This window comes from Anoplopoma fimbria, chromosome 1 (assembly GCF_027596085.1).
Source record: "Anoplopoma fimbria isolate UVic2021 breed Golden Eagle Sablefish chromosome 1, Afim_UVic_2022, whole genome shotgun sequence".
NCBI classification, from domain to species: Eukaryota; Metazoa; Chordata; class Actinopteri; order Perciformes; family Anoplopomatidae; genus Anoplopoma; species Anoplopoma fimbria.
The window spans coordinates 15,517,122-15,589,210 of NC_072449.1; the positions used below are offsets into that span (position 1 = coordinate 15,517,122).

At 40.5% G+C, this 72,089-nt stretch overlaps 2 protein-coding genes across 3 annotated transcripts in view; one reads left to right on the forward strand and one right to left on the reverse strand.

The window, feature by feature from the left end:
* The first annotated feature begins 26,111 nt into the window (after positions 1-26,111).
* Positions 26,112-57,959, forward strand: si:ch211-137a8.4 (uncharacterized). Its single transcript, XM_054600762.1, has 4 exons — positions 26,112-26,177; positions 49,548-51,119; positions 52,229-52,738; positions 57,870-57,959. Exons 2-4 carry the CDS (start codon positions 49,745-49,747, stop codon positions 57,890-57,892), a joined length of 1,908 nt encoding a protein of 635 aa, XP_054456737.1. The 5' UTR covers positions 26,112-26,177; positions 49,548-49,744; the 3' UTR covers positions 57,893-57,959.
* Positions 57,960-67,100: 9,141 nt separating this feature from the next.
* zgc:162698 (Transmembrane protein 87A-like) overlaps positions 67,101-72,089 on the reverse strand; it is a 19,928-nt gene continuing 14,939 nt past the window's right edge. Inside the window, exons 16-21 of one of the 2 annotated variants that reach the window (XM_054602489.1) lie at positions 71,787-71,890; positions 71,613-71,686; positions 71,123-71,184; positions 70,497-70,549; positions 70,356-70,386; positions 67,101-67,882 (exon numbers count right to left, since the gene is read on the reverse strand). In XM_054602489.1, the coding sequence (XP_054458464.1) occupies positions 67,841-67,882; positions 70,356-70,386; positions 70,497-70,549; positions 71,123-71,184; positions 71,613-71,686; positions 71,787-71,890 (366 nt within the window). In that variant the 3' untranslated portion in view covers positions 67,101-67,840. The remainder of the gene's footprint in view (positions 67,883-70,355; positions 70,387-70,496; positions 70,550-71,122; positions 71,185-71,612; positions 71,687-71,786; positions 71,891-72,089) is intronic. The other variant, XM_054601811.1, reaches the window with a different exon arrangement.

Here is a 72,089-nt window from a genome sequence, read left to right on the forward strand (position 1 = left end):
GCTGCTACTAGTGAGTCCGCCTCAACACAGACGAATGCTTCGAACAGGTAATGTTCAACAAAGGTTCTTTATTCGTTTATATCAAACACAAAATACGGACTGCCGTGCGCTCCCACACGCTGCCCGGCTTCCCAGCAGTGCCAATTAAACTCACCATGGCACTGTTCCCCTGAACCACTCCCACACATCTCTCCCCTGCAGCTGAGCACAGACCATGCCCACTACCACACATAGTAATAGAAAGGGTCTGAAATTATTTGAAATTGGATAGTTTAAGTCAAAACTTGTTGGGGTAGGACCCCCAAACCCACTATCTCCAGGCATCTTTTATTCACTTTAGAAATTCAGAATGTAATAATGATTGCCAATACCAAACGACACACATGCCAACATGTGAATAAGTGGAGTACTGGTACTTATTTGTTACCCATTCAAGCACTTCCTAGAACCAATTACATCAAATACAGTTAACAATGTGGTGCCTGTTTTAAACCGGTTAGAAACAATGAGTGGTCAGTCCATACAAAGGACGGTCTGATAGCACCAAGAAAGTTAAACACAGGAATAGACACAGTTATAATTCACTGCCTTGATATCATGCCTGGTCTTCCACTTTTCCACCTGGATATTATGAAACAGTCACCTCACAGTATGACATACATAGCTGTGGCTGCATGACATATATAAAAAAGATATATAATCAATAACGTGTGAAGAAGAAGAGCTCACCCTCTCATCATACACTGAACAAATATATCACTATCTTTCTCTCCATGACTCTCGTCCCCAGTGTCCACTCAGTACACCAGTTAAACCGCAATGAGCTCACTCAACCGCCAGTCCCCTGGGGCATTATGGGTAAACTCACAACATTATGTTCTCTATTGACTAGTGGAGTGCTCTCCAGGGACCATGGACACCAAGCAATTACTCAGACACACACACACACACACACACACATTATACAGAGCACCAGACTGGAGCATAGGTTAAATGTACACACATGCAAATTAAGAGTTTAATCATTCAAACACACATACACAGACACAGACACACACACACACACAAATTGCTGGTGACATGAAAACCTCCTCACACAAAGGGTCTGTCTTGAACACACACAGACTTGTGTGAAAGGAGCTGTGGCTTGCCTTGAAGGTACACAAAAGTTGCCGATTGCAATAGGGGGAGGTATTTAAACGAGCCTGGTATCCTACAGGGCTGCACTGTGGTGTAGTGGTTAGCACTGTTGCCTCACAGCAAGGTCTGGACAACCTTCTGTGTGGAGTTTGCATGTTCTCCCCGTGTCAGCGTGGGTTCTCTCCGTGTTCTCCGGCTTCCTCCCACAGTCCAAAGACATGCAGGTTAGGTTAATTGATGACTCTGAAATTGCCCATAGGTGTGAATGTGAGCGTGAGTGGTTGTCTGTCTATATATGTCTGCCCTGTGATAGGCTGGCGACCTGTCCAGGGTGTACCCTGCCTTCGCCCATTGACAGCTGAGATCGGCTCCAGCACCCCCGCGACCCTTAACTGGATAAGCGGTTACGGAAGATGGATGGATGGTATCCTACAAATGATGTTCCCATAGAACAAAACAGCATTGTCAATAACATGTCGAAGGAAAGGTATTCACTCCCGAATTCATTTGTTTTTGCATTTGACATTTCTTATCCTGGTCTATAGATGGATTGGTCAAACAAACACCGGACTTTCATTCAGGAAAATGCTGTACGTGTCCCATATGAAACAAAAATTCAACACTGACTTATTTAGATTTATTTCTGTAATCGGAATAAACATACTTATTTAAGTCAAACAATGATATTTTACTAAACCTTACCATGTAGTTTTGTTGCCCAAACATAACTGAGTAATTGCGTTATGTTTGTTTTTGTTTCAGTTCACAACATTAACCCTCTTTAAAACTGTATAAAGAAAATGTGATTCCTTGAAAGCTAATTGTGCAGAATGCAGTTTAATTGTATGGGAACGTCATTTTGTTGGAGAAAGGTTTACAAAAAGTGTGGCTGAAATCGAGCAGCTCGGAATCGGCTAGACTCAAGCTGCAAAGGTGGAGGTTGCAGTGAAACGGAATGCAATAGAAATACCACTCATATTTTGTGGAGATGATGAACATCATACATGGCAGTTTCAGGACAAATTTAAAAATACCAAACCCTTTCCTGACTGAGTACTTCACTTTACAGATCACTTTAATTTTTCAAGAAACATTTTACACATTGAGGTTTGTTTTATTCTACTTAGCCAAAAGCTACTTAAATAAAGATTTAGAAATGCAGGGATACAATAAACACACAATAAACAAAAATCAAGTGTCGATTATATACAGCAAGAGTAGTGATTGTAAAAAACGCAGAACACTACAAACTACAAAGGTGCTCTCAGTGGAGTGCAGATCTCTGCCAGATGTCTCTGCAGGGACCACTGCTGTATGGTGTGATTGAATGATTACAACCAATGCTGTGAAGTTTCATCAAACAGACTTCATTAGACCTTAAAAAACAAGATGTCATGCAGCCCTACACAAGCAGAGGGCTGGAAGCTGTTGCCTCATACACTTCATACAATCATGTCAAATCACAAATATCAACTCACCAAGCTGTCTGGCCGCTAAGCAGCTGCTGAGTGGCAGTAATGTTCAGCACTGTGTGCACTGGTAGTTCCGTAAGCTGTTAGAGGTAAGCCTAAAACACCATGCAAAAATAAACAATAAAAGTGAGCTGTAAAGCAGCGGCAGAAAGGTACTCATCAGTGTGTGTACTGGTATTCCGTTAGCTGTTGGCCAAACACACCATCAAAAAACGTCACAATGTGTGCCAACTATTTTCGCCAGCGGCTTGGAGTCAGAGATGCCCCTCAGATCTGGTATCACTAGTGACCCCTACCGGCTGGGTGTGTATGCCATTTTTTATGTAGTGCTTATGTGATAATTCTTATGTAAAAAGTTTTGCGTGCATTAAGTTACACAAATGTTGTAAAGGCAGAGCTTAGACACCTTTGATGCGCTTGGGTCCTCACTCTGAGATTAACCTTTAGGTGTGTTCTTTGGGTGAGGAGCTGAACCCCATTTCCTGCTGACGTTACATCTCCCTGCTCCATGTTCCTCACTTCCTGTGTTCCTGCAAAAACACATCTGCAATTTCAGTTCAGTCAATTTAGTTCAGAAAATCTAAATTTAGTCTCAGCATGCATTTAAGCACCAGTTTCATCAAGTGACGGTATACTTCCAAATTCAGCAGCTTGTCTTTGCCAGTACTTTATTACTGCTAAATTTCTGCCTTGGATCTTAGGTTGCTGGGTGAGGGAATCAGAGCTGGTAAAAGTGGTGGTACTGGTTTAAGGTTTTGTCACTGGTCACATTGGAGTATTTTTGTGTGATAGCTATTCTAGTGTAATAAAAGGCTCTTATGTTTAGATGGATTGAATGTGGGACATCATTTGGATCCTACAGCTGACATCATTGGCCTTTTCCACTGAAGTCATTTGGTTCCAGGTAATGTGCATGCTTGCTCACTGCCACTCTCATCGGGACTCTGACAAACGCAGCCATCGATGGTGTAATTAGTAACACCTGTGCTTTTCCTACTATGACAAGCCAAACTGTCTGCTGTGAGAAAGTGTTAACCAACAACGACTAATAAAAAAATATATGATCTATATATAAATAATCAGCTCGGCCTCAGGGAGCTTTATAGTGACATTCAGCATATTTTTTAGTATATCCAGCCCACAAACTTTGCTTTTCTGGTCCTCTCTCGCATAGAGTCGTTTTCAGAGAAGAAGCTGTAAAAAGCCGCTGTTCAGTACCTGCTCAGCAGCAAACAGCAGACAGAGAGGTGGAGACTAGCTGGTGAGCATAGTGGAGCAGTTAGCAGCCAGATATTTCCCTGAGGAGTTGGTAGAGACCAAAAACAGAGCTGAGAGTGAATATTTGACTGTGTAACCCCTGGATCTGGAAATGGGCAACAGATTGATCACAAGTTCGCAATATTAACTTAAAAGGTGATCTATCCATGTTGTTTTCACATACTTGTTTCCAGTGAAAACAAGTGGACAAGATTTAACATGTTTCATTTCTCAGAGTGGTGTTTGACCTGTTACTCCTCTTTATTTGCCATTTAGCTACAGAAGAACCAATTAATCAGTATTGAAAATGTATAAAGGCACTGTGCCAATGCACACAATGTTTTGGGAAATTCTATGGTTCCATCCTTTAGTGAATTTGATATGAACATGGGTTTGCTGCAGAACATTCAGTTTGATTGTGAAATTGTTTTCATTTCAGTCTGCTGCTTTGGCATTCAGGTTACTGATGCTGCAAAAACACGTCTATTGTTGAGTGTAGAGATTGGCCAACCAACCGACGTTGCCAAGCTGCTCGTGATGGATGTATTTTGAACAGATGAGAGTGGAAAAATGTACAGAAATGTGACATGAGGTGTGCAGTTTCAGTACGTTACATTATATATATATGTATATATATGTGTATCTCTATATATACATATATAAATGTATATTGTCAAAATGCTATAACTTTTCCTAAAATTACTAATAAATTATGCTCAGCTCACTTTGCCAAACTATTACGGCTGCACCAAAATGTCTTTAAATGCCTCCACTGGCCGAATAAAACCCAAAGCGTTCTCACAGGAGTTTACACACACAGAAACTCCATGCACATGCACAGCTGCAGTGTGTAACACACTTGGAGCTGCCTCTTGTCAGATCACACAGCTCCTGCTCTGAGAGATGAACAGAGAACTGTGAAGAGAGAGAAAACAGTGTTTTTAGGCCAGTCTAGTTAAGACCTCGCTGTCCCAGTTGAACAGAATATAGAGCTCACACTCTGAGATGAAAGCTGTGTGTGTGTGTGTGTGTGTGTGTGTGTGTGTGTGTGTGTGTGTGTGTGTGTGTGTGTGTGTGTGTGTGTGTGTGTGTGTGTGTGTGTGTGTGTGTGTGTGTGTGTGTGTGTGTGTGTGTACTGTACACTCAGCAGTAGGTCTGTCTCACTGGGACAGATCTCAGTAAGAGTTGGAGCGACAGTGTAGAATGAATCTGTGCTCTCAGTCTGAAGCATGAGGCAGTCTTTCTGAGAGGCAGCTCTCTTTTAAAAGCCCTCTTGTGGATCCATTCGGCCTGAAAATTATTGGGATACTTTTGACTTGATGCGTATCACTGGCAGCAGTGCCTTTGACACTGGCATGATCACACCAGCAAGCATCTGTAGTATTTGCAGAACTCCCCGTCAAACCATGGCAACAGTTCTGACTTTAAGGGAACAAAGAGTAGGAGTGTCCGTAATTATCATGCGAGCTGTGTCACATCATCCAAATCGATTTATAACCCTATGGTGAATATAAACTGCATTATTTTTGCCTTTATTAAAACAGGTGTATTTGAATATTTCTAAATCAAACAGTCTTGGATTTGCGTAAATTGGGTTTAACTGGAGAGTTGTATTCATGTGTGATGATGTAAGTCCCCATGATAGCTATGTACGGTTTTCCAATGTAGATTGACGATAGGGGGTTTCTGAGCAGTTTCCAGGACAGAGAAGTGCTACTCATCCAATAGCCGAGAATTGCAATTCTTACAGAAATCTGAAAGAGTCAGTAGTTTTCGATACCAAATCAAAGCATGACTTATTCTATGGTGTTCCTTGGTGTCTTAATATAGTATTTCGGAGGGATTTTTTTTTTTTTTATCAATTCTCAAATTGTAAAAAGTTGTTAAATTTAGCATCTTTGACAAATGACAACAATACAAAAATTGATGCAACAACTTATGAGACATAATAAAGAGCACTTTAAACTTGCTAAATTTGAAAAGGCGCTTAACCAAACCATACCATTTAATTTATGACTAAAACTACTTGACACACTGTTGAGCATTATCACAAAATTAATCTTCAGGTTCCCAGCTTTCAGATGATCTGCACCACTTCTTTGTGTTATATACCACTGACCTGCCTTCACCCCCTAAATAACCCCTGTCCCACCTTCATTTATTGTTAGCAACAAAAATTAGGTCAGCAGGTAATTTACTGCTGCTTATAATTTTGTGAATATTTTTTATCTTCAGTTTCTGTAACTGGAAGTGGACTCAAAAGAGGCGTCATTTTCTATCAACTACTGTGTTCTTCCAGCAGGGAACATGTGTTAACCTAGGAACCTAAAATCTTCTAAAACCTGTATAAACAGATTCATTCATTTAAAGAAATCTTGGTGGATTTCAATACAAATTTCTGAAAATAAAAACAATATACACGTGGGTAATCCAGATATTGTCAATACAACTATTGGTGGCTGTTAATGCTGGACCTTGATCCTTTTTGCAGCCATGGAAAAGTAAACGTGTCTGTGCAGTGCGTTAGAGGAGCGTCCTACCATATTTGTACCTGCAGACTGCAGCTAACAGCTTGCATCAGCCAACAGACTGGAGGTCAGTAAAGAGATTATCTGTCTGCATGAATGACAGTGCCGGCTGCTGTGTGACAAACTTGTAACTCCAAATGCAACATTACCCAACTGTGTTCCTGTACATTAATATTGGTCTTACTGTGTTTGATTCAATCAACCAGTCAGTGTATTTCAATCGCACATGTCCATGTTTGTCGGCCAGAGTTGTAGCTTTCTGTTCACAGAATGGTGATACAAGGTTTTTATCTGACAGGATCCTTTATTATGTGACTGTGGTTAGCCTGATCGTAGTCGGGATAACTGAGTTTAGAGCGAGATGATGTTGCTGATATTCCGGCTGTCTTAAATGAGTTAAAGGGAGAGCAGTCGTCAACATTTAGAGATTCCAGCACATATTATGTTATGTTAAGAGGGTGAGGCACTCTCACTGCCTCCGTCTAAATCTACTCTATACGCTGCAGCTTAACAATAGTGAGGTGATGTTCTGGAGGTAAAGCTAATCCTGGGAAGTTTGTTGACTTTTGTTTCAAATAAGGATGTCCATCATTAAAATAAGAAAATAGAACATAGAAAATGTTCCCTATCAACATATCCTCTTACAAAGATTTGACAAGTTATTTTCCATGCTTTTTCCTATGGGTTAAAAGGACTAGTGGCGTCACTCAAGTACAGAAGTTACATGACAAATAAGTCAAAGTTTGGCTCAAATACGTACAAAAGTTCTGCCACTTAGGTGACAAATAGGTCCCCATTTTGGTTAAAATAACAACGGAAGTGGCGTCCCTTAAGTACAGAACTACAAGACAAAAAAGACTTCTCACGGGACACAACTAGCTGTCGGGTTGAAAGGACGATGTTTTCGGACCACCCATCCCCACCACCTCCTCCCTACACAGAATATGTCTCTCTCTTTACCACATCACCTGTCCTGGCTCACAATTATATGGATTAAAGAAAATGAAAATGACTCTACTTCTCACTTGATTTATTCCCACAGTAAACATTGTAAACATGAGTTTATGGTCTCAATCTCTAGTTTCAAGTCTTCTTCAATACAGCATGATGTTCATTTAGTAAATGATGATCCATTTAGAGTCAAATAAACCATAGAGCGGAGTGCGCTTTAGGGCGGCCTTACTTTGATTTTAACTTCTCTGCAAAATTACCGAACTCGAGGCTTCAAAACGGCAGTCCACATATCTATGGGTCCCGTCAGGATGACTACGTCACCTTATACACAGTCTTTGGTTGGTATCTTAAGTTATGACTTGTCTTAAAGAAACATAGGAACATATTTTCAAGTTTAACCCACTGCATGCTGTTATGTAACTGCTGAACATTATGCCCACGCATGGTTTTTTTTCCCCAGGCAGCCCTTGGTTTCAGTTACAGTATTAAACAGTCACTGTCTAGGCTCAGTGTACTGTCCTGGGTTGGCTTTTAAATCTGCTCTGCTGTTTGACCAGTGTAACAGGCCATGTTTACAGCCATCAGATTAGCTTCCGGTAGCATTTAGTCTGATGAGTACAGCTGACGAGTTGGCAAGCTAACAGACTTATGTGGGGTTACACCATCCAGAAAACCAACAACAACAACAACAACAACAACAATTCTTCTGCCAACTGGAGTCAGCCAGGGTTACTCGGCTTGCTTGAATGGAAAATTCAATACGGTTTTTAACCTTTTCTCTGTCTTTCTGATTAAGGAATATGGAGTGCAGGGTGGGGATGCAGTTTTGCATGTAAGACTTGAGTGAAGCGTTAGCTGTTTTGTTGTTGTCAACAGCTGTGATGGGAACAATGGAAACGTATCTGCTCTGTCAGCCAATTGGTTTTCTGACATCTTCAGGCCTCCAGCCTTCTGGCCCCCACCTGAGCAAAGGTTAGAGCCACTGAGTTTACTACAGGTCAACAGACAAAGGCACTATAGTATTGGACACATACCCACAAGCTCTTTTAGTGACCTGAGGGGGTGAGGAGTGAAGGTGATCCGAGTTCAGAGAGTTTACAGGCATGGAGGATAAAGACACTAAGTCAGGATGAACCACAGCACAGAAAGAAACATCCCCTGGGTCTTTTCCTTCATTTCTATCAAAATCTACTTGACAGAGACATCAATTTTCCTAATTGCAAAATGAATAAATGGTAAATGGGCTGTACTTGTAGAGCACTTATGTATTCCTACAACCACTTACACTACATGTCATCATTCATACCCATTCATACACCAATGGCACAGCCTTTGAGAGAAATTCGGGGTTAAGTGTGTTGCCCAAGGACACATCGACATGGACTAACAGAGCCACGGATCAAACCACCGATCCTCTGATTGGACGACGACCCTGCTCTACCACTGAGCCACAGTCGCCTGAACTGATGAGTTTTAGGAATGTAGTAAATGTATATGTATATAGATAGCGAGAGCTGATTTATCATCCCAACCTCATAGAAGTAGTTCCAACAAACACTGGCTGATTTCCTTTTCTGTAAAGTTGCACTTGGACACCACGCAAACCCTTTGGCTAGTGGCCAGCAGTCTAATACTAAGCTGTATTAATAAAAAAAAGATCAAGTAGTTTAAATTCAGATTCCTGTTACTGAGATAATTTGTGTAAATATTAATAATGTCATAATAGACTTTTGAAATCACCACTGAATAAAGACCTTTGTTAAGTGATGACATTGTGTTTTTCTCTGGAACAGACAGCAGTTTGCAGCAAGTAGTAATATATGAAAGCTGACAGGTGGTAAAAGAGGGCAAACAGGGCAATGGAATGGGAACACTGGGTCATGTAAGTTGACTTTACTCCTGAAAGAGGTCAAAGGTACTGCAGAGTGGAGGGGTCAGGAGCAGAGGTTACACTTAAAGATGCTTTATGGCTAATTCACTCAGGCTAAGCTTGCTGAGTGGGGTCACTGACACTGAGCAGGTGTTAAACGGTTCAAGTTGAAACTTTCTTAGAAACACTTAGCATCCACCCATAGGGAAGATGGATGGAGCGTTCTGACTTTTGGTCTCAACAAGTTAAAGCTCTGTTTTTATTTATTTGTTGTTTAATCATACTTGAAACCCACTTAGTTAGGTTTAGGAAAACCGCCACTTCACAACTACACTTAGGGAGATACTGTCTCGAACACCGCTAAAGTGTTTGAAAGTCCTGTGTCCGTTTAACCCATTCACCTTCCCAGCCACGCACCATAAATTGCTTCTTGGGTTTGTGCTGTTTTATTGCTGAACCTTCAGGCATTGGTGAGGTTCAGTTTTGGTTATTTGTCTCAATGTAAAGTATGACAAATTTGAAAAAAAAATCTTGTTAATTTGAAGTTGAACAGGAGGACACAGTGTACTTGCTAATCACTGGTGATTAAACGTTAACACACTTGTTCAGCTGTTATCCTCATAGAGTGCTGCAGTTTCTCAGACCCTAAAATAAGTCAGCTGCAAGTCTGGTTCACTTGTCTTTAAGTCACTAGGTTTTTTGATTTGGTTTTTGGTTAGATGCCATAAATATGGTCTGAAGTTAAAACAAGATTAAGAGATATTAATGATTTGTTCTGTGACGTGCAGTCATGTGACCTTGGTGTAATTCGTTAAGCTTTTTACTTCTACAGATTGCTCTCATGCTTCAGAAATTGTAAAAGTGGTTTATTTTCAGCAATTACCTGAAATCGTCTTGAAAAATCTGATTGGCTATTTGTCGAGGGAACCAGGGCAACATTGATTACCGGGTTGGCCAACAAAAATACGTCGTCTCCGTCGCACTCTATTGTAATGTATATATACAATGAGAGTGGAAAGAGGTAAAAATAATGTCTAGCCAACGGTCGGTAATGGATGAAATAGAGAAAAAGTTAACAAAGGTAACATCCTGATTGGGTCTTTATATTATATTATATTATATTATATTATATTATATTATATTATATTATATTATATTATATTATATTATTATTATAGAGGTGAAATTTTTTTGTTGCCCATGCACAGGGACAAGCAAAAAAATAAGTCACAAGTCAGACAGCATATGGAACCACACTGCCACAACAGTGTAACACTAACACACAGACTGACATATATATTATAGAAGGGCCTGTCCAGCTACTGAATGTTAAAACAGTGTATCGATAAGTAATAGGTTGATTATCAGTGATGCGCCGAAAACCAACTAGAAGGACACTCAGAGAGCAAGACTTTTGCCAAAGTCAATCTCTTCAACAATGTAACGGGTTCTTTCTAATACCTATGTTTATAAGTTTTGTTGGCATACATATCTGCTCACACATCACACTAATTTAGCGTGTCTTTAGTCAGTAAGAGTAAAACAAGTGCAATGGATCATCAATGAAAGAACCAGGTCCCTTCAGATACAAACAAAAGTCAGCTGTGGCTGTTCATTTCAGTCGTGGATATATCAGGATTAGAAAGGATTCATCCTCTGTAAATATGGTTTCACATTTACCTTGTAATCAGAGCGACTCTGGGAAAATACAAAACTTAGAAAGGATGAGGATTCTGAGACGAGCGGGATGCCCTTGGCGGGGCTGAGAGAACATTGTTCTTTTGTTTTAATGCTGTATGTTCATTTTCACTTACTCTGAACTGGTTATGAAACAGTTTCGTTCTAATTCTGTTGCCTCTAAAGATTGGGCTCCCCTGCAGTTGGAGCTCAGGCGTTGGGTGGAGAGCTCAGCGCTGGGTAGCAGCTTCTCCTGTGACTTTATCATAACTGGAACCTTAACCTAATGCAAATTACACACTGGATTCAAATTAGCCTTTAAACATGTCCCACCAAACGGAACACACACTGAAGTGTAGAGCTACAAGATCACTCAGACTGCAATGCTGTATGCCGGATGTAAACACACCACATACAAACTCGTGAGAGTTTCAGACAAGACGGATCCTTTTCGTTTTGAATCCTTTTCGCCCAACATGGCGGCCAGAAGGTGTCCTCCACTTGCCCATCACCCAACACCCCTCCACCCTTCCACCCTTCCACCCCTCCGCCCTGCCTCTGTACCCCCCCTGGCATGGGCGGGGCTCACCTAACGAGATCACCGCCGGCTAATCAGCACGGAGAATCCCCATTGGCCGACAGCCCAGGGGCAAGCCTGTGGCGGGAGGTCGGCATGACAACAACACTGATTGAGACTGACGGGTCATTGCAACACATAATGGGATTATGGAGAGGGAGAGAGACTGGGAGTAGAGGGACGGGTACAGGGAGGCTTTGTCAGAGCAGAGAGAGTGAATAGTGCTTGTGTCACTGAGCGTTGGTTCCACAGCCGCTGCATATTGTGTTCTTTGTTGTACACTGTTAGCATCATGGTGGCTACATTTACATTGCTGCTAAATAGGACCATGATTGTATGATGGTTTGATGATTAAGGTGATAGGAAAAGCACACCCTGCACCCCGGATGACTATTACAAGTCGAATACATGGTGCATTGGTTTTTCAACAAAATAGCAATTTATATATATATATATATATATATATTATAAATTTAGCAATGCAGATTGTTACTTTTCCCAACAAAGACAAAAGCCAGTTGTTATTGGGTGTTAGTGGGTTTTTATCGAGTTGGAAAGTGGCTTTACTCCGTCTCTCTACTGTTTGTCTCCACACGTCTTTCTCTCTCCATCTCTTATTGTCTTTACCTCTCTGTCTCTGTGTTGCTGAATCATGGCAGAGCTGCAGGCGCTGACATGACAGTCAGTCTGGTAGCACTCAGACACAAGTGGGTGTGTGTGTTTAATATCCGTGCTGCTGACTCTGTTTGCTGTCCTTCTCTTCTTTGGATCACATTCCCAAACAAACCCCTTCATGAGGACAAACCAGGAAGAGACATTTAGACAGAAAGTATGATTTTTTTCATTTGTTCCCGATGAATGAAAATATAGGCCTCTTTTCCAGCTGGGTTTGGAGAAATGACTGATGTAAACAACCCTTTGGAGGCATCACACAGCACAGTAGTAAAGCACAGTACTATAAGCCGACGTGTAGTACTAAGAGACCTTAATCTGTTCCAGTCGTGAGGTTATTTGGTGGTGGAGTGACAGACTGTGACTTTAGGTCAGTGAACTGTCCAAACCAGTTACTTTCAAGTAAACACAAATGTGAACAGCAAAATATATTCTGAAACTGTGTCTATTGGGTGATAACAGTAGTGGGACTAATTGTGTCGATCCTGTTATCGATACTTATGAATCGTTCCTGTTGGGATGTCTGTTCAAAACAGAAAAGAAAAGAAATACATTCATATTTATACAAGGATAAAAAAAATACCTGGCTAGCCCGCTGCCACATCAACCCAGACATCGATGAGCAGAGAGATGGACATTTCTGTGCACCAACAATTGATCCTGTTTTTAAGAGTGTACATGCTTATAAATTATCTCGTTTAAAATGACTCTGTTGCTCATACCGAGTTTGAAGATGCAAAATCTTGAATGGTGCAGCTTTGTAGGAATGACGTACATATTTTGGTCGCATGACAGAAGGTTGCAGCTACTGATAGTTTTAGGAGATAGTTTAAGTATCTTTGGGTTTGTAACAGACATCACAGATCAAACACGAGTTTAAGCATTCAATCAAAATCAATTACCTACAGCCATGCTATAATGACTTGTATTGAGTTTTTTTAGACTGAAATGTCTTGACAGCTACTGGATGGATTCTCATAACATTTGGTTCAGAATGCATGTCCCCCCTTAGGATGAATTGTTTTAACTTTGGTCATCAGGTCATCAATTTCATGTGTCCAATACTTTCATGACATTCCCATCAGCTTTAGCATTTGATGTTTGGCGCTACTTAGCATGCTAACACAGGATTCTAGGATGGTGAATTTGGTCAAAATATTATACCTGCTGAGCAGCATCATGTTAGCATGCTGACATTAGCATTTAACTCCGTAGATCCTTGTTCCTTGATTCTCTCTAACATGAATCATTAAACAGAGTCCTCCAAGGTTCTGAGATTGATAGAGAAATATAAGGATAAAGAAAATGAAGTGAATGGTGCAGGGAAGAAAAAGGGGAAGTGAGGAAGATACAGAGAGGATGGATAGTTGAGAGACATTAGGAGTAAATGTGAAAAAAAGAGGAAGGAGATAGAAGAAGAGGAAGAAAAAAAGATGAGGAGAGGCATAGGAGGTAAAACTAGCATCAAACATAATTAGACAGATTAATGTGGCTTGGAAGGAGTAGTTACCCAAATGGACTAAAAAAGAGAGAGGGAGAGATAGAGATTATTACGCTCCATGATGCTCAAAACTCTCCCACTCATTCTCGTTAGACAGGATGTGTCAGCACAAAACTTTATTGTCTCTTTCTCTTACTCATTCATCCCTCCCTCTTTCCCTTTCTCACACCCTCTCTCTCTCTCTTCATTTCAGTCCAATGAGTTTTATTAAAATAAAGTACAGTTCAGTGTATTAAGTGGCCGGACAAAATAATACCTCATGGAAAAAAAGACTCTGACAGTCCTGAGTGGGCAGATTCAGAGATCAAATATGATTTATACTTGTTCCTATTCAAATAACTGTCATTCCTTGGAATTGGAAAGAAGATGAAATACAATCCAGAAAGTCCTGTTTGATTGATGGATTTGGGAGTTTGCACTATGCTGCAGTAGCTATTTAACCACTGCTGAAGGTTATCACGGATGCAGTCATTTTATCCTCCGCCCCGATGATTGTGAGTTAAATTTAAGATCCTTCTGCCTCTTGCTGCAATTTTCATCATTCTTTTACAATCTGCCAATCTCAAGTCTCCAGGCTTTATGTTTATATGAAGCACAATATAATCACTGCATAACTTTTCAAGAGTTTTTCTGCATTTTTATACAAATTGCCAGCAATTAACTGGTCCTTGACCAGAATTGTCATTCTCTGGGCATCGTAAATTCATGATAGTTTCATCAGACCACTCAGCCACAGGTGTTTTATCTCTGACTTTCCTCACTACTGGTGTGCTTCTGAAGTGTTGTGTTTTCTGATGTCAGTAGAGATATTGGAGAGTGAAGAGAACATGAGATATTGGAGAGTGAAGAGAACATGAAGCAGGTTGAAGAAAGATTCAGTATCTGCTGATGTTCAGAAACACTCATCTATGAAGACATCTCCCCTGTAAAGTTTCTGCTCACTATGATCCCTGCTACCCCTAAATCCCTATCAGATGCCGAGGGGCACTGACCAGGGATCGGTTGTTGAGTTGGGAGTGAGAACAGGTTGGTTGCTGTGGTGCTACAAGAAGGTAAAATCAAACACTGAAAACGTGCGCTGTTGGATTTCATAGCCAGACTGCATTTAACTGTCAGGTATAAATCCAGCGTGAGTCTTTAAAAACGTGTCACACATAAGTAGGGTGTCATTTTATAAAAACGGGGTTGATTCATGTAAATTTCAGTTTGTGTCTCTCCTCCATCCATTCCAGCCTCCAACTTAACATTTCATTTCATTGCTATTACCTCACCTCTGTTTGTGTGTGTGTGTGTGTGTGTGTGTGTGTGTGTGTGTGTGTGTAGAGAGGAACGGAAGGTTAGATATAGGTCTGTGTGTGTGTGTGTGTGTGTGTGTGTGTGTGCCAGGCCATTGTGTGTGTGTGTGTAAAGAGGCCATTCGCTGGAACTAAAGACCACCACAAAACAAAAGTATGACTAATCACAGTTCACACACACACAACACACACACACACACACACACACACACACACACACACACACACACACACACACACACACACACACACACACACACACACACACACACACACACACACACAGCATTAATTCATGTGAATGGGGGGTTGTGGGATGCTGACATGCATCAGAGCACTGAAAGAAGACCTGCTCCTCCTCTAACCCCCCCACCTCATTATACACTTACGCCTCATCCCCTCCTCGTCTTCCTGGTCTTCCTTCGTCTCATCCTTATACTTCTCCTCTCCCTTCCTCTTTTTTTGTTCTTCCCCCTTCTTCCTCTTCCTCCCTTACTCCTTTACTGTTTCTTGTCCTTACCTGCACTTATGTCTCCTCCATCTCTGTCCTCCTTCTTCCTCTTCTTGTCATTCTTCCTCCCATTACCATTCATGACTACTTTTTCTCTTCCTCTAGCTTTTTCTTCACCCATTTGTCCTTTCTTCCTCTTCTTCTTCCTATCCTCCCTTGTCTTCTGTTTGTCTATCTTTTCTCCTCATCTCCCTCTTCTCTTTGCCCCACTCCTCTGCAACCCTCCTGCTATGCACCCCCCACTTATCTTACTCCTCTTCCCTTCCTCTTATGCTTCCTCCTCCTCCATCTCCTACCTCTCTTTCACTTTGTCTCCCTCTTCCTTCTCTTATTCCTCTTACTCTTTATTCTTTTCATTTCTGTTCTGGTTCTCCTCCTCTCCTTTTCCTCCTGTTCCTTCTTTTTATTGTTCTTGACAAGTCCCTTTTAATTATCAAACCCACTATCACAAATCACAAATTTGTCTCAGGGGACTTTATAATCTGTAAAGCCCACAACATCCACCATTTATTTATTCTGCCAGCCACCCTGCTCCTCCTCTTCCTCCCCTCCTCCTCCTCTCACATTTCCTCCTTCTCCCTCTCTCTTTCTTACTCGTCTACCTCATCTCCCTGTGTTTACTCCTCATTTACCTTTAGTTCATGCTTCACTTCCTTCCTCTTCATCTTGTCTTTCTCTCGCCTCCATTCACCTCCCTCCAATGCTTCTCCTCTTTCTCTTCCTCCTCCATCTCCTTCCCCTTCATCTCTTTCTTCCTCCATGCCTCCAACTTCTCCTCCTCTTACTTTTCTTTCCACTTCTTCGTGCCTCTTCATTTCTCCCCTTCCCATTTGTCTTCCTCCGCTCCTTCTTCCTTTCCTCCCATCCCTCCTCCTCTTTTCCATCACTGCCTCCGTTTCCTGCTCTCCTTCTTTCGGCCCTCCTTTCCCCACCCTCCCCTCTTTTCCCACCTTCTGCTCCATCTCTCTCCCTCTAATACACATAGTTTTTATGCTATTTTATTTTCCTTCAAGCCTGACTTATTCTCTCTCTGTCACACACTACCACTTACACACGTTTTCACCTCCCTTTCTCTTCTTTACATCCTTTTCTTAATTGTCTTTTCCTCGCTTACTTCTCCTTTTGCCATTTCCTTTCCTCCTTTATTTCTCCCCTCCTCCTGTTTCCAACTCTGCCTCCCTTGGTTATTCCACCAGTCAACATTGATTAGATATCGAAGTTAATCCCATCTAAACTCCTCCGCTTATAGCCCGCTCGCCTCAACCAATCACAGAGCCACTTGCTGCCAACGAGGGCGTACTGAACTGCGTCCTGATTGGCCAATGGCCGCTGTGTGGCACACCACATGTCTGAAAATAGGCGAGAAGGGACGGATGAGCGGGAAATTAATTTGACGGGTATCGCTAGGAGCCTGATAAGACACACACATACACACTTCCCCTAACCCTTGACATACACTGAGCGTGCTCTCGAGTACACACCCACGCATTCACAAACACACACATGCACATGCACACTTCTCTTAACCCCTTGGCATATACATAAGCGTATTCTTGAGTACACATACACACACATGCACATTACTCTTTTCCCCTGACATATGTAAGGAAGCGTACTCACAAGTACACACACACATGCTTACTCAACCATAGCTTACAATGAAGAGGCACACAAAGGCTGTATTGTGTGAATGTAAACCTTCACACACACAAATACAAATTCAAGAGTTTACATTTTGAACCAGTTGGAAAATAAGTAAAATGATGTTATTGTAAATGCACATAAAGTAATCTAAACATTCACTGTTTATAGAAACTTTCATGAAATGTATATTTAAATCCTCATAATATAGCTTTTAATTTTGATGTTTTGCTAGACTAGCATTGGGATTTCTTCCTATAAACTTTTGAAAAGGGCGTTCACATCAATGGTCCTAAGACACTCATCTTTTTGTCTGAATCCCAGATTCTATGTCGTCCACTATGACCAGATACAGACATTCCTGTCCCTACAATATTATTAACACAAAAAAGGTCTCGGAAAAGATTGTGGTTTAGGTCAGAATAAGTATAATTTGTTGGAGAGATCTACAAAAAGATGCAATGACAATTATTAGTATCTCATTTGTTTTCTTATACTATCCACTCTTATAATACAAATCATTTATCTTGTTGTGTTTTTGGTGCATAAAGAAAAATTCAAGACACATACTAAAAAATAGAAACTTTTACAATATAACAAATAAATGTAGCCAACCCATTGGCAATTCAAAATTGTCAAATGCTGACGTTGGTCTATGACTGTAAGCGTCTGATACTGACTAACCGAGGCACACTTTGGCGTCTGTATGAGAAGCACCAGGCTCAAACCTAACCAAGAAAACTTAGAAACTAAGTGAATCTACTTTTTTAAAGACACACATGCATAATTCTTTATCTGTCTTCATAGGAATTTAGGTTTAATGTTTAAATTACTAGGGACCCAAGTGACTCTATAAAATGGTAAATGGACTGTACTTGTATAGCGCTTTTCTAGTCTTCCGACTCAGTGCACTTTTACACTACATGTCATCATTCAGCCATGCACACCCATTCGTACACTGATGACAGGGGCTACCATGGAAGGTGCCAACTGCCCATCAGACTAACTCTGATTGAAAGGCGACCGAGCTCTACCACTGAGCCATGGTCACCAATGACAACACTAACAACTTTTGTGTCTATGTACTAAGATTAAGTGAAATGCTAACGTTCACTTTTAGTTTCTCATGGGAGATAAAATAATCAGAAAACACTCATATAAATAATTTTGGATGACAATATAAACCTATTTTGATGTCTTTGGATTATAATTAGATTTTTACAAATGAAGTGTGTACATTACTGGCCTGTATACATTTTACAGAGATGTAATAGTGTGCAGAGCATCTGGGGTGCCCGCTTACACACATGCTCACACACATTCACACAAAGCTCATAAGGTGTTTGCCCTAATGCGTGGTGATAGCATGAGTGGGAGGGAAGAAACCTTTGTGTGTGTGTGTGTGTGTATGCGTGTGTGTGTGTGTGTGTGTGTGTGTGTGTGTGTGTGTGTGTGTGTGTGTGTGTGTGTGTGTGTGTGTGTGTGTGTGTGTGTGTGTGTGTGTGTGTGTGTGTGTGTCCTGGTCATTCACAGCTGCCTGCTCAGTGCAGAGCTAAGATAACAGAGATGACTACACTGTCAAATCCCCCACAAATCCCTCTGCCTCTGTGTGTGTGTAGGTACATGTATAACCACGTCCAGCTCCATTCACATTACGTTGTCCTCTATCCATCTCCCTAACTTTCTCATTTTCTCCCCTTGTCTTAATGTCTTAGTATGTTCTCTTCTTTTAGAAAATGAACAGTGTCTGTGGATGGAAATGGAAGTCAGTTTCACTGGTATATATCCAGTAAAGTCTCCCTTACATTCACCTAATTAGCAAAATATTTTTTTTTTCACATGAAATCTCAGACAACATGAAATCTCAGACAACTCACATGAAACAACAAAATAGTGTGGCTAGCTGCCAATTAGCTTTAAGTCTGTTACTGTCCGCAGCACCATTAGATATCCCCAACACCATTTACCATGTCGAGCACACCTACAAGCCCTTCGAAAACATAATTTTCCCTCCCCATCACCAGTTACCAGTTTTACCAACCCAACATAGTTTACTGTCCCCAAGACTATACTATCTACCTATCACAAGCCCTACAGACACCATTTATTAACCCAAAACCATTTATCAGTCTTGATAACCCGATAGCACTTAACATGCCAAACACTATCAATCCTTTTAACCCAACACTTTTCACCATGCCTAACACAATTTATGATTCTTACAAACACTATGCCCAACGCCATTCATCAGCTCTATTAACTCAACAACAACTACTATCCACTATGTTGATTAGCCTGTCAATGACCCTAATGAGCCCTAATACTAATCATTATCACCATTGCCATTTTCAAAGATCCCTTAGCCACTTTTACTATCTCAAAGACCATCACATACATAACACCATGGATCATTTTTAATTGCCTATTTTCCATTCCTAACCGCATTCCCTATACATAAAGCAATTAACCATCCACAAAACCATTTATTAACCAATTTACCAACCCCAACACCATTTACAAGCCCACTCATATTTACAATTGTAATACTGTTGTGCATGTCTATACAATAAACTAATCTGAGACACTATTTTCTATCCCCGGACCATTTACCGTCCCTACCAATGCAACACTGTTTACTATCTACAACCCCAAAGTAATCATAACACAATTGATAAGTCCTAAAACACCATTTAAAATCCCAACTGGCACAAACCATTTGCTAATTGTTGTATCTCTAAATACAATCTTCACAATTTAATAAGCCCAAAACCATTTTCTTTCTTCTGTGCCATTTGCCTGTCCTATCAATGTAAAACCATGTCCAACAAACACAGTCGACAATCCCTACTGGCACTAAACATTTCCCATTTTGTATCCCTAAAACAATCCTAGCAATTTACTCTCTCTGCCTCTATTCCTACTACCATTTACCAAGCCTCTCACCATTTTTGTTTATCAGACACATCAATATGTTTATCTCTCTATCTATGTCTGTATTTTCTCTGGTGTATCCAGCCCTTTCCCCTCTGTCTGTCTGATATCACAGTGACAGTTATTTATTACCCAGCAGCCCCTGCTTTAGCAAGGCACGCCAAGGCTGGTCGCTCTGTCCTCAGGAAAACTCTCTCTCTCTCTGTCATAACCCCCTCTTTCTCACTCTCGATACCTCTCTCTCTCTCTCTCTCTCTCTCTCCCTCACCTCACTCCTCGTTTTATGCCGCTGTCTGGCACTTTCTGTTTCATTGCTTCCTCTGTCTTGCCTCTGTCTGTTGTTTTTTGCCCGCCACTCTCCGCCCCCTGCTTGTTTTTTCTCTGTCTGTGTCGATGTTTACACACACACACACACACACACACACACACACACACACACACACACACACACACACACACACACACACACACACACACACACACACACACACACACACACACACTGCTGACACCAGAGGCAGAGGACTCTCTCTAGACATCTCTCTGTCTGGTGACATCCAGACGACATTGGATTGTGTGTGTTTGTTTTTTTGCGCTTGTGCATGTGTGTACAACTGTGTGTTTGTCCTCTGATGGTATGTGTGTGTCTTTATTTGACAGACAGATATACAGATGGGTACATTGATGGATAGACAGATTCATCTTTGCACAGATGCGTGTTTTGACTCGCTTCTGGCGCAGACAAATAAAGGACATTTTGGAGAAATGGAGTGATGGAGAAATAAAAGAAGAGAGGCGGCAGTGGAGTTAGGTTGAGATATGGAGGTAGGGGAGTGAGATGGGATGAGAGAGAGTTTATAAAAGGGGGATGGCGGAAATAAATGAGGAGGTGTAGATAGAGGGAGTGCAGAATGAGGGGGAGAGAGATTTAAGAGGGAATTAAAGATGAAACCATGTTGGCATGTTTGTCGGCTGCGCCCTGAAGGTGAGTGTGTGCGTGCGCGTCCTTGTGCTATTACAGCTACTTACAGATGTGGAGCTTAATTAGCCTCCAACAGCACAATCATTAGCTTGGTTTGAACTACAAGGCCGAAAAGGGGTATACTGTTTTCCACTGCAAGGCCAAAGTGGTACAGTCTACTGGGCCAGGCATAGCCGGGGTAACTTGATAAAATCATGTGTCCCATGTTTTTTGGTGCATAATAGAAACGGTTTAAGCAGTGTGAGAAGATGAGCAACGTTGCCATTCTGTCAGCAAAAGTACAACGTGCGTTCCAGCATGATCAGTTGGACTTACACCCTCACCCACCTTACCCATGTTCTCTTACAGTTGCCAGTCGGTGACAGCGGTGAGGAGATCATCCTCACTAGAAACACTGGGAGGGGCATGAATGGTCAGAGTGACATCATGGAGTTCCTATAATAAAGTAGAATAATCATTGTACAAATATTTTTCCAGCACATCAAGCGCAAAAAACTGTGTATGTTTTACCAATGTGATTTCTAAAAACAATTCATCCATCTAGCTGCATTTATCTAAAAGCCAAAAAATGTATTTACACAAACAATGGGTGAAAATGCTAACTCTGACTCTAAACATTACAATGTAATTCACAATACTTAAAACTTGTTTTTATAATTTAACTTCACAAATTGCTTTAGATGGTAGTATTTTTTTAAAGACATAGGAATTATATGTTAAAAAATAAGATGTTTTTACTCCTCCGAGTGACAGATTAAGTTTTTTAAATATATGCAGTATAATAGTCATTTCAGGAATCTGCAATCCTGCAATCACAATAATTAATACAAGTGTAACCAATAGTTTCAAGAATTTGCCCAACTTTCTAGGGTTTTCCATAACAAATGGTCACATTAGAGGGATGCTTTAAAGTTTATTTTTCAGTTACTTTTTCTGGCCTACAATAATACAAGCCCAAACCTTGACCTCAACAAACCATCTTCATTACAAATATATAAACACCTCAGGGACTAGCTTTCCCCTGAAGTCATTTTCTAAAAGTGCCTGGCTGTCTATCTGTCCAAACAACATCCACAAGTTCAAATCACCACCAAACTTCCAGGTTCCAACTGACTACCTGATAATAACTAAAATTGTCTAGTTATCAATGATCTGAATGTGATCATTTCAGAAGAACCCAGCAGGTGCTTTATGAGATTGATCTCCACAGATATTTTTTGGGGTCTTTTTGTTACAAGCATTTTCCTCTGTTCCTCGGTTTATGTGTAGACTGTGCTCCCAGTCTCAAAGCCTCATTAGGTGAGCGTATGGAGGGGGCTGGAGCGGTGATGTGGAGCAAAAACGAGTCTGACTCAGCACTCCTGCCGCTGAATTACAGCTGGAGGTTTTTTATTTTCTGTCCTTCTTAATATGATGGTTTCTTGGTAAAATGGACTTAAATTCACCTGACTTGCCTTCACATATATATCTTTTTTATTGGCCTGCAGACAATTTTACGTTGTCTTTAAAAAATGTAGAAATTGAATGGCTTTCAGACAGAAAGTATCCTCTGAGCAGGAACAACCACTGAGCCGCTCTTATGGAGTCGTTGGTGGTTTGGTGCTTTGCTCAGAGACACATCAACAGTGGTTAAATAAGTGCAACAGATAATTGTCTCAAGTTGATTCAGGCCAACAACCCCGCAGATACTTCTCTAAGTTGTGGGATGTCACCAGCCCATGAGGATGCAAGGTGACTATTTAATGATAACAAAAGGGAGACAGGTCTGCTTTGATTAATTATCCAAACATTCATGTTTAGAGATATCAGGGTGTAAGAGACGATGTCCTCTCTAAACCATCTTATTTAAAAAAAGTTTTTTGCCCTGTGTAAAAATGGCATAGATTTCCTGGTCGTATTCCCCTCATGAGCCTCCTCTCCTCTCCTCTTTACTCTGTTTCACTTATTTTCCCTCCTCTCCTTTTCAGACGAACAGAGGAGGCATAAGAAGAGAGCAGAGGAAACAGGAGGAGGAGAAAAGGAGGCTGCTGGCTGTCATGTCAAATCATCATCAGATTCAGACTTGAGACTCAATGACACACTGAGTGACACATTTCATTCTCTCTGACTCGTGTCTCAATTCTGATTTCAATCCAGAAAGCTTCAAAGAGGCTAATTTTGACTACAATAAATAAGAATGTTGTAGTGTCTTGATTTTGTGTCTCTTTGTGGTAATTTGGTGTATTTTCTTTGGTTGTTTAATGTTTCTTTGTAGTCATTTTGTTTCTCTTTTTGTTTTTTGTTGTGTCTCTTTGAGGTCATTTTGTGTCTTAGTGGTCGTTTTTGTCTTTTTGTGTCTCTTTATGGTTGTTTTGTGTCTCTTTGTATTTTTTTTGTTTCTCTTTGTAGTCATGCTATCTTTCTTTGTGGTCCCTTTGAATCTCTTCCTGGTTGGTATGTGTATCTTTGAGTGACATTTTACAAGTGAAGGCCCGCAGGGGCCCCTGTTCCTTTGGGCCCCCGGGCCTGTGCCTGGTAGGGGCAGCTGGTTAACTTAGCATCGATGCACGCTTGCTGTTGGAGGGTGTTAGGACCCAATTTCACTCCCCACTCATTGGTTTGAGATGGCACTTAATATGGCAGACCCTCAACACTCAACACAGTGGAGGTGGACAGGGAGAGGTCTTCAACTGCAAATTAAAAAAAGCGCATCACAGACAAGTTGTGTTGAGCAGTTGGACAGACAGTCTGGTAACTCTGCAGACTCTCTGCTGGTTAAACCAGGATACTGTGCTGTTTAATACAGCCAAACTCAAGTTTTGAGGTCAGTTCATGCTTCTTTGCTGGATTGATTGCATAAGAATCGAAACCTCCCATAGAGTGAATATAAGTAATGGACTTAAGCATTCCTACGTCAACCCTTTGTTTGAAGCCTGCCATTTTGAAGCCTCAATTAAGGCGATTTGGCCATCGCCAACTTGGATTAATGCCGTCGCCAGCTTCGCTTTTCAGCTACCTGTCAATCACAGCATGCCCACCCTAAAGCATACTCTGCTTTATGGTCTATTTGACTCTAAATGGACCATAGTTTACTAAATGAACATCATGCTGTATAGAAAAAGACTTGAAACTAGAGATTGAGACCATAAACTCATGTTTACAATGTTTACTGAGGTAATAAATCAAGCGAGGAGAAAAGTCATTTTCTCGTAGACTTCAACACAATCTGTCTTTTTTGCAACCGTGGATTCGCCCCCTGCTGGTCAGTAGAGGGAATGCAAGTTGTCGCCTGGCACCTCCCTAGAAATGTAACTACCAGATGCTTATTCTTCTCTGTGAACATGGACCAAATGACCATGCATCTTTCTACGTTGCAGTAATTTGCAGTAACTGTTCAACATTTCTTGCCCCGACCAGCTCAGTTTAGGTCGCTATTGTTTGAAATACATGAAAGATTTCAAGACAGCAGCATAGAAACCCCAACACTAACTAGAGTTATGGTGGTGTAACTGCAGAGCGACAAAGAGCGCAAAAATATAAATGCTCACAACGTGAAAGGCCCCTTGCTCTGCGTACAACCTATGTTCAACTTAAATCAGCCTTTAGTTGTTCTCGTTTGCATATTTTTCGTGTGTAATCTAAAATCCAAAAATCGAAATTAAGTGTCTAACTTGTAGCACTGTTCTGCGCTTTTTCTATTTTATCAATTCGGTTCATTTTTGCCGGAGTAGCACATGCGCATTTGATGTTGAATGGTGCAATTCATTTGCTAATGACTCGCATTGCAAAAACTCTTGTGTGTGTTAAGCCGTTTTCTTCCACAGTAGATATGGAAATAAAAAGATAAGTTGACATGCTGCAAACACTCATTACATCTAGTTAGGTGCAGCTTCAAAGCAGCAGTTGAATACTAATCATAAAAAAAGCTGTAATGAATATACCATAAAACCAACAAGAATGTCACTATTGCACTGTTCTGCAAAATGTTTTTTCTAAAAATCCAACTACAGTGTGGTTGAGGATTGGGAAGGACTGTGTTAGTTGGTTGGGGTTAAGCATCTAAAACACTTGGTAAAGGTTAAGGAAAGAACAAATAAGGCAGATCTGTGAAGGACAGACTGCATGTAGACGATCAGCTGGAGAAACGCTTTCAGTGGACGCTGCAACGGAGGTGGGACAGAGCTGCAGCAGAGCAATGGAGCGCAGCGTGGCCACATCCAGTCAACATGTGCATTTTTAAATTTAGCCGGCTTAGTTTGGATGACGACGTAGTCCCTCTGCCTCTCCATCTTCCACACACTGAATGGTTGATATTTGAAAGAAGGGAGGCCTCCTCGCCCCCCTCCCTCCCTCTTTTTACTCTTGATGCTTTGCCCCCATTGTTCTCCTGCCTTGACACACACACACACACACACACACACACACACACACACACACTGGTACAAAACAATGCCTGAAACGTGAATGGAGCAGCCACCACAGGGAGAGTTGTAAGCTGTTGGCGCCCAGACTAGTGCTGACTCTCTCTCTTTCTTTCTTTCTTTCTGTCTGTCTCTCTCTCTCTCTCTTTCTGTTTGTCTACAGCACATTTCTCTCTCAATCATTTAAAAAATATATATATATCAGAAAAACTCGCGCGCATCACGTTCTGTTCTCAGCGGCTGTAGCGCGCAAATGAACCCGCGAGGAGATAATTTTCTCTAAACCCTCTTAACTGGGGGATGAAATTTAGGGCGGGGGGGGGGGGTGGTCTTCATAGTTGCTAGGGGCAACCATAGGGGAGGGAGCGAGGTTGAAGGCGTCCTGTGCGTCCGTGCGTGTGAACACATATAGTGTGTGCGTATTTGTGTATGGGGGGGGGGGGGGGGCTGCCAACGTCCCGCTACGAGACCCCTCGCGCCAATTCCATCCCTCACAATTGGCCGAAAGAGAAAGAGAGAGAGAGAGAGAGAGAGAGACTGAGAAAGACAAGGAGGGGGAGAGAGAGACGCGCGAGGGAGCGAGAGACAGCCAGTGAGAGAGAGACCTAGGCACAGACAGGGAGAGAGAGAGAGAGAGAGAGAGAGAGAGAGAGAGAGAGAGGATGGCTGGTAGGATTTAGCCCCGGCAGCGTCTTTTCCCGTCCAACACATCAAGCTTATTACCTTTCTCTCCACGCGCTTGGAAACGGATTTACGCGCACAAAAGGAGGTTTGTTTGGTTCATTTATTTATCTCTTCTCTGCTCTCATCCTCTCCGAGTTGTTTGCATTCCTCCCTTTTGTGATTGATTTGTTATTCTCATCTCCTTGAATTAACCGTTTTTTTTTTATTATTCGCCCTGTCGGTCGCGGTTCTGAGGCTACAGGTCGCGGGAATACGTTTAATGGCGATTAGCTGGCGGGTAATTAGCCGTTAACTGACACATTAACTCGGTGTTAGTAGTAGCGGGAGAGGTGAGCTTTAACTGGCTGAAGGTGCGAGAGGGGCAGGTCTTTGTCGGGTCCGGAGGCTCTCCGGTGTGCGCGAGGAGACGGGAGTAGCGGCGGCGGAGGGGGACAATGAGAGGGGCTGCTGTTTGGCGACGCTGCGCGCGGTGGTTTTCCCCCCCCCCCCAAAAAAAAAAAAATATATAAAAAAAACATTGATCCGGTTGTTTCTGTAGGCAACGGGGGGGGGGGGTTAAGTAAAAAATATGTCAATGAAATGTTTTAGTCAATCACATGGCCTGGCTCCGGTCTGAGTGTCCGGTCGGAGCGGTCGGAGTGTGTGTGTGTGTGTGTGTGTGTGTGTGTGTGTGTGTGTGTGTGTGTGTGTTTTTTGTGTGTGTTTGTGTGTGTATGTGTGTTTGTGTGTATGTGTGTTTGTGTGCGCCGTTCCTTCCTCTTGTGGAGCAACAAAGACAAATCAAATATCTATTATTATATGTTGATATGATTAGGTGGCACAGGGCTTCGTGGTATTTATAATATCTCATTTATGTAATCTGACAATATTCCAGCAGTGGTTTAGCTGCTGTGAGATATTTCTGTGGGTATTGCGGTGCTGAAAAAGAGTCATTTGTTGCTCTCCGGGGCAGACACATACAGTCAACTGTTAAATATACCGCCGGTGCATCTGACATGTGAGTCTGTCATCTGTCCATATGTGTGTGTGCGTGTGTGTGTGTGTGTGTGTGTGCGTGTATGTGTGTCTAGAGAAAAACTCCCAACTCCATAGGTGCACGAAGTTGTTTCTGCGCCTTTTATTATTTTAGCATCAACCGGGCAATATATTGATAAATAATTAAATAAAGTTAATAATAATAATAATAATAATAATAATAAATGCACGCGCAAAAAGATGAGAATGAGAAATGGGCCGGTGGTGGTGGGGGTGGGGGGGGGTCTCTCAGCCATCTTCGACGAAGCGCGTGTATGAGCGCACGCACATGGCGACAGACTGAAATCACATCATAATCACTGCCGTCCATGTGTGAGACTGCAAACGAGGTCAGAGCGGACAAAAGCAGGGGAACGTGATTATCTGACAATCAAACTAGCAATTCAAATTATCATGATTATTATTGACTGCTTTTTTTTATTTTTTATTAGGAGGTTTGAAGGGAGGAGTATGCCAGCCTCTTTTCTCCCCTCTTTCTCCCCCCACAATAGACAAGGGAGCTGCTTGTTGGGAATTTGGCGCTTCACTTGTTTTGCTCAATGAGGAATTCAGTGTGAGCCTCTTTCTCTGTCTCTCTCTCCCTCTCTCTCTCTCTCTCTGTTGTTGTTGTTGATGTCGGATCCCTCCGTGAACCCCTTCACTCACTGCTCTTTTATCACCATCGATTATTAGTTTCCCTCTCGATTGGCTGATTCATTGATCATCTAAAGGCTGCCCATGTACAGTTTGGAGCCTTTAGCTCGGTCTATATTGTTCTCTGTGTAAATCCGATGGTAAAAAAACCCCCTTTAAATCGGCTCATTAACCCCAATGCAAGTCACTGTTATTTATATATATATATGTTATATAATATTGCTACAGTGTAGTGAAGTGTGTGTACATCAGGTCCAGTCAATTGTTTCAGTTTATTATTTGTATTCCTTTTTTTTTTTAATTATTATTATTGCTACAAATCTTTTAAATATTCTATATAATAAAACGGAGTTATTTAATCTGTACCTTTTTTGTTTGAGGAATGAAAACATGTCGCCATATTAGAAGCTTTTTGCCCCCCAAAATGGAGGGGGAGGAGGCTCAGAGGAGCTCATCAGCAATGCAAATGAGTTTTTTCTTTCCTCTAACGGGGGCTCGGGCACCTGCTGTCTCGAGCATGCGCGCGCGGCAGGATGGCTGACTGGCTTCCTCCTCCTCCTCCTCCTCCTCCCCCTCAGCCTCGGGAACGCGCCGCCATCCCTCTTTCTCATTAGAATTATGCTCCTTGTCCACGGCGCGCACACGCTATTGGAGCTTTGACGAATTAAAAAAAAAAAAAAAAAAAAAAATAGAAGAAGAAGAGCTCGAGCGCTCCTCTCTCCTCCTTCAAATTCGTCTGTGCATGTCTCGCGCTCTCAAGCAGCGGCCGCCTTGAGCGTAACAAAGGGAGGAGAGGGCGAGAAATGAAAGAGGGTTTTTTTTTAAAAGGGAAAAATAAAATAAATGGGAGGAGGGGATTTAAAAGTAAGGAAGTAAAGAGATGCAGGATAAAAATGTAGGATGGGAGGAGGGAGAAGGATGTTTTTCTGCATTAATAATCCACTCCATTGTTTTGTTTTAAGTGTAACTGTAAGCATATGTAATTTAAGTTTAGTAATCTAGTATGTTTCAAAAATGATAATTTAACTCATGAAGACAGATCTTAAAATATACTTAACATAATAGTAATCTGAAAAGTAGACAAATTATAGCTTTAAAACAAATTTAGCGCATTCAAAAGTTCGCACTCGGAATAGAAGTAACATAAAATCTCACATTACGTCTGACCCTGGAAAAGTGAAGGACATCTGTTTGGATTTGTAGTTTTATAGCAGTTGGTCCATTAGACGTCCGACGGGAAGTCTGTCTTCTCTGCAGTCTTGTTGACCCCAAACATCAGTAACATCACTTGGCTGCAGGATACTTGGTCTGTGAATGACTCTTTGACACACAATTGGAATATTTGTTCATGTGTAGCTCATATGACAAATAATACACTTGTCATGTAAAGTTAAGTAACTCATTCCTGTGTGCTGTCACCATCATCAAACAAGCAGCGTGCAGAGTTTGTGACAAAGTGAAGGCTTCAATACACATATGTATTTAACAAGGTCAGAAGAAAGTACGTCCCATATTGTTTGAACAGCCAAGTGCACATAAAATACAAAGGAAACAAATTAAGGGAAAAAGAGAAGAAGAAGAAGAAGAATAAGAAGAGTGGGATGTTAGAACAATGAAGGGCAGATGAGAGGAATGAGGAGGAGTAGAGGATGGATGACGGATTTAAAGGGAAAAGAAAGGACAGGAAATGTACAAAGGAAAGGTGGAACAAAGAATGAAAATGGGAGAATGGCAGGACAAACGGCAAGAGTTAGAAAATACTTTTAAGGAGAATAAAATAGAGGGGTTAAGAGGAGGAAATGAGACAGAATGAAAGAAAATGGTGAGGAAGACAGCAGTGAAGTTGACAAGAAAGGAAAGCAGTAAGGGGACAAAATGGAGGCTGGGAGAAAGGTGGACATGTGAAAGTAGAAAAGAGGAGACAATGAAGTAAACTAAGAAAACTGATAAGAGGAGGAGGAGAACAGAGAGAAGTTGAAGAGGGAGAAAGGAGATATTTGAAAGCAGAAGAAACATGGGGAGCAGAGTAAAATAAGTATTCTAGAAAATAAAGAGGACAGAGGGCAACTTCAGGATGAGAGAGTTAAGACAGGAGGTTGAGAGGACAGGAAATATAAAGAGTAGGAAAGAGAAAACACATTAAAAGAGGTGAATGAGGACGCATTTAAAAGGCAGATGAAAGAAGATGAATGAAAAGAGTAGGGCGGATGACAGCAGGAAAAGACGAGAAACTGGAGGGACGAGACGGGTCAGACATTAGAGTTCTGTGGGAATGAACCAAACATGGAGTTGATAAGGCAGGTGATGGTGAGGAGGAGGAGGTAGGAGGGCCATTCAGCGTCAGCCACATGCACGCCAGCTAACCGCGAAAAATCCTGTCGAGCAGATGGAGGAAAATGGTTGTTTAGAAGTCGAACATGGCGTCCGCTGCGGCTCAGCAAGGAGGAAATTGCTCAGTAATGTACAGCACATTTCCCTCTTATCCCATGACATTCACATCATGAGGGCTTTTAAATTCAACCCAAAACCAGCGTGTAGAAGCAATTCACTTCATCCCCATGAAGGTTAATCATAATGTAAAGTTCCCCTTCGTATGGCCACCTTTCTCCTTTACCCATACTTGTGATCTATGAAGTCTCTGGCTGAGCCTAAACAATGGTCACACTCATTAAAGGTTAATGGTTCATTTCATAAAGGCGTTACGGCAGTTTGTGGCGTTACCTCAGGCGACCTTTTTTGCATTCATAAAAAAACTGCAGGAGACGCTGCATACTGTTGTCTCTGAATGTTCAGCCATTGACTTGCGTGATCATTTTGCAAAGCATCAGTATTCAGACTGATTTCTTACCTTTTTCAATATGCCAAAATCAGCTTGAGTTATGTAATCCGTCGCCAAGTACCGTATGCCACTGTAGGCAGACACATTGTGAAAGTCTGCAATCCATCACCACATTACAGTGTCATAATTCCACCACGACGGTGTTCACTGTGATGGATTATGTAGCTCCAGACGTTTTGGAGTCTCTGCAGGTTGTTTGTTGCAGTGTGAAGGGACCGAAGGACCCAGTTGGCTGTGGTCTGATGTGGTTTAGGACTGGGCTTGGGGACTGAAGGGTTGCAAGTTCAAGCTCCTGCATGGACCGACCAGTAGAGTGAGGACTGGTAGCTGAAGAGGTGGCCTGGGCACTGCCAGGGCTCCCTTGAGCAAGGCACTGGTAACCCAAACTGCACTGTATATTAGCTGCCCACTGTCGCTCATACTGAATGCAGCCCAGTTTACAATGTACACTCAATTTGCATTCAACTTAAAAATCTTTTACGAAAACTGTCGAAAAACAGTTGATTCCCTAAATGGATTATGGAAGCGCCTTTGCAAAATAAGTTCTGACCCTACAGACATTTAAAGTCACATGACTGATCAGCTGTTTCTGCTGTCAGAGTCTGCCCGGATGTATATTCATATTTTCTTCATCTCAACTTCACCAATAGCAGCTGACATGAAAGAACAACTAAAACTTGTCCAATTGAAAAAGACCTCTGACTATTTTTCTCTCATGGATGGTTAGATGACCAAGGCAACTTGTTTAGTTTCCGTTTAGCAAACTCTATTTTTTCTTCTACTCCGTTTACTTGTGGAATATAGCTATTCATTTAAAAAAAGTATTGCCATTCATCAAGTAAACACCTCCTGGTTCCGATTTGCCGCTTTTGCATGTTTGCGTGATTGTTAGCTTATATATGACAAAATAAGTGATTTGAAGAGTTCACCTCGTGCTCTGGGAAACTAAACTAAACAATTTTTTCGATGATATTAAGAGCCAAATGATGAATCGCGATATACGAGGTGTAATAATCAACAGATTATTTGATATTGAAAATGATAGTTTGGTGCTGCTTTACAGTTGATTTTTCTCTATTGAGATGATTGTTAGCCTCGTAAAAAACCATCAGCTGGACGTTTACAGTCAAATTGCTACACGTCTCCCAGCCAGAGAGCTGGAAAAGACAGCGGGATGACATGGTGCACAGTTTAGATGTTGCACAGAAGAGATTATTTGATCAGAAATAAAATATGGAGAAAAAAAAAAAACCTCTGCTGGAAGACTTAGGAGATAACATCAAATCGGTATTAAGCTACACAGACAGATAGCGTGGCCATGGATAAAATATTTAGCTGGCTTTCCAAATCAGTCTTTTCCTCCTAGCTCTGCATGTGTGTGCGTGTTTCCCCCCAAATCCAAACCGGCATGCCTGTTCGCTGTGAAAAACAGGGTCAGGCTGGAGAAAAAAGAGAAAGAGTGAGCGAGCACATGATGGGCAGATAAAGGCTTGTCTGTGTCTGAGGGAGAAGAGAGCGAGGAGGATGAGAGGAGGAGGAGGAGGAGGAGGACAGCGTGATGAAGGGGCCTCTCTGTTGAAGGAGGGAGTTGCGGCTCTATAGAAGGCTCCCATGGCGAACAGAAACAAGGCATTTAGTCTGTGAGTTGGCCTCTGCAACGCCATAATAGGCTCTTATAATGATGCCACTATGGACAGCGAGGCGGAAAAAGAAAACACAGAATGCGCCTTTAAACTGGGGGCTTGTTGTGAGGAATGCCTGTAGCGTGATGGTGGCAGATGAACCTTTGGGTGATTGGTGGGAACAAGAGAAAGCCTGATCCGGGTTAGAGTTTAGGGCCTGAACGGGAAAGCCAGAACATTGGAGCGTCTGAAGGGCCCCCTTCAAATCTAAAGTTCTACTTTAATCCTGACTTGGTGTTGTAATGTAATGTACTGTATGTGTTAAGCCTCTGTTATGTAGAGGTTTAAGAATGTATAAACTAATGGTTGTTTAGGAGTTAAGTTGAATAAAGGGAAGATGGTCTGAAATTTCAACCATGTCTTCCATAAATTACGATGACATACAGCTGATTTGAAACAGCAAATATGCTTTGAAGGAAATGTAATAATTCTTTTTTTCAACATAATAAGATAACACTTTTTAAATGATCTGCCAAAGGTTCCTTGACAACATTGTTTTCCTATGATAAACAGGTCACTCATTAAACCTAAACACCGTCTCTGCCTGCAAGTTATTGAAAATGTTGACTACCACTGGACTGATCAAAAATACTAATGCTTGTAGCGCCCATTCTAAAACTCTGCCATGGCATTTGATGTTCTGTACATGTTCTGTACATTCTGAACACAGAAAAGGTAGTTGCAGCATCTAGTGACTTACAAGGCTCGTAATTCCTCGCTGGTGTATCCTATATAGGCCACTTTCTAATGTTTTCTACTCAGAAAGTAAAATCTTTTAGGTTGAATTCACCATTTTTGGGGGCTAATGTTTACCTGTACAATTGTCTATCCAATCGTAGCGAAGAATGCAGACGTAAAGGTTGGTTGCACTATGGTTAAGATTCAAGAAAGATCATGGTTTTCAATAAATACTGAAAAAATGTTTTTTGTTGTTGTTTGTGTTTTGTTGCCTTATTATTGATCAATCAAAACTAGTTTGGCGTTTGAATATGGAGATAACAGCGCACGGTTTGTACCGCACCGTTGGTACTAGTCTTCCTGTTTCTGCTCGGTTTTCTGTCATTCAATGAATTCGATGTTAATTTGCTGTGAAGCACCTGTTATTTCCTCTCTTGCAGGTGCCGAACGTTTTAGCCTGTTAGCTGTAGTCTTTGTGTTCAGTGTAGTCTTTGCGAGGCGACCCAACAGTCAGCCTACTATGTGGCTAGTTCTTTGATGCAGATTTGTTGTGTCTGGGCCTCTATGGAGTATACTGGCAACTTAAACCTGACCACACGTAGGACTCAGGATGTGGACTCTGGTCTCTGGTGTTAATGTCCTGCCTGTCCCTACAACTTCTGTGAGGAACAAGAACACATCAATCCTGGCACCAATTGTATTTCTTTCAAAACACAACTGCGAAAACAGTTATATTTGGAGTATTTAAATGTTGGGCCAGAAACTAATTGTTGAAAGAAAGTATTTTTGGCTTTATGGAAAAAGATCTGTAATTTCAATGCAGGACCGATGGTTGGAAGGAATCTGTCTACAGTTTAATGGGTTTGATTGTTACATCAGGAAAGAAAGTGCACAGTTGGAATTTAAAGGAGTTTTGGAAAATGGGGGAGGTCCAGATAGCTTTGGGTCCATGATGCATTTCTGCTTCCAGTCGCCCGCAGTTCCAGCCATCCAGTTGATTTCAAACTGCAAATGCTGTATTCTTTTGTTTTGGAGACTTTCCTGCAGCTTTATTCAATCAGGACTGAGCTGGAACGAACAGTTACAATACAAATTGAATTGGAAAATATAAAGTTGGACATTCAGCAGAAAGATATGTTAGAGATCTCAATGGAATTCATTTTATTCTGCCTCCTGTGAAGAAAAGTGTTTCTAGTTATTAAACCAAATACATCAGCCAATCTTCCCCACGACTACAGTATCACTATTGCAGAACTAAAATAATAAATTACGGCATTAAATCCATCAATTGGTCTGTTTAAATTGCTCTAAACTGCTGTGTTTATCAGACCGTGGATGTGATTCTATTATGAATATTACATTATGGTCAGTTGTGTTTGTTATTTGGACAAATGATGAAAGATGAAAAGATGCCATCAGGGTTTATTATCATTGTTTTTATTTTCTTTACACAGCGAAGCCCAAATTTGGCTTAGAAGCTGCTGCTTCTGAAAATTCCCTTCAAAATTACTAATAATAAATCATATTTGCTCTTTATCAAAATGAACTAGTGCTTAAATGTTTACTAGGTTAAGCAATTAGTCAATAAACAGAGTATTAATCAAAACCAAAGTCCGAAGGCTCTCTGCATTTACACGAAAAAGAATAATGTTTGATATTCCAGGCAATGATGGGTTTGATCTCTCCAGCTACAGCACACATATTGATGAGAAAAGGTGTATATTACTCTATTAAACGGTCTCTTATGTTGGATGCTGCTTTAAAGTCCCTGTTAATCATGACCTGTATTCATTCTGAAGTTTCTCATAAAAAAAAACACCTGACATCTGAGAATCTTTCAATGTTCTGATTTGCACTAGAAGCCAAACAGAAAGTGAAAGGTAAAGAAAAATGTTTTATTTTTCTCTGTAGGGTTTTCTATAATGTTGTATAAATAACAATGAAAATACACTTCTATTCTCCATTATGACTGGTAGTTAAGAGTATTTTGACCATAATTTAGAGATTTAACATTTACAGACGATGTAATTAAATCGTTAAAAGACTACATACAATGTAGAGTCTTGTCGTTTTCATACATTTCTAGGAATGTACCACTGGTTTTGCTTTTGTTTGTGTACAAGCACATATACTACTACTGAATTCTGTTGTGCAGCCCTGTGTTGCATAATGACAGTAAATGATACTTAAAATATCAGTTAAAATTGAACTCATGACCCCAGAAATTCTAAAAATCGACATAGCGTCTGAGCTTCATGGATGCTAACGTGGTAAACATACCAGGTACATTTCTCTGAAGCCAGGAGGCGTGTTCATGTGTTTCAGGTTGGATGAAATTCAGCATGTCACAGGAGTCATGGGACTGTTTACTGATTGGCTGTGGGGTTTTCTCAGAATGAGAATCAGAAAAGGTTTACTGCCAAGTATGCTTGCACATACAATCGGCTGTTCGATTCTCCAGCTCCTCCAGTCCGCATTTATAAGTGTCCTTTGGCATTTGACCCTAAATTGCTGCCAAAGGCTGTGCCATTGGTGTTTGTATGTAAGGGGAATGTGAATCACATTAGCTCCTGATAGACAAGTGGCCCCCTGCATTGCAGCTTGCTCAGTGTGTGAATGAGTGAATGTTGACATGTAGTGGCTGATATAGTTTATCAGACTATATCAGCTCTTCCATGATTGTTTCGCTCACATTATTCTATAATGGAACTAAACAGAAATACAGAGTACATTTTTTTTTAAATCAAATACTCAGCAGTGGTTTTGCATGTAAAAATTGTTGTTTTAGTTAGATAAGCAGTTTACTTGCAACCAGGGTGACATCAAACCTGTTGACTAAAGCAGCAGAAAGCACACAGAATCTGGATTGTACCGGTTCAAACTGAAGCCAGGACGGGACTGATGGTTAGAACCTGAACATACTCATGTTTTCATGCTGAAGGTGTGTGGTCATGTGTTGCCCTGCTCTGAGCTGCTCTCTGAATATCCTCCTTCACATGTTAACCTGTGTGAGCGCTTTGTGTGCAGTCGCTTCTGATCCCTCCGACAGATTTAACAGGCTTAAATCAAGTGCCATGTAATTTGAAACTTTATTGCTCCCTGCAGGGAAATCCTCTTTTCACTTGACCCTTGACTCTCAGAGGTCAGAGGTCAGAGTGCAAGGTCAGCTACAGAGAAAAATAGTCTGCAGGTTCAAGGTTTTGCTCAAGGACACGTTGGCAGGTGTTTGTTACATCATCCTGAAGCCCTGCCAACATGTTAAAGACACAATCTGGGCTTTAAATACAACAAAAGGTCTGAGTTTCTGAAACTTTGTTTCCTGCATTCAGGTGACTTGTGAAGAAAGAAAATAGCAAAATAATACAATACACTGCAACAGATTTTTTAAAATCTTAAATCTTTTTTTTTTCATTTTTCTTAGTACTCTCTATTGCTCTCTCTGTCTTACACTCACTGAGGGTCCTGTCAGGCAAAACGCAACAACGGCACCACTATACTCTGAAACCCATTATTTTCAATGGCACCACTCCGGCTTTTTACTGCGTCGATCAAAGCCCAACTTGGGACCTGCGATATGCGCTGACTACAGCTCAACCGCGTTCAGCCCAGAAACTACATTTAGGTTTTTTTCTTCCTCTACTTAGCCAGACTAATCCATTTTTTTATATTTTTAACAAGGGTCCTGGCCAAAATGGCAGCATAGAAGTTTCACCACATAACAAAAAATAAACTGCAAAACAAAATTAAGTTTTTTGCAGTTGTATTGTTGCCCAGATAGAAACAGTAGGGCTTATACATCCCGTACAGTGCCAGAAACAGGTTATGATAAAGAAAAGGGGGAAAAAATGTCATTAATAAAGATAGGAAAATAAAAAACTGAAGAAAATAGTGAAGGTGGTAAGCCTTCATTTTTATATTTATTCGGTTTTGATATATTTATAAATGCAATATAACATAAGGCTCTGTGACGCTGCACATGGTGCTTTGAGCTTAATGCTGAAAAGTTGTGCCTTTTCCATCTATAGGTCAAAACTGTTTAATTAAATACAATATGTGTGATGTACCTGTAACTTAAAGGGCAGTACAACATAGGGATTTGGCTCTTAAACGCTCCATCAAAGTATTTATCAGACTGTTTCCCTTTTAGCCTACAATCCCTATTCATTACTTGACATTTTAGAATTTTTACATGTGTTCTTTTAAATCAAAACTAAAATTCTTAAACAATCCTCCCAGAGGTTCAATCTTTCTTTCACAAGCACTCTGCTGTGAACCAGCACACAGAAATCTTGCTCAACATTCTTTTTATTATGTGGGTGAACTGAGTAGAACATAAATGGCCCTAAGAGCGTTGCACATGAAAGCCTTTTCACCCCCCCCCCCCCCCCCCACACACACACACACACGCACACACATCTTCTGATGCAAAACCACGACAGAAGGGATAATTAGGGAATTGTATTTTGAAAATATAGGTCTTCATGGTAATGAGGGCATTCTGTCGAACAAAAAAAACTTTTCAGCTCAAAGTGCGCGAGAGCTGCAGAGAAGACGAATGGCTTCAAGGCAGATATTGAGAAAAAATGTTTATTACTGTGGATTAAAAACAGATAATACAAACACACAAACAGATCCACAAACCAATGATTCACAGTTTACTCTCATAGAAGACGACACAGAGGAAAAACAGCCAATGTTCACGTTCCAGAAGCTGGTGTCAGTTTTACATTTTGACTTAAAATGGGACTTAAGCCCCTGAACCAACAGAGAGACCGAAAAATAGGCCCGAGAGACTAGAGAGGGATAGATGAGTTATGTGTCGTCCTGTGGGCCCAATCCAGTTTAAATTGGCTGCTCTCCTAGCTCTGGATTAGACCTGGGCTTAATACCTTTACACTAAAAGGCCTGTCCCTTCCCTCCGAGGGCAATCTGCTGCAGGAACACACCAGGCTTTAATCCACAGCAACAACAACAACAACAACAGTTTAGCTGGCTGAAGCTCGGCGGAGCAGATCACACCATGACAGGCTTGTTCATCCACGCTCCATGTCAACATTTTATAGTCCATTTTGGATGCCTCAGATCTGATTAAATCAGCGTATGAAAAAGACGAGTAAGCAGACGAATGAAAGCAGCTTCCATTTCTGGCAGACATCTTTGTTTGGGCCAAAGAAGAAGGCAGCTTGTAAAATGATTTCCAGGTCTGTAACAGCAGCAGGAAGGAAGGATGGACGTGGGTGAGGATTTCCTGATAGATAGGGCTGCAACTCGTATTGAGAGCCCAAGGAAAGGTCCTCAAACATCTTGTTTTGTCCCACCAACAGCCCAAAACAAAACAATACTAGTTTTCAATAATATAAAAATAGAGAAAAGCAGCAAATGCTCATATTGGGACGTTGTAGCAATATCATCTTTTGCATTTGTTGCTGAATAAATGACTTAAATGATTAGTTCATAATTGTTGTCAATTAATATTATTTTAATCAACCGATCAATTAATAATCAATCATTTTATTGCTTATATGTCTGACTGAATGGTTAATTTAAAAAATACAAGCATCAGATGAATGATAGTTGCAGCCTTCAAATAGACTACCCAAGCGTCAGTATTTGATGAGTTGGTAATGAGAACAGGTTGTATATACTGTATACAGTCTATGTTTAGAACAGGCAGTTTGCACTCTGTGCCAAGGGTAAGTCTACAGGAAGTATCTATAATCAACCGCTTGGCTCAATCATTACCAAGGAAAAACATTGTACAATAAAAAAAATCCTTCATTGAGAACTCACTTCCTGGATCAATCCTAGAGGTTTAAGAGAGAAGTCAAAGCTTCCTATTGCATCATTGGGGTCCAACACATAAACAGTAAAATCTCTGAGAAAGGCTCACTAGCTGGCGTAAGATCATAGAACATGAGGATGACTGATTTTTTTCACGAAGGAGTCCGACCAATTAATGGGGGAGAATAACTATTCTGCAATTATTGAAGAGATCTTTAACATAAAAGGATCATAAACAAATGCTATCTTTCCGAGAACCTTCTATTGAGTGTCAGCCACCATCAGTTTGAGCGTACCCAAAAAGTTATTTTCAGGCCGAGCTGAACCAGAGAGCAACTGAACGGACATGATCCCATTATTTCTCTTGCCGTCTGCTGTAACCCTCCCTTTGCTCCCACAGGATCAGAGACCGGCTCCCAGGCCTCATTTTATGGACTTTCACAGCCAACACCACTAAAATATACATGCACATGTTGGCAACGGAAGTTTCGCCCCAGCCATCCAGATGAATTAGTAGGCTTAAAAAAGTGTTACCAGATTAAAATTGTTGTTGGTTGTTTCTTGTTTCGGTTTTCAGAATCTATATTCCAACAGCCGACAGACTCTCAACCGATTTCAAGCAACAGGTGTTTCAGTTTTATGAGTGACTGTGCTTACTGGTGACTCTCGTAGTAACTTACGTAAATGGTTGATGTGGATAATAAACACAGATGAGTGTATATTAGAATTGTATTGAAGGCTTTTACGAGAACAACTACATGTTCTCTTCATGTTTTTAACAGCTGCCGTCACTACGAGCATACCGCAGACTCATTCTGCTAAGAGTCACCAGTTCACACCGTCACTCATTAAACTGTGTGTTACGTAGTACGTCATCATTGTTTAAAAACTGTATAAGGGTCTGGATCAATCTCACAGCTTTGTGCAGAACATCCAAACAGAAGCCTTTGTTTTTGCTTTGATCTGATTGGCTCTTAGTTGGACTATGTGCACTTTCCACGAGGGACACCTTTTACAGAAGGGAAAGAGAAAATATTTAATCAGACTTAATCGGGTAATCAAGGCAATCAAACTGATCATGCATTCGGCTTTGCTTCATCTTATATCAATTTATCCTTCACCTTGCATTTTTAAGGAGGGTGGGTGGTTTATTTAGGGTTCTTTTAGGGCCCAGTAGATGCTAAAGGCAAAATGAACCCCCAAAGCAATGCTTGAATGAGAGTGTTTGATAATTCTTCATGTTCGTAATGTTCCGACCTACAAAGTGACCATTTTCATGTAAATTTGGAGGAGGAAATAAACAGTTGTTCCAGAACAGTTTGCTTTCAAAGCAGCAACTGCAGATATGGGATGTTGTTGCTGCTCAGAGGTAACTGTGCAGAACGCATTGTTAGAGATATCATCACGCAGGCAGCTGCTGTATGTGTGTTACACTGCTGCATGTAACATCCAATCCTCTGAATCAGCAGGAGCTGCTGCAAGATCAGTTTGTCTGTCTGAGAGCAGGATTTCTCTAAAACCTTTTGAGCAGCTCTTCCTCAAATTTGGCAGTTGACAGTTTGGCCTCGAGTCAATGAACAATTGATTAGATTTTGGGTACTGATTTGTATCTGGGATTTTGTTGCGTAGATGTGAAAGTGAAGGAGGCTTTGGTTTAAATTCCTGCGGGGATGTTCTCAGCATCAATAGATATAATTCATCTTAAATAGAAGAAATATGTGTTTTTGGTGCAACAATAATCAGGTAGTGATATCTGTGCTGCTCTTTAGTCTTGAACCACTGGTGCCCTGAGTGTAGGATGCGTTATATTCCTCCAATGTGATCAAGACTGACCAATCAGATGGACATATGGACTGCAGTCTCCCACTGGCTCCACAGTCTCTCTGCAGGAATTCTGTCTTTGTAGTCTCAACACACTGGATTCTACAGAAAGAGATAATGATCCAAATGTCTCCCCTCGAAAATGCAGAATGAAAAAAGGAAGGATTGAGATTGATTTTACTCCTCCGCACACTTGGCCCATCTCCATGTAAAGCGATTGTCAGGCAATTTTTGGATTGTCTATTTCAGAAAGTAACAAACATTTAAAGACACGTGGCCTAAGGTTTCAAATGGAATGCTTGTCAGCTCATTGAACCCCTGTACTGTACTGTCTTTGCAACATTGGAGTCGGGAAAACCGTCAGCCTGTTTAAGCAATGATTGGTCAGGTGTGTTGAAGTGAAAGCAGCTGAGGTTTGAAACTCTCTCTCAGGCTTTCTTTCTTATTCCTCAGAAAAATCATCATACAGCCCACTTGGAGCATTCGGATCCCTTAAGACGATCTGAAAATTACTTTCTTCGAAGCATACTGATCCCTTTAAGATATGGTTACATTAAGGCAAATAATGGTGCAGACTGAATTTAGAAAAATAGCATGGATCCAAAATTATGCAGTTGTCCATAAGATAGTGAATCATGTTTAACAAATATTGGAAATACATTTTTAATTAAGTTTAAATGCGGTTTGTCACATTTACTGAACATTTTCCTCCAATTGGAGTCAGGTTTTGTCATATTTAGTGAATCATGCTGACTATATGCTGTAGTCCTGGGAAACATTTTCCCATGTCTTCCCTCAGACTGTCTCTCTGTTGCGATGTTTCATCTGGTCACAGGATCGCTGTCGGTGTGCTGTGGAAAACCTGATTTAATGCTGGTTGGTTTAGAAGCCACACAAATTAATGCCGCTCCGCTCGGCCTCTGTCTGAGAGGCCACAGGTTCAATTCCTACACCAGCTACAGTGTCCCACCTGGAGCGAGCGGCTGAATGTCTACCAGCTCTTTATCAGTGAAACTCCGACAGCTCCGTGAAGTGTGAACGCTCTGACCAGAGCGGAGCGGAGCCGTTTTCCTGCAGGCCTGATTTCGTTCAGTGTGACTGATGGTTTTTTCATTGCAAAATGTTGCAGACGCTCAGTGCTCCCGGCTCCATATTTCACAAGTATAAGTCCATATATCACCTGAAATGTCACCTTCAGTGGTCTTACATACATTAAGGCTTTTCTCAGTGTCATTAAGGCTATGATATGCAAAATCATTTTTAAATTCAAAAGTCCTTCAGTGCCCTTACCATATATAGTTTATTTCCTTCTGACCAAAACTTTCTGCCTAATCAACATATTTTGTCTGGGTTCACATACATTATAGCATGAGGTTTACTTTGACCCTAAACGCACCTGGATCAGTTTTAGACTCACTTCTATCAAACATCAACTTGATGTTGTTCATCAGAATACATATCTGATATTGATAATTGAGTGCTATGCTTTTGCCCTTTTGCATTTCAAATAAAATTCACTGTATCACTTTAATTTTTTTAAATATTTCTGTTACAGTTACAGTGAGGTTGACATGTTTTATTGTGTTATGGGAATGGGCGGAAGCCAACAAATCAAGGCCACAATTGTATTTGTAGTGTAAAATATCTTTAAAGGGAAGAAATCAAATAAGTCAGGGGTATAACTTATCAAACTGAAGCAACAAAATATTGAGTGCATGATAAAGTCTGACTGTAGCAAATTGTAGTGTCTTAATACATTAATGCAGTGAAAACTGGACTTTTTTGAATTTTGCATCTTTTTATTAAATTGCATTTGCACTCTTTCCTACTTTGCACTGGCAATGTTGCACAGCAATTTCCCTCTGGACATATAAACCTCTATCTTCACTCTTATTTTGAAACACTTTGCTTTTTGAGTACCTCAAACAGCCCACAGCTCCCCTTCACACAAGGCCGTTTCAATATTCAGGCCCTGAAAGGTTGCAAATCTGCACCACAAAGGGTTAAACTGAGGAACCAAAGCTGTGTTTGTGTATGAATGCACTGAGTTGAGGACATGTTGATAGGAGGAAGGTGTGAAGATGAGGGCTATTATCAAAGTGTGAAGAGGGAATCTGTGATTGGCCACTCAGTCCCCTCCCCATTGACCCCCATTATAGCTGCATTAACTGGAGGATTAGATTGCCATCAGAGAGTGAAAACACATGCAGCTGGAAATGCACCCATGAGGCATTGAAATACCTCACATAATGACAAAAGTCATCAGCAGCAGAAGCTTTTTGCCTCAAGAACTTTGAGACTTTCTAATATAAACAGAGGGCATCAGTGAAAACAAGTGCCTGACAAGACATTATTACTTGTTTAATGTAGTAAACTATTAAGTCTGTAGAGGAAAGATTCGAGGTATACCCTGTTAGCTCTGACAGCGCATTCGCCTTTGTTAGCACTGTTAGCACCGCTAGCTAAGAGCTGCCAGTTTGCTGGTAAAATGTTTAGAGCCACTGAGAGTGAATCAAAATGCTTCCAATCACTTATCTTGCAAGTAACTATGTTGCCCAAACCCATGGTTCACCAACAGCATTATCCACGGGATTATTGTGTGTTTCTGCAAGCACAGAAACATGGACATTAAATTCCTCCTGTTGTTTGCAGAAATTTACAATAGCAGCGTATTTTCTGCCGACCGGTTTATGCGCCCACCACAAATCCCCCCCGTCCTTAAATATTTTCTTGTTTGTTATTCACAAACATTTTTACTATGTCATTTTCAATAACGGCCACTCAATAAACAATTGCTCTGACTAAAGCTAAAATAAAATATTGTAACTCAGTGTTCCTTCAAATTATCATTAAAATAATAGATCATTGCGCTCTGTGAAGTATAAATGCCAGTACATCAGGTGTTGCTTTCTGAGTTTTATGGGAACATGGTCAGGGTGGATGGTGGGCTCACAAAGCTCTGGGATTTGACACCAGAGAGCGCATGTCTAGCATCCCATGTGTTCTCTTTTCAGAACTTTAACCATGCTGAGAGGTGCCTAAACATGGCTACAGAAATGATTAGTCATGCATTGTCAGAAAACAAAAGAAGTCCATTGTAATTGGACATTTTGTGGCATTGCAGATACATTTAATAAAAATGTTTCTCATTATGTTGATGAAAAAACACAGAAAATAAGTAATAATTACATTTTTATCAAAATGTATTTGCAGTTGCAAATTAGTAGATCAACTTTGTTTCTAGGAGAAAGGGTGGAATGTTGTGTCCCACTCCAGAAATAGAAATACAAATCAACTTCTGTCTGCAAACAAATACAAAGAGCAGACAGTCTCTTGTCACTTACTCAGTTTGTATTATACATGCACCGACCACATTATTTACATTTTAAGTTCTGATTGGGCAGTTGCTGTGCTTTTGTATCTGTCTCCTTGTGTATCAGTCCTCCATAGAAAGTGACTGACATCCTGCTGCTTCTTGTCCCTTTGTAATTGCATGTGGCAATACACCAGATGTTGGCTTTATTATTATTTCTCTGTCTAAACATTAGTGAAACAAGCTTTATTTAACTCAGCAGGTTGGAAGAGGGTTCATAATGTTATCTGGGGTGGCATCCGCGTGAATCCTCACTTAACATTGACAAGCTACGTCATTTGAAAATACATATCCACCCAGTTTCATCTGTGTAAACCATTTTTAGATCCCAAGGTCACTAGAACAATTATTTATTTCATAAAGAAGGCATGTAAGAAGAACAGCAGAATTGAATTAAAAAAGAGCTGAAAAAAAAATCTCTTTATAATACCTATATGTTTTGTTCAGGAAAATAATGAACGCCATTGTTTATGAATTTTGAAGCATAAAGGCAATCGCCAGAGGTAAAAAGTTAAGCTAATGCTATTAACTAACAACACCACAGTCACATGACCACACATAACCAATATTAAGCTTAAGGCGGACTCATATAGCCACTTGCTGGCAAACCACCTTTTTAAGACAGGTAAAAGCATCAAAATTCATGTCTAGGGTATCAGAAGTTCCCTTTCAGAAGATGCCCGTATATATGACTGTTTGAAGGTAGAAGAGCAATAACAGCTTTTCCACACTTAACTGTTCTACCATTTAACATCAGATTTGTAAATAACATGCACATTTGTAGTTGACATATTTAGAAACAAAGACAGAACTTCCAACGGATCTTTGGACATAAATCTGGGTATCCCACAGGACAGACTCTCTTTACTGTAGCAGAAAGTATTCTCAAGTTAACAAGTTCAACTAGTACAATATCAATTCTCAAACATAGCTCAATGCCTGTTAAAACTGCAGCAGGTGTTACTTTCCTTGCCTGTAGGTGGTGCCACAGGTTAGATAGGAACCTGGTTTCAACCTGTTAAACCACAATGACACGATTTGTCCTCGATTCTCTTTTTCAAATGTGACCTTATAATGTGGTTATTGGAACATTTGCACGGTCTTTGCCCTCTGCTTTTATCAGTTAAATAAAATGACTTTTGGACAGAAAGGTCATAAACAGGAACACTGATCGAAAAAAAGAGAGATAAAGACTGACAGGAGGGAAAGGATCAAGAGATATAGAGAAATGGAACGAGGATGTAGGTGATTAAGACCACAAAAGCAGAGGACAAAAAAGATGTCGATAGAGGATGACAAAGATAACGAAAAAGGAGAAAGAGTGAAAGGGAGTAATAGGGAGACCGAAAACAGGACACAGAGATGAAATGAAAGAAACCTAGAGAGACAAAAGAAAAGAAAGAGACTCAGCGGTGATGGAAGGAGAGACAGAAAAGGTAGGTAAAATGAGACAGAGACAGAAAAAGACATAGGTAAAGATGAGCAAAAGCAAGACAAGCACAAACGGGATCGGACAGAAAGAGATAGGAATAAAGAAAAATCTGTCTGTGTCACTGAGAGACAATTCGCAATCAGCCCATGTCTGCAACACTCCTCTTCCTCCTCCCATCCTGCACCCCCTCCTCTTCTTACCCCCCATCTCATCCCATCCCTCCATTTTGTCGTCCTCCTCTGTCTGATGCCGTTCCAACACCTCGGGGCTTCAGCCTCACATCCACCAACACGCTAATGCTCCTCAGCTGCTGCAGCAGCGTAATCACCCACCAAGAACAAATATAATCAACCCAAAATAAAGAGAAACCTAAACAGAGACGGCCGCAGTGGAGCTTCGTCTCGTGTCGCTGAACGTGCCCCAAACAGCTGGTTAGAATCCAGTAGAAACTCATATGTATTAATATTCTAACTTCTGTTTAAAGCTGCAATTTATGGGATTTTTATTCCTCAGTGTATTGCAGTTCAGTTAATCCTTAAATGCTTTTTAATGACTCGAAACCAGTGAATTCATGGTTGAGATAATCAGTGGCTTCCTGTATTTTCTGAGCTAGCATTTTCTACGAATGCAGACTACCATTGATTCTTGTGAAACAAGCTTTGGCTGGATCCAAACGTCTGGTCTTACCCCTTCGGTAGAATCTTGGATTTAAAGGCTGGACATGTGTTTCGTAATAACGTCATACAACATGTCATCTGACCAAAATGTCAGGCCAAAGAGTATGTAACAGCCACACTCACAGGTGTGGTAAAAAGTGAAATGAGACTTAATAATTATTCAGTTATGGGGGTAACGGCACACTGTTGGACAAGTTTTTGCGATAACATTTTTTAAAGAAAGAGAAAAAAGGTAGCTTGAAAGAGAACTTTAAACCCAACCTACTCTCTAGTCTCCACACATCTGGCTCATCATGGATTGTGTTCCTGAAAGTCACAGATATTGTCGAGCCCACCAAATTCTGACCTTGGAGAGGGTTTAGGATGTCGTTCGGTTGGAGCAAACCCGTGCCTTATCTGGTGCGTTCCCAGGAAGAATGTAAATGACTAGCAACAAGTCTTTTCTATTTTTCTAGAAAAAATACATTAAAATGGCATTTGTTTGTTGCTATTGTTATCTACTTTATATCCTTGCTTTAATAATGGAATAAACGTAGCAGCTCTCATTTCTTGTGGAAATGCCTCTAGTTATGGGGGGTTTAATAGTATGGTTCTGACAAACCCAGGACTTTCACCCAGGAGACCGCTGTTTGTGTCTAAAACCAAGTCAACTAATTCTAAGTTATAAGTTAACTTTTTCGACCCTATTTTGTTGCATATCTTTCGTACTTTACTAACATCACTAACGGAGTTAGGCTACTTATTTTATGTAATAAACATAGTAATTTTAACCCAAACCAAGTAGTTCTGGTGCGTAAGAATCTTAAAACTAACTAAGACCTACGATGGAAGTTTATTTTGAAAATATTTAACAAGCGTATATTAACACCCCGTCCCTGACACTAGAGTGGTACCCAGAGCTTTATAGTTCAAAGCATAGGGCCACTGACCAAGCAGCAATATTTGACAAGTTTGGAGTGAGAATGTATTTGTTAGACCTTCTTCAAATTCTTCCAAAGAGTTGACTTGGATGGGTTAAGAACTTGCCTTCAGATTCATGAAGACAACTGAAGTTTGAAGCACTTGCTCACTTTATTCCCTTGAGACTTAAAGTGCAGACAGAAAGCACCTTAGACGGGTCCCAGCACTAAAGTCTATGAGGCCTCAGTTGAGTCCAGAAGGTAGTTAATTGGATTCAACCAAAAAAAGAACTGACATTTGTAGATAGCTGAAAGTAAATGCTGCTCTTGGTGTGGTCTTTAGCTTTTTTTTTGCACCGGCTGAATATCACTTTGATTCTAATACTGCCCGATAGTTAGAGTGTGCAGCCGTTTCTGTGTGCAGAGGTTGAGGTGTCCATTTCTGACTTAAGGCGACTAGCAGACATAGTAATGAGTTGTGTACGTCTGAGCTAACAGGCTAACAGCTCAGAGTAGTAAACAAGAGACTGCAGCATTAAGCCAGGAGGCGGAAGCCACTGACCACTTATTCAACAGTGTTGGCATACATAGTTGGCAAACTCCTCAGGTCATGTTTACTTGCTGCCCCCTTGAATGACACAAGGTGCATTAAAAACTGGAAGTAAACTTGTGAAACATGTTGATACAGCAAGAGAGAGGAATCACTTGCTCCAAAAAGTCTGCTCGCCATAAAGTTAATAAAACGTGCGCCTAACCAGCAACTAGTTGGCTTAGTCAGCTTCGACCAGACTAAGAATGCGCTGGTGTGGTGGTTGTTGCTGTTTCAGGTACCAGTGAAACAATTAAATATGATCCATGAAGGTTGGTTTGAGTAAGTTATAATATATTTGGGACAGACATTGATGTAAACTGCACCTTTACAGGTTAGGGGAGGGATATGACTGTCAGGCGGTAATTCTAGTTTTATACAGAGTAAACTAACCAGCCAGCCAGTCAATGAATCAACCAGTAAATCTCACAGGCAGCCAATGTAGCAAGCCAGCCAATGTGGCAGCTGGTCATCCAGTGAACCATCCACATGGTCAGTCATTCAGTCAGTTGTGGCAACAACATAGTGAGATTATCTAGAGCATGTGATGAATGTGTTTACACCTCTTTCCTTCTCTCTCTCTGTCTGTCTTTGTTTTCCTCCCTCACTCTCCCCTGTGTGCTTGTTTCTCCACCAGAGTGCCTCTCTGTCTGCATCTCTCTGCCTCCTGCAGTCTGACTCACTCACTCACCTTCTCCTCTGAGAGTGTGTGACTGTGTTCACTCTGGATTCACTCTAGACAGTTTCACACTGTGACTCACAAATTCATTGATCTGCTGATTCATTCATTAAATTCTCCAAAGGTGTTACAACCAAGCAGCCGCATTTAAAGGAGAAGTCTGGTATATTTTTTTATTGTCAACAAATCCCATGAAAAGACAAAAAAACAGCAATGCATTGGTCCAATTAACAAATATTGTGTGTGTGTATCACAGGCTGATATATCTTCTTGCTCTTTGCCATAGAGCTCCATTAAAAAAACTAATCAATGAGACACACTGTTGTACTGGGTGACATGTTTATCAAGTGACATGTTCTACACACACGCTGTAGTTTATTTTGACTCAATCCCACAAACATCGTCCTCCTGCCACAAATACTCACTAGAGCACCAAATATGGATTAATCCACTGGTGGAAAATAGTCCCTACAAGTGCACAATTTTGTCCTGTCAGTCTTTTAAGAAAAATAATGTTTTTAGATTTACGTCTTATAGGAACCAAACCTTTGGGACTATAATGTCTTCCGCTACTTTGGAGGATCTTTGTCAGGTCTAGGAAATCAAGTCTGATGACGTGATGAACCCTTGAAAAATGTGTTTGTTTTGTGGATGTATACTAAGGAAGGAAAATCTAACCAAAGGAGCTAGTCTTTATTTGAAATCCGGGATACAATATTTTTTAGAGCTTGACCTATACTAGTGAGAAAAACTCTCAAGTTTGACCATTCTGTTTTTAACTTCTATAAGTCAACTTTATGGCTGTGCGATACCAAATCCCTTGAATGAATATTCAAACCATGAATTGGCTTAAATAACGTGTCTGAGCTGGGTGAGAACATCAAACAGGAAACGATGTTAAATATCTGGACAATTACCAGCTCAGGGCCGTCCATCTGTGGTTTTGAAACAGCAGCTGATGAAAGTTAAGCAGCAAACTCTAATCAGAATAATTAATGAGGCTTTTAGGAACCAAGGCCTTTTTGTTGCTGCTGTCTGGTGCACATTTTGCATCTCCAAAAACCTCTTGAGCCATGTCATTTAAAAAGTATAAGTAGGAGTCTGTGTGTCCCACAGCAGATAACATAGGGTGTGAATTTTGGAAGTGTGACTGATTATGAAACATCATAATTGCATTTCATTTCCCTCTGAGATTCTCTATTTTGTTACACTTCATTCCCAATTCAATGCACAGTCTAGACTAGACTAATTGAGTGTCTATGGTGTTGATTCAGGCTATTAACCATCTGCGCCTCTTCCTCTCTCTGCCCCTCTTCTCATCCCTCTTTTCTCTGCAGGAGTTTGGAGGACTAGTAGGATGCTGAGTATCTTTCTCCCTCGTCACTGTTCTCCACCCTGCTCTCCATGACCTGAGCGTCACCACAGCGGGAGGAACGAAAAACCAGAAAGAGAGAGGAAGAGGAGGGCAGAAGGCCAGGGAAGGAAGGAAAGAACACACTTTTTATTTTGTTTTTGGTTGTTTTCCCTTTCCGAAATGGCGGCGACGGAGGCCAGCGCGGCGCCGGTGGTCCAGGAAGACGGGAAAACCCCGGAGAGCAAGCCGGCGGAGGCCGAGCAGCAGGCTAAAGACGCCAACGCTAAGTCAGAGCCTATCAACAGTGAAGTTGTTGACAAAGACGGCACTGCTGTCAACAGCGAGGTTGTTGATAACAAAGAGACAGTGAATAACGACACAGCGGCGTCGACAGGAGCCGAGGAGGGACAAGCAGCAGCGAGCGAGGAGGCAGCTCCTCCTCAGAGTTCGGAAAACGCCTCCTCTACTGAGACCAAGACCTCGTTCTTGGACTCCTTCCTCAACAAGAGCGGCCTGGGGAAGGTGATGAGTGGAAGGAAGAAGAAGGAGCCGAACACAGCCACTGGAGGAGGAGAGGAGAATGCCACTGAAGGAGGGGAGAAAGAGGGAGAGAAAGGAGCTGAGGAGGGTGCAGCAGCTGAGGGTGGAGCAGAGGGAGATGCAGAAGGAGATGCAGCGATAGAGAAAGCTCCAGAAAATGGAGAGAAGGAGGAGGAAAAGAAAGCAGAGAAGGGCAAACCGGCAGAGGCTAAATCCACAGTTCGAGATTTAATTAGGAAGCCGGTGGCGAGGATCTTCTCCCACCGCAGCACCGAGAAGAAGGACGGCGCCGCCGCAGAACCCCAGAAACAAGTAAAGGTTCGATCCAAGTCCCTGGACCGGCTGGAAGATCCTGAAGCACTTAACACCACTGCAGACTCCACCATAGAGGAGGGTGGAGCAGCAGGAGGAGCAGAGGGAGGTGCAGAGGGAGGCGCAGAGGGAGAACAGAAAGCATCGTCCTCCTCGGCAGCCACCAAGCACATGAAACGCTGGCACTCCTTCAAGAAGCTCATGGCTCAGAAGGCGCACAAGAAGAGCGGAGGAGGAGGAGTGGAGGATGTTAAAGAGGATGGAGCTGAAGGAGGAGAAGGAGGCGGAGACTCCTCCACGCTGGACTCCAAGGAGTCGGGGCAAAAGAGGTGGAAGCTGAAACGCTCCTGGACCTTCCAGGGCATGAAGAGGGACCCATCCATGGTCGGCATCAGTGGTAAGGCCAAGGGTTCAGACAAAGACTCGGCTGACAACACAAAGCCAGAGGAGGTGGAAGGAGCTGAGGGAGGAGAGGAGGCTAAGGCAGAGGGAGGAGCAGAGGAGGCCAAGACGGATGGAGGAGAGGAAAAGGCTGAGGGAGGGGAGGAGGAGAAGGCAGCAACGGCTGGAGGTGTGACAGTGACGCAACACGCCAACGAAATCTGGACCTCCTTCAAGAAGCGCGTCATCCCGAAGTCCAAGCGCGCCAACACAGAGTGCGCCCCCAGTGGAGAGGAGGATGCAACTACAGCTGCCGCCACAGGTTAGATGAAATAAATTGTGACTCTGAACTAAAACACAGTTTCACCAAGGACATATTTCCACTCCGAACTTCTCAGATTTCATTAAAACAACAGTTTGAGGCTCTAAAAGGTTAAATTATCAAATATTTCTCAAATAAATCCACAGATCAGAAGAAAACTTCAGAGATTCCAGATTTATCTTGTGACCCTTTAGAGAAGGCCGACATAGGGTTCAACACTAACACCATTCAAACATCCAAACTCTTACACTGTGTTCATACTCACTTTGTGTCTGTCCCTGTCCAGGGAGCACAGACAGGAGTTAGTGACTTGCTAACTCTCGGGGAGGTAATGTAATTGAACATTGTCCCAAATAAAATATTCAACATCTGATGTGAAATTCTAGTCACACTGTGGCTTCAGTCAACAGTAAAGACTAAATTTAGCTGCCTCTCTGCTCTCTGGCTGCATAAAGAAAATGGTTCAAAATACAAAACCCTGGGCTCATTTCTTAACTGATTTTCAATGGAGAACATCCAACTTTTGGAGGAGATTAGTTTAAGCTCATTCACTTTCAACCTAAATTCCTCTTTGTGACGAGCACAGCTCATCTTCCCGTAAAGAATGTGAGGCGAAAAATGGGCAAATGAGGTGCTTACTGTGCAACGGCGTAGCTTCAAAGTAAATACAATTACAGAGTTGTTGCAAATCCAAATGGTATTTTTTCAAATCTGACTCCCTCCTTTAGTTCTATGACATAGAATATATTTTTTAATCCAGTTTGGCAGGTGACGAAATTTGAGCCTTTAGCAGCTAAAGAGCCAGCAGAGTTGCTATATTGAGAACCAAAATGAGCTAAAAGTAAATATTGGACTTGTATCAGTTGTTAACAATAAATGTAATATTTCAGTGATATGATGGTGGTTGTATGTGTCAGTATATCTAGATGTATTTCTCCCCCTAGTGGCCAACAATTCATTAAGGCTGCCTTAAATTTATTACCGGTATCCTTCATGAAGTCACCTATTAATTCATTGGTTTAAATCCTTTGTGATCGATCCTCCGGCAGATTTTTCAGAGGTAATCAATACAAGGAAGCTTTAACCCTGAGCTCTCTTTTTCCCTGCAGGTGAGGATGGAGCAGCAGAGGAAGGCAAAGACGGCAAGTCAGCCAAGGCCAAGCGCTCACATTTTGGCCGTGCAGTTTCCCTGAAGAACTTCATCCTTCGAAAGGGCAAGTCCACCAGTGTGGACATGGGTGAGGGCGCCAAGGAGGAGGAGGAGGAGGCCGCGGAGGGAGGAGAGGCGGAAGAGGCAGTGGAGGAAGGAGCTGCTGATGGTGAAGTTGACACGGCGGCAGCGGAGACCAATGACAAAGACGCAGCAAAGGAGGAGAAGACGCCGGCAGCGGAGACCGGAGGGGAGGAGGCGAAGGAGGTGGAGAAGACGCCAGCTGAAGCTCCGGTGACCAATGGGGAGAACGGCTGCTCCAACGGCACGGGGGAGGAGAACGCCGAACACAATCACCAGGAGGAGGAGAAGACGACGGGGGGCAGCCCCGTGAAGAAGAGCAAAGAGGGAGGAGGAGCGAAAGAGGAGAGCAACGCCAAGATCATCAATGCCACAGCCGTGAACAGCGGTGAGTTAGAGCACGCCGACCGGGACTCTGATGAGACACAAAACAGCAGAAGCAGCAAAGAAGGAGATACTAACAGACAACAACAACAAAAACAACAAGAGGCAGCACTAACAAACGGTAGCAGTAAACAAACTAACACCAGCTGTCAAGAACCTAAGCTAGCACTAGCCGTTAGCAGGGAAGAGGAGGGGGAGGGGGAGGGAAGGGAGGCGGAGTCTCCACAAAACGGAGGTTGTCACGATGGTGCAGAGTCATGTGACCAGGCAGAGAGGGAGGGAGAGGAGGAAGATGAGGAGGAGATGAGGAAGAGGGATCTTCGAGACGCAGCGGTGGCCATTGTTCAGAACGTGATGTCAGCCGCAGCTGACCAATTAGAGAGGGAGCTGTGTGTCGACAACGGTCTAAACGGGTGTTACGACGCCGACATTGGAAACTAAAAACATAATAACACATAATAACACAAACACACATTTATGCACAGGTTAACTCGATGTATGTGGAAATACACTGTTAATGTTAATACTTAAATGTGCCAAGTGGAATGTCACACATAGTAGCACAGGTTGGTACACATTTTTTTTGTTTTGTTTGGCTGTGTCCAAAGTGAAAAAACTACACCTACCAACATCTCTTTCCCACACTAAAGCACCTGTACAATTGCTAAAGTCTTCCCCATGAACTTGGAACTCAGTGCTTTTTAGCCACAAATAAATGATGATATTGATAACATTTAAAGTAAAATCTGGCTTTTTCTGTCGGCTTCGCAAATCATTTAAAAAACCGACAGAGAAAAAGACAGCAAGGTGGTGCAGTAAATTAGAAAATATATATATATATTTTGAAATTTTCTTGTCAGTTACGTTCTAAAGCACAAATAAATAACTATCAAACACTCATAAAGATGATTTACTATGGAGACAGACATTAGACATGCATCAGTAAATATTATGCAGCACTAAACGTCGCAGTGACACAAAACCTAAGGTTTATTACTTTTTCCACGTGTTCTTAAAAATAAACAGGCAGGCACACTGAGCTTCAGGCTGCAGAGTGTGTTTACCCCTGCGACGAGAAGTTGTTTGCCTAATATTCGCAACTCATAAGCCCGTTATGGACACTCAAACAACAATAGCCTGTTCTTTGAAAAGTAGTCCCAGGACTAAGATTACATGGAAATTCTTGGTGGAAACATGACTTTGTGAGCATTAGAGATGTTGGTAGGTGTATTTTTTAAAGGTAGACAAAGCGAGGCTAGCTGATTCCTCCTGCGTCTCGTCTTTGTGCTAACTAGGCTAACCACATCCTGACTCCAGCGGCACACTTTACATACATGAGATTAAAACTGAAAAAGTGTATTTCCCAAAAGGATGAATTTATATATTTTACCCACACATAAGTAAAGCCACTGTATGTAAAGAATCACATAGGCATGTCAACTCCACCTGGGTGATTGCACAGTACAACATAATGCAGCAGTTCTTCCTGAATTCGTTTTAAAGAAATGTAGTTGTTAAATAAGTGTTTGTTCACCTGTAAATATCCAGTGTGTGTTCGATAGACGAGAGAAAGAGAGTTGGAAAGAAAGAGAAGCATCCCTTCTACTGTAGTGACTGCTAATTTCATTATCAAGTCAAGTTCATGAAGAGCCAAACAACCTGAACTATTTAACGATTACAAGGACTCAGATGGTGAGTGCAGATTCCCAGGGCAGCTATGGTTGACTGTTCATGAACTTTTGTACAAATCGATTTTACTGCTACATGGCACACTCTGTCACAGGGCAAACTGACTATAGCCTCCATCAAATATGTCATTTTAGAGCAGTAACGTGTTTGATTTTCCGCTTTTATTTGGTGCAGCCATGACCTTTAGTCATGAATTGGATTCAGCATTGATGTGAGGGAATTCAAGGATGGAAATGCAATTTTTTACATCTTATGACATTTTAAGCTATCTTGTAATTTTTTTCGAAGCACTTTCCGAGCAAAGCTTCACCTCTCGTTGTACCTTTTTACATATTCCCACCTGGGAGCTCGAAGCTGCTGGACATCGAACAGGAGGAGGTGTAGTGCCTGTGAACCAGAAGGTTCTCTGTTCCCTCCTCCATTATTTATCAGTCCCAGCCTCCCTCTCCATTCAAGTTCAGTGTGAGGCTCTATGTCCAGCAACCCACCTCGCTTTGGTCTCATACAGCCCAGCAGATGTTAGTGGAGAGCACCGCGGCTCCTGCTGCCGCTGCTGCGCAATTTACTAGAAGCCTCTTTGAAGCTCAAACTCTTTTGCCAAAATTTAACTCCATTGAAGACCTAGCCATTGGCTCTAAATGATATAATTGAGCTGTGATAGTGGGCTATATAAATTGACTTGAATACAAGCTGAAAAGCACATCAGATGCACTATCAAATGTCCATTACTAAATGAGCAGCCTACTCCCACCAAATTATGTGTATATGACATGACAGTTTGTAAGTCATTTTGCTTGAAATAGACATGTAGTCTGTACTGACTGCAATATAAATAAATCTGTGTAACTGCACTCTCAAGAGACCGCTCATGGTGGATGGCTCAAACAAACATAGGACTTTCAACCAGGAGACTGATACTAGATCAGTTTTAAGTTACATTAGTTACTTAGTTTCCTTATTAATATTGTTTTGTTGCCTAAGCATAACTGTGCAACCTTTTCACTGTAACAAGGTAGCATTTAGTGACAGGCGGAAAGCTGCTTCACAACGGTAAACTCGTAACGTATAATGGGCAGAAGAAAAAAACAAAAATGCATTCTAATGATAGGCGGAAGGATCAGTAAATGACCGGCTATTTATATGGCTTCCCATGAGATCGGGTTGTTTGAAGATATATATTTTTGTATATATGTGGGGTGCTAGCTTTGGAAAGATCTTCCCTTTTACAATTTCCAAGCGTCATCAGGCTACTCAAGATGGTTGCATGATTGTAGAGTTCGTCGTTTGAGGGAAAATAATACTGTGTTATTGCAACAAAAGCAGTAGTGGTCCTATCAATTTAGGTAACATTTTCTTAAAAAACTGACTTTGGGTGACGTAAAGCAGTCATTTTTGTTTGATTTTTCAGGCACAATTGTATTATCAAGCACCATGTTATTTATATTGGAGGTTTTCAATCATTTCAAGTAAAAGTTTGTCATCTAAAACTACTTTCTTTACATATGCATATTAACATATTCTACTTTCGCCCACGTCAGAAACTATTGCTTTTTGGCCCATGCCACATGTTGGATGGGAATGTTTTATCAATAAGAAATGATGACATAGATTTCTGTATATTTAATTTCCCTCAGTACATAATCAAAGTCTTCCAGCCAACACTGAAAGTCCTTACAGAAACAGTTGACTGTGAACTGCTGCTCACCCATTTCAGTTACTATAAGACATTTGAATTGGACTGAGACAGTTTTCTTTCTTTCTTGTCGTCTTCCATGCTAATGCTGAATGAGCCAAGGCTGCAGACACCAAAATGATAATTGTCTTAGGAAATGTTTTGCAAACGATAAACTAGCTATCTGATGACAATTGTACTACAAATGTTCAAACTGAGCATGCTATTACAGCTGAGTTGCCAGGAAAGATTTTGGCCTTGCATGTTTTTTGCAAACCATGTGATACATCAGGGTTATGTACATGCAAGTGTTGCATGAGAAATGTCTTGATATAATAATCAAAAGACATTGCAGAGGTGAATTTATGGTGAGGGAATTTGCCCTATTTTTCTATTAGCAATCACAGTAATGATGTTAAAAGAATATATCAGACAATGCAAAGGTAGTTGTAGTCTGTAAAAGTCTTGAAATAAAATCCTGAGTACTACAACACATTTTATATTTCTGCAATCCCCGGAAAACGTTCAATGTCAACGTTTCATATCAGTCTCGTGTCACGCTTACAGTACTGGGCATTTCTGTTGCCACGCCAACAATTAGTTAGGCAACAGAACTACTTGGTTAAGATTGGGAAAAAAATCATGGTTTTATTAAAAATAATAATGTAACACCTTAACTTTACAATTTTAAATTACAATGTAACATAATGTAACATTACGACGTAATGTAACAATGTAACTTTGTTAAATAAACAACAACCACCCTTGATGGCTTTTCCAGGACAACCTTATGTGGCATAACGTTACATAGCACAAGTTGGTGATAATGTTTATGTTTTAGTACATACTATGCTCAGCATCCATGCCTTTAAGCTAGTGCAGTAACCATCTAACAAAAAAAAATGGGAGCTGAAAGATTCCTACTTGACTGAGTAGCGTAATTAGATTTTTTGGACATTTCAATGGACATTCTGAGGAAGACAGAAATAACTTATTATTGATAATAAAGATCCCTTACATGAAGTTGATAAACAGTGGAAAAACATTCGTGTGACCTATTGTAGCCTACAATAAGAATAATAAGTTAAAACCACCAAAAGGTTCATAGCGGACCCTCAAGCTTTGTGTTTTGGCCTCCCTCCTCTATCCTCCAGCTGTTAGGCAGCTGGAGGATAGCTCTAACTAGCTGTAGCTTAGATAGTTAGCTCTCTGTCTGCTGTGGAAGCTAAAAGCTGGTTTAACAGACATCAATAGAGTTGAGTCCATCAACGGATTAGTGCGCAAAATCAAAGTGTCATGGAGCCTCTTCAACAAGCCAGATTAACTAGCCTTCTCTCTCTCTCTGCCGCCTCTCTCTGGGGGGGGGAGCAAACAGAAAGACATGAATATAGACAGATCAGAGGATGATCAGGTTATTTGATTTCAGGGGAAAACCTTATCCTTAGGGTCAATAGTCTGTGAGGGAACTGAGAGACAGACAGACTATATGTCTTCCTGATGGTTATCATGCGATGATGATGATGATGATCCTCCATTATATTTTTGCAAATGTTTTTCTCATGAAACTGTTTGTTGTTGTTGTTGTTTGCTTTGTGTACACCCTTAACAAAAAATAACTAACTAACCCAACACTAGAGAGACCAACATTTGTACTAAATCACTAAACGCACGTACCACATATAACCCTTTTTATATGACTGTTTCTTATTATTATCCTTTTTTCGATACCTATTTTTTAATTCATTTTTCAATTTCTTCTGTTATCATTTACCAGACCAAAAGGCGGGAAACGTGTGAGGCCACACAAAGAGGATTAGAACTGCCCGGGATTCGCTGAGCAAGGAGCTCTGAGCCCCCAACCCCCACCCCCGACCCCTCAACTCCTCCTATCTTCCCCTCCTCCTTGTCTCTCCCTTCAGCCCTCCTCCTTCCTCCCCTTAAAAAACGGAGTAATCACGTGTTAACAGAACACCATGGTGAGAAAGAGAGAGATTGAGAGAATGAGAAAGATGCAATTCATGTAGATGACAAGTGAAAATAATAATTACTCAGAAAGCAATAATTCAAGCCCTTCTCTTTATCCCTCCATCCATCCATCCAGTCATCCCCTCCGTCCGATACACGCAAACATACATACATACAAACAATGTACATCCAGTGTTTTTATTCTTTCTTTTGCTTGTCTGTGAGATTTTATATTGTCTACGAGAGAAAAGAAAAAAGCAGCAATGTAAAAAATGAAAATCGAGACACCCCCCACCCATTTCCCCCGCTGCCCTATTTTCCAACTCTTCAAGCTACTTAACTCTGCTCTCTGTCTCTACCGACTCCTGATTGGTGGATTTAAAGTACAAAAAAAAAGAAAAAAAGAAGACTGTTAGTTTTGTATTGACGGCCATTTTGGTTTGTAGTCCCCCTTCAAACCCCTCTTTGCCCCCCTCTCCCCATCTGCCCCAGTAGATATTTGACAGTACAGCAGGACCATGTTGCTACAGTATATAAACTGCCCTGAGGACTGCCACTTCCCAACCAACACTGCAATGTCTTCAGCTCTGTGTGTTCAATGTTTTTAGACTGTTAAATTGTGTACATGAATTAAAAAAAAGAAAGAAAAAAAACCACCACCAAATATTAAAGTCAAAATGGTTTTTTTTCCCTGTTTGGTTTGAATTCTATCTATTCTTTCTTGTTTGATTTTTTAAAAACACATCTTCTCACTGTTACCGCAGTCTGGCGATATGCTGTAATTAAAAAAGATAATAATAATGATGTTTTGTTGGTCCAAGTTTTCACATGTCCGATAGCAAATTGTCAAGAAAAAAAATAGTACAATAAAGACTAAAATCTAACAACTAAACTGCAAGTCATTGTGGGGTTTTCTATTTTTATCTGGATAATTGAAGTGTTGTGTGCAGACGGGCGGGTTGGAGGGACAGGGCAGAGCGGGGGATGTTCATTAATCTGTGTATCGATAATCTCATCCTTTTACATAATAGGAGGAATAATACAAGAATTCTTTGTATTAAAGTAGATCTGCATGTATTATCTGGGAGCAGGCTGCTGGTGTTACACGTAGACTGGCGTGGACGTCCATATGCCATCACACCACCGCTTACACTGTGTTTATATATCTCACATCGCTCTGAAGCCTTTTAATAACTCATTTTAGTACGTTTAATGGAGAATTACGATTGAAATTTAAGTTAATGTAGTTGATAATAAAGAACATGTAGCTAAGGTTAAACAATTTAAAAGCAAAGCTTCATCCATGTTTTCTGTATGACCAAACGTATGTGGTGAGCCGTGACCACATACTTAGTGTACTGGGGCTGTTATTCATGGTTTGGTCAAGGCCTCTTTGTTCCAATGAAGAAACATCATCATGTTGCAGCATAAGGTGTAATTTAAGAGTAGACCATTGGTTTACCTTTGGTTTGGACATCCAGGAGTTAACAAGAAAAATCTGAGGGGTCGCTAGATGGTTGGCAGAATTGAAAATTATAATTAGGATTTGAAAGGTGTTTTGGGGTTTAAAATGTAGGAGACTTTCCTCAGAGAAAAGGTAATTGAAGTTATCTGAAATGTTCTTAGCAGGAGTTTCCTTCTCTGGGCTAAACTAGTGAAACTCGGAATCCTTGTGTGTGAACCTGAGCATGGTGCGCATATCATGGATCCAAAGGCAATTTTGCATGTGCAATTATTTTGTGCAAAGTAAGAACATTTCTAAGTTTGCCTGACATGTCTTGCAGTTTCCTTTGGTCATTTTGTAAGGTGTGTCAGCAACTAACATTTATATTTGCTTACGCTGAGCGAGTAGGTTCAGTTTTTGGCTCAAGGTCTCTTTGACCTAACTAAGTGGTTTTGTCGCCTAAACCTAAGTTGATGTACTTGTTTTGAGCCCAACCTCGTTATTTTTTCCCTACGCCAAAGTTAGAGGTTTTGTTACCTAAACCCAACGATAGTTTTGTTGTATAATGTCGCCCCAACCAAAAAAAGCATGGGGTAGTAACAAAAGATTAAGGCTACTCTAATATTTTTAGTATTTTACTATTTGTAGAATAATATTTTAATGTTGGCTGCGTTGTTTCCGACTTGTGTGATCCTAACATTTCTAATAACTCCAGAGCGTTGTTAGGTCCAAAAGTCAACTTTGATTAAAATAAGTTAAATTTTAATTAACCTTTATATTAACTTTCTTAATATTTTGGTTCAATCCATATCTATTAAACCATAAATTACATTTTTAAACAAAAATGTCATGAGATCATATTTTTCTTTTTTGTGTGTATTTCCTTCAACAATAGACTACATACTAGTGATGAGAGAAGTTGAAAGAGGGAAGAATGGTTGATGCCGGCAAATTGAGATTACAAGGTCAATGGAAGTGGAGGATTGCTTTCCACACACCACACAATGACCTGACACTGGTCTCCATAAAAATGGGTTTGTATTTAAATGACATTTCTATGTAAATCTGTAGTTTAGTTTATGCAAATTATGCCGATTTGAATCTCTGATAACTAGAGACAGATTTAAATTAATTTAATTCAATTTGTATGCATAACCGAATTTCACAAATCACAAATTTTCCTCAAAGGGCTTTACAATCTGTACAATAAACAGCATCCTCTGTCCTTAGACCATCGCATTGGATAAGGAAAAACTCCAAACAGAGAAACCTTTAAAAAATAAGGAAGAAACCTCAGGGAGAGCAACATAGGGGGGGATCCCTCTCCCAGGATGGACAAAAGTGTAATAGATGTTGTATTTACAGAATGATCAACACAATGAAGTAGTAATAGTAGTAGTATCACCAATTATAGCAGGACTAATAATAGAAAAATGTTTACTGATAATTATAACAGCAGCAGTGGATATAATAGAATGATAATGATAATAAAAACAGTAACAGTTGCAGCGGTAGTCATAGAAATGCGACAAATAATAAAAATAATGCTAGCAGTGGGTGTCAATGAAACTAATACAGGAGTAATATAATATATTTTAGAAGATGCAGGTCATCCAGGTTTTTATGACCTTAAGACATGCTTGAAGTTAAGCGAACTGGTTGGTTATGTCTGGATTTATCGATAGATATAACAATTAAAGTTTAAGAGCTTTTTCTTATAATATTGCCTAAAGGAAGCATATATAAGGTGAACAGAATTGGTCCATGGACAGAACCTTGTTCATCAGACAGGAGGGTGGATTTCTGGTTTAACATGTTCGGTGTAAGAAATGGAAACGTTTTTTAGGTTGTTGTTTTAATTTTTTTGCATTTGAAACAGATTAAGGTTAAAGGATAGCTCATGTTCTTGATAATCTTAGTTCAATGAAATAACATTTCATTTGTTTGCCCTGCATTGAAAACTATTCAGATTGTGTCATGTGGACAGTGTTTGTTGGTGTACATTCAAGGTTCAAGGTAGAATTTGTTGACATTCTCTCAAACGAAATTGTGTTTCTTCAATGCTACAGTTAATTATATATAAACAAATAAAAAAAGACAAAAACAAGTACAAATACAGTACAGTGCAGGTAGTATTAGGAAGTACAATGAATTGAAAGCAAAAAAATTCGACATGTTGAGACTCACAGCAGCAATAAAAACACATGTCTAGCCGTCTGTGAAGTGCGTGGAGACAATAATTCCCTACTGTCAGTTGAAATCGGCAGCATACTGTTTTGCTGTCAGGCCAAATCTCTGGGATTATGTTATTACAGCCGTAATGCCAGAGTGCTGTAGATGCAGACGCAGACTCACCGCTCACTAAAACAAGCTCAGAAAAACTGATGCTTTGTGGTTTAAAAAACGATTTAATGGACAAAGTGGGGTGATAATAAACACGTCAGTTTTGACAATGTGTGGGAGTGAAAATGAACATCAATGAAATAAAAACTAACACAGAGCTAACTAAACTGGAAGCAGCTTTGAATAGCAGATGGAGAATATGTCGGGCTACTGATAAGGTCTTAGTGGTTACTCTTTTCTTTAGGTATGTCTTGCATTGGGTTACAGTTAAGGTCAAAGACATGGAGAGAGGCAGAACAGATGGATTGTCAGGATGTCAACATAAAGACACCAGCTGTTAATATACACCTACAGTAAGTTTACTGGGCTCACATACCAGTCTTCTGTCTGTGTACTTATATTAAATGACATTAGCAGATTTAAATATGTGAGGTGATTAGTAAAAGTACCGACTCTAGGCTAGCTGCTATCATTAGCTCATATCAGAGTCTGCTGGAGGATTTGGACTCAAGTTTAAAGACATTTTAAGCACAGAGATGATGTATGAACATATATTACACTTAACAACATAAAAGTGAACACTCAGTACGACACTCATCGGCCATGTCACAGTCGTTATGCTACGGGCGACTTTCAATCAACGCGCAAAGCGTAGCAACAGATTTCCCAGCAGGTTGTGCAGCCAAAATTGAATATATTGAAATTTGACCCCAATATGCAGACCGCGACCACAACAAGCTTCCTCTGGGATTCTACATTTCCATTTGACCAACACACTTATCCAGAAGGGTGTACCACTGTACAATGTGAGCAGCTTACAAGACCGCCCGGTTACAAAGACCACAGGGCACAAGAGTCTGACCGACCACAGAGGTTTACTCATAGCTCACAGGTGCTTTATCTTATCATTTCAATCTTTCTTGACTGTCAATCAAATTGTTCTCAATGACTTCATATCATTGTTTTCTGTTTTGATTAGTGTTTTTTTGAAAATACAAGCATATTTGGGTCCTATGGGACCTAGATAAAATAGAACAGGTTGATGCGATGTTTGCCATGGGTTTTAATATAAAATATCACACACTATCAGGGGGTTAGAGACACTCTGTCAGTCATTCTGAAGGAGACAGACGACGCTGCAGACTCAGATTACTTCATGTGCTCCGTATATTTTTCTGCACATTATAATGCCACTATTCCCTCAAATACACTGATACTTAATTAATATATATTTTAAAAAGTTTGCCTGGTCTGTACCTTATTATTGCTCCTTTGGTTTCTGATCGTAAGTTTCAACATTTAAAACATAAATGCACACTATTCAGATAGTAAAATATGGCATATTAATTATTGTACACTTTGATCGCAAAATTGGTTTCATTAGTTTTTTCATAAGTTTACAGTGACTTCGTTTTAGTATTTTGAAAGAACCTAGATTTCAGGGTCCTTAACTCTTAGAAAACATAATTCAATAAACTGGCAATGGTGGTCAAAATAATACTTTTTCTCCCATGTGAGTTAATCTAGGCCTGTTGTAAATTTCGGGTTTGTCACTCAGCACCATTGGTGCTCATGAGGTCATCCAAAAACAGGAAAAAGTTTATCAGTTAACATTTTTAAAGGTAAAAGATTCTTTATCATCATCATCATCATGATCACGCATTGGTATTCTTCACTGCACTGGTAAATGGAAGTCTCCTTCATAAAAAGTAAAATATCGAGTTATAACTGATCAGTCCGATGTTAGCAGGAGTCTATATGTTTATACTGTAGCAGCCGGGTGTCTTTTTCAGGTGATTTAATGAAGGTAAACACAGTTAAAGTTGTGCAGAACGATAGGCGAGGGCAGGTACGAAAGTAAAACTGTCCTATAAAAGTGTTCTAAGAGATCACTTTAGATAGGAAGCATTTTTTGTCTCGATCAACAACACAAGTATTTTCTGTCAATACTAGGTGTTATTTTGTTCAAACGACTTTGACTTTGAAATACTTAGTCTTTGAATGGACGTGGCTCATTGTTACCTTCAACTTCGTCAATCGGGACAAAAGTAACACAAGATACACAACAATATACACTTAAATTGTTTATATTATTCATGTTTTTATTAAAAAAAAAGGCCAACAATGTCCTTGTTAATATGTAATTGCAAAAAAGGGGGGTCCATTTAGGTCCTCAAAGAGACGTGAACACAGGCTTGCTTCGTGCAACCTGTTGCGGCTCCGGCTGGCTGTGTCATCTACGGCAGAAAATCCACTCTCACACTCACTATTCATATTGGTGAATAAATGTTTTGCAGTTTGAATAATAAAAACTGTTGGCATTAGTAAGCTTTGAAAGACATTATAGTGACAATTACAAGTGACAAATAAATGTCTTTTGATTAACTCTACTTAAACAAAAAGCACTACACTCCTGGTATTCAGCTTAAGCAATGCTGATCAGAGAAGGGACACTGCTCTCGCTGCGTCTCCACGTTTTAAAGGGCCTCATTGTTGCATTCATGGGCCTACTAGTATAAGATTCCACCCTGCCAGAATTCAGATTCTCATACATCATACAAATGTTCATGACCAAACATGGATTGTGATGCATCTGTACCATATTTTTAATTCCGGAGAAAATATATCACTGCAAGGCAACAAATAAAGCTATTAATTTACTTGCGAAATTTTTATTATCGCCTTTTGATTTATTAACAAACCAAACAGCACAGTACACAACATAATCACAGTCTTTTTGGAAAACAAACAGATGCTGCTGTGTGATATGAAACGCAAACACATCAAACTGAAGAGTTTCTGTCCGAAATGAGACATCAACCATAGAAACAAAATCCACACTACGTCTTTCAGATTGATTAAAGGCAAATTTAATCACAGAGGCTTTTAAATAAGTGTAATTAGTTTAAGAGACGCCTGCCTCCACATTTCAGTCTAGAAACTGCACAATTCAGAACGATGTTTGAGCATTTGAACTACTTTTCTTTCTAACAAATACTCTCAGGTCTCACACTGTGGCAGATATGTTATTGAGTTTTGAATGTGGGTAAAAATATATATTTTTTCAAATCCTGATACTACAGTATACAGTACATAGACAGTGACACATTTTTCAGTTGTAATTGCCCTGTGGTCATGCTAATTGGATTTAAAAGGAGACAATACTAGCTGTCAAAAATGTCTTATCTCAATCTCCTTCATAAGTGAAGCTGTAAGAAAACATAAATATGGAATCAGACATTAAATATATTCAGCATTGTGAGAAAAATAAACTATCTATTTCATAAACCTGAAATAAATGTGATGTTCCTGATAACAGCGGGCGGCAGCGAGCTACTGCAGGCTGATGGAGCCCACAGCACAGAGGGGGAATGGACTTTTCCCTCCGGCTAAACGGGATGATGTATGGAGCGCTTAGTCCATTCAGACAAGTCACTGTCAACACTTAGCAGGCTGAAAAACACACAAAAACACACAAAACACACACACACACACACACACACACACACACACACACACACACACACACACACACACACACACACACACACACACACACACACACACACACACACACACACACACACACACACACACACACACACACAGCTACTGGCTGTACAGGCCACTCAGAGCGATAATGGCTGCCGTCACAGAAAACGTTACACACATGTAGCAGATACATGTTTATCTGTGATCAAATAAAAAGACAATGGAGTGAACAAAGTTTGTTTCTATGTGTGTGGAGGACAGATACCAACAGCTCTGTGAAGCTGTGCTTAGACACAACAGTGCTTAAAGATAAACGATTGCATATCTTAGTTTAGGGTGTTAGCATGCTAACATTTGCGTCTTAAATGTCATTGGTTTCGCAAGTATTTTAAGAAAGAAATGCCCAAATGTCCATCCTTCAAGCCGATTGCTTGGCCCACTAGTTGACTATGGGGGAAGTGAAGAAGAGTTTGCTTATAACGTTAGCATATCCAGCAGCAACATGGCCCGCTGTGGATGACATGCTCGACCTGAAGCGCTGCTCCTGCAGCTACACAAAAATCCTTTCGCTTGTTTATTCAAAGTTTATTAATATTAAACGTGTCCAAAATTGCACAAAAGGTGACACGGCCCTCCCACCTAGCTTTATCGTTAGATTTTGACCTGATGATGGTGCCAGATGAAGTTAATACTGAAGTGACATGAATATGTACTAAATTCCATGGCAAAACATCCAATAGTCCTTGAGACATTTCACTCAAAACCACAAGTTTCAACAATATCGTGGAGCTGGAGTAAAAGTCAGGGGTTGAGCACAGCGACTAGGGTTCATCCTCTTGACACCATGAATTACTGAAACAAATTCCACGGAAATCCATCAAAGGGTAATTTGTATTTAAGTAAAAGTCCAAAAATGTTCAACTTGTTGGTGGTGCTTTAAGTCAGAGTATCACCAAAATGTAATGATTCTCTATCCAGTTGTTGAGGTACTACAGTTTGGACCTAAGTGCTGGACCGGCCAACTTACCTTCCTTGAGCCGCTTGCTAGAATGACTACAAAGAAAAAGAATGTGAAAAATACATAAAAACTATTACAAGTTGTACTGTTAACGAATTATTTCCATTCAGTGTTGTTTTTCCCATCGATCCAAAGATGCTCTTAATGGTTCCCTCTATACATAAACATCTTGTAAACAAGATATCAATATTTATTATTATATATATTCATATTTATTCTCATTATTATCTACCCAAGATCTTCCTTGTTGTCAGTGTTTTGGTACTTTTTGTAATAAGAAAAAAAACCAAGTTAATGAAATCTTAAGTAAAGAGGTAAAAATGAAACACCAAAGTATGGTTTACATTTTGTACTACCTTGTCATTTGCAAGTGCCTTCATCATTTCAAGTGTTGATTGTAAAAAGGAATGTTAGCTGACTGAACAGCCAATCAGAGGGTGTTCTGTTACAAACTGCCATGGTCATCAGTTCAACCGCCTGATTGTGTCTAATGGCTGACTGCCAGCTTGGTGCGTCAGGGCCCTTAAGCATGTTTTTTACTTCAGTGTTATCTGCGATATGGACGGGTCTGCGTACGTCAAGGCTCTGTAAAAACAGTTGACTCTTGGCTTTTAAAACTCTAAGGAGGCTACACAAGTCGTCTTAACACATCATCATCATCAAGGAGGATGTAGAGTGACCTGAAATGCTGCTCATGAAACCAGGGTCAAATTTCCTCAGAGTGAATCAAAGATGTTCTAAATTGTAACTGATTCAGCCAATCAGTCCTCTTTTGTTGCAGAAATTCCTTCACACTGACACGAAGAAAAAGAAAAACAATTAAATAACGCAGTTTGTATAAAATGATCCAAATGTGAACAGTTTTAATGGTTCAAATTACACTGGTACCAAAGCTGGTAAAATATGGATCCAAAACCAAAGGGACCGAAAGCAATTTAGATATTCATTTACATCCATGCTTTTTTTTTTTTTTCTTTCTCAATCATCAAAGCAACAAAAACCCAACAGCACCGCCAGGGAGAGCTCAGACACAAAATGTCTGATGAGACAATACTGGAAAACCACATTCCTGCATTAAACGGTGAAAAGGCAAACAAGTCACTCAATAGCAAAGAACCTCATTAGATCAAACAAAAAAACATATATATATCATATATCGAAATATAAATACAAACAGAAAATGAAAATAAAAATTGTGTCCGATTTTACTCCCATTGTATGTACATCAAGGCTTACAAAGCTCATAAAGTCAGAGTTAAATCACACAGACACCATCCGGCTAGTGAAGCAAACACTCGTCCACTGCATTCCCTCTTTCATCCATCAGTTCGTCTATCCCTCTTCACATGTGCTCTGAAACAGCCATCCTTCTTCTTTACTCCACCTTGTACAGGACATTAATCTCTATCATTCACCTGTCTGTTTACCACAGTCTGTGTTTCACAAACACTCTCTCCGTTCATTCGTCCTTCCTCTTCCGCTTTTACTCCATCTTGGACATCTCAAACTTAGTCGTCATGGTTTCCTGTAACAGAAAACACAACATCATACTTGAACGTCTTTGTAGTTACAGCATCTGAGACAGTTTGTAATAATGATAATAGGAACGTATTACGTCATAGAGGGTGGACTACTTTCATACAGTCTCTCCTGGAGGACGATTCATAATGTTGCATTGGGTTGTTCACAGAAAAAGTAACAGAAATAGTTTGTCAAGAAAAATAATGGAGAGCTAGGGTTTCTGAGGCTGACTGGCAGCTTAATGTCGGTCCGAACATAACTGAAGGACGTTGAGCTGCAAGGCCACTAGATGCTACTCAAATTGAAACTCTTGACTGTATTCATGTGACCCGAGAAAACTATATTTAATTACAATTCCTCTTCTGTTAAAAAACGTAAACCAAAACTCCAGGTTTTGAATTTTCCCTTCAGAAACCTCTGTCTGACCTCAGGGGTGAGTATATTTATGTTTTCCTCTCAAGGCTCTGCTCTCCCTCCATCTTTAATCCGTTGCAGACTGTTTCATGGACGTGACATCTCAGGGTTTCAGACTTTCTGAATCACCCTATCCTTTATCCTTCCCCATCCGTCATTCGACATGAAGAAGCTAATTTGTCCAGCTTTAACAAGAAGTCTGGTCTGTCAGAAAGCTAGCTGTGCTTCTTTGTTTTCAAAGTAAATTGATCATTTTTTTGCAGATAGATCTAGAAATGTGTCACAGCTGATAGGTGGCTGCAAAAGACAGCCAAACCTTTCTTTCTAAATGTTTCCTCTTAAATTTCACGGAGTGCTCTCATTTGTTCCCTAAAAATTAAAAGAACCAAGTGTGTCATTTATGGTTATTTAATGAAATCAGAGTCTCCGTATTGGCTAAACAAATGTGCCAGATGGGTTATGATAAGGAGTGTGTTTAAATGCATCTACAGTTTAATGAATCTAATTCTTGAAGGAATAAAAACCAAACCTGTGCTCTGATGCTAGCGAAGCTATAAAAAGATCACCTGGGCATTGAGGCGGTGGCAGGGTAAAGCAACTTCCATTAAATTCCCTGCTTAATTGGGATGAATACATAATTTGTTATTATAGGGATAAGGTGCAGGTAAGAGTCAGATTTATCTATAGAATAACACGAGCGCATTACATAATCTGCCATAAGGACATGAATAGTAGGGAATTACGGCAATTGTTTCGCCTTAATTTCATCATCTAATAGGGGAGATTCATGACATTGTTAGTGTCCACTCATGTGTCGAACACCCAGCAGTTAAAAACAAAAGAAATCATTGATATGACAGAAACAAATCAATGTGTCTCAACCTTCAATTATGACTACTTGTACAGAGAAAAGATCTTATAGAAGCGCTATTTAAATTCAAGCCAAAAACTAAAACCTTACTTCCTTCTTTCCTTTGTTCCTTTTAACTCTTTTCCATCCCATCTCCATGCCTTACAACAGAAACACCATAAAGGAAGTACTTCATACTGTCCATGGGTTTTAATATCTCTCAGTGTTAATACAGCAGCTTACATAAGAAGTTGATTTCACATAAGAGGCACTTTGTTGATTGCTGGATCACTTTTAAAAAAACAAGGTTCAGCTTAGAGGTCAAAGAGTAAATAATTTGGAAAATGGTACAAAAAAAGGCCAAGAGGAGATTTTTTCTTTTTTAAATATATTAAAAAAATCCAGACTGAGGATTTATGTTTAATATCAGATAAAGAAGAGATGCTTTCTTATATTTCTATATTTTTGTGTTCAAGATTATCATTAATGGCTGCAGCAGCACTCACATCCCAGCACACACACACGCACAAGGTCGTTGCAGCCACATTGTTCTTTTCGCCATGACCACATAGAAGAGGATAAACAACACTGTGACGTAACCGTGGCAACAGCTGCTCTCTGCCTTGATTGTTTGCCACCCTCTGCTGCTCACAAACAGAACTACAAATATTATACACAACAAGTGTTTGTGTGTCTGCTGCAGACACATACAAATCATGCAAGTAGATTTAAAAAATATATATCAAATTCTTCGTAGAAAGATGTGTGTGTTAAGTATTTATGACACAAACTAGCTTTTATGTATCGTTATTTAAAAAAATCCCACCATTTTCCCTTCCTCTTTAGGATTTACAGTTTTTTTTTCTTGTATTGTAAACGAAATTAAAATCTGTCTCAACCTGACATTTAACGATCAATTGAAAAAAGGTCCAAGTGTCTTTCTTAAAGTGTCTTAGGCCTGCTTTTCCTTTTTTAGATCATTATGATTTGCAGGTCAAAATTATTCTTAAAGGCATTTGAGCAAAATTGCCTACATTTAATGTAGGCAATTTTGCGGGTGTAAATGTGACTGGCAATAAATCTGAAATATGAAAATGCCCAGCCAGTTACAAGTCATAGCCGATCAACTCAAAGTTTATTACTTGTTATCTGATAGTCTGTGTGTGGATACATCTTAGTTTAGTAATGAAATGAGAAAAAACGGACAACTTGCCTCATCAGAGTCCAGCAGGGGGGGCAGGGCGCTGTGAGACGGAAGGAAAAGCAAAAAGATTTGAATCATTTGAATTTATGATGAATTTTAATAAGTTATAATCGGTGTCAACATGCTGACTTCATGCTGATGATGACTTACACATCTGCCATGGATGAAGGGATGTTCTCTTCGACCCATTTCAGATCCTCATCCTGGAAAAACAACAAAGTTATCTAATGTGTGCATTTCGTCCTTCAAGAATTTATAAAAAAGAATAAAAAATGAGTTACTGAGTTGTTCCTGTGATAGTGAAATTGTATCATATGTAATATTTTTATCCTCCAATAAAATACTTGGAACCCAGGTATCAGACCAAAGCTCAAATTATACTTCTCACATCTGCGTTGCTGCAACGATCCGCATTACGCAAATTTCATCATGTGTCCGTGCGACCCATCCACGTGCAGCCCAGAATGTGTGGTCAAAATGGGCCGTACTGTGTCAGTATACAGTAGTGATATAAACACAACTGATGCACTTCTGTACATTTTTTGGAATATATATCCGTCCCTTAACAGTGTCACAACCCGATCAGCCCTTTATCAAGGTATCATTACTGACTACTACAATCAAAACTGAGGTGAAATAATTAAATCTGAGGAAAATCTGTAGGAAAACTGGAACAACAGCCGACAAATTCCATACATCAAATTAGTTTGGGATAAAGGAATGAAAAAAAGAAGTTTTAATTTGTTAAAAATGGCAGCTGTTGATCTTGAACTTACCACCTTATTGGCTTTGGCCGTGCCGTTGGTCTCATTTTTCGTGCCCCTCATTTTCATCCCCTCTGGAGATACACAGGAATATAAAACAAACACACCCAGATGAAAAAAAGACATGGAGGTGAGGACATAATGAACTCACATACACAACTTTCCATGATGCATATTTATCTGAAAGCTGATCATTAGGTTTACATTAGGTTTACTTTTTTATTGAAATTGATAATTTAACAACTGGCTGAAAGGCATCTGTTGAAAATAAGCCATCTGGGACATTTACAGTGATGTGAGCAGTGTGTCTCTAACTAACTAACCCATTAACTAACTGACTAACAAAGTAACTGACAGATGGACTACATACATAACTACATAAATAAATAAGAAGGCACTGAGGAAGTAAGGGAGGTGATATAACACAGGAAGGTTAGACAGGAGGCAACAGGAAAGGAAGCAAAAGAATGAAGAAAGGGAGTAAGGGAGGAGGGTTTCTGACCGAAAGCCTCGTTCATCATGGGTTCCTTCTCCTCTTCCTCACTCTCTTCATCCAACAGAGGACTGAAGGCATACCTGGTAAACACACCAAGAGAGATAGGGAGAAAGAAACAGATTTTACTTTACAGTTAGGATAAGAAATAGTGTCAACAAGCAGCCCTGAACCCCCCCTTACCTCTGGTTATTGGCTGACGGTCGCCACAGGAACATGATGACCAATAGGATGATGGAGAACAAGAAGCGCCAGAACGCGTCATCTATCCACAGCTCCCTCCAATCCTGCAGAGAGAGTGGGGGAGAGAGGGAGGGAGAGACAGAGAGAGAGATGAATGAAAACACTTCGAAAGCATAAAAAAAAAAATATTCTTAATTTAGATTAAGAAAAAACACAGAGGATGAACATTTCCTGTCTGAATATCTCCCTGAGAATAAATCCAAATTGGACTTAAAAAAATGTATATTCAAAAATTCTTGTGAC

Bases quoted from the DNA above. Each gene is read 5' to 3' on its own strand.
- si:ch211-137a8.4 (XM_054600762.1), top strand. From the start codon at position 49,745: ATGGCGGCGACGGAGGCCAGCGCGGCGCCGGTGGTCCAGGAAGACGGG. The intron at 51,120-52,228 runs GTTAGATGAAAT...TTTTCCCTGCAG, and splicing joins AACTACAGCTGCCGCCACAG to GTGAGGATGGAGCAGCAGAG. The intron at 52,739-57,869 runs GTGAGTTAGAGC...ATCATTTACCAG, and splicing joins TGCCACAGCCGTGAACAGCG to ACCAAAAGGCGGGAAACGTG.